Consider the following 53679-nt stretch of genomic DNA (forward strand, 5'->3'; position numbering starts at 1 on the left):
AATAGCCCAGTTAATGAGAACAAGAAGCCTCTCCACTTCATCTTTTGCCGTCGTCTCCATTTGACGCAGCATGGTGAATATCCCTTCCCCATACGGACCATATCCCTACTTGGATATTAGGTCTTCACCAGATTCCTCTTGCTGCAAAATATATTCCCTATTGAGGCAAATTCTCAGCTATCTCAGTTTTTGGTTTCGGCTACTGTTCCGGCTCGAAGGACCAATGTAAACCGGGATCTATAATTCGTAGAAAGAACACGACGTCCTTCCCTGATGAATTCCATACAATCTTATGGAGCGGTCGTAAAATTCGTCGTTAACTTACATGGGTGGCAACCAATCTCTTCATCATAAATTACATTTAGTAATCTATCTCAAATATGCCACATGTATCAATGGAAAGTCTTATCTCGCATTATTATATTCTTGGAGAGAAGACTCCCACCACACGCTTATCTCTTTAAGTGGACTGTATATTAAAAATAGATCCCCATTCAACAAAATATATTCTCCTTCTACACATTTTCCCACTCAAGACATTCACTATCTTTATTATAAAGTTAATATGTTCTTACGTGAACATGTTTGGAGATGCTAATGATCGGCAACTGGATAGCTAATTCTAACGCTGGGGAGGATTAAAGCCTCAAGAGACTTTGTTTGCTAAGGGCAACAAAAGCGAAATCGGTCTGAATCATTCACCTTTATGGCATCATTGCCTTTTTTCAGTAGCGGGACTACACTGTTCATTTTACAGATTTCGGGAACGACAGCTTGAGAACTTTAGTCATCCAGCTGTTTCAGCATAACCATGGAGATTCCATCAGGGTCCAACGCTTTGGGTGATTTAGCGTCCCTGATGACATTTGATCCACTGTAAATTGTAGTGGTTCTTGCTCGGTGGGAAGAAATTTAATGCGAGTTGTTATCTTCCTTTCGCCCTATCACACCCGCAATGCCCGACAAATTGTCGATTAAAATAACTTCGGATAAGGTATACGTCGCCAAACGTGACGGAGATCCTACCTTCCACCTTTTCAGGATTCGAAGGTGTCTTCACCATTGTTCACAATTCACTAATTCCCAAATATGGCACTCTCCGCTACTTCTCGTAAGGGCGTCCAAATTGACCATGCAAAACGTATAGCTATCAATCTTCTTTGCCAGCGCTATGCCCCTCTGGTGATTAGGACCGAATGCCACAACTCGTGATGAGCTTTAAATTTCCCTGAGAGCAGTCGGTTATGATTTTCCAAAAGCGGGCTACTTTTGGACATTTAACCTGGAGTAAAATTATTAATCGGCTGGATGTAGTTGCTTAACATAACTTTACCTTGGCATTTCCACATCTGATTGCTACCCTGTCATTAGAACTGAAACGAGATAGTTCTTTATTGAACAGACTGGTACAACAGGAAAGCTAATTCTCCACCTCCACTTCTGGTGCGATCCTTCCTCAGTACGCTGTAACCGTCACAACGCTGTATGCTGCTGTTGATGTTGAAATTAGTTTGCTGTACCACCGTGACCGTAATATTCTTATGACTCATAAATTCCACTATTTTCTTGATCCTACCTTGGAATCCATTGCAATTGAATTGCAAAAATGAAGCATTTTCAGAGATTGGAGTAGCAACGACCGATATTAAATGTTAGCAGAACTGCGGGGGAGTCTTGTATTATAATAAAGACGTCGACGGCGTCTCACTTGGGAGCTGTGTTCTGACCCTCAAAGAGTCAAAGGGCCGTACCACCAGTCCTCAGCGCGCTACGGATCTCCACGGATCTCCACGGATTTTTTACTTGTTTCTTTATTCAACCGATTTGCCGATATAGTTGAGGCGGTGCCGTGACATAACTCCCAACGGACATAAATCACAAAACGATTTTGAGAGTTATTTTGGGAGCTATGTCCGACCCCCCTTAGCGGACATAAGTTCCAATGGGAGTTATGCCCGTTTTTAAAATGTAAGTGATTTTTATTTAAATACAATTTTTATTTCAAATGTATAAGAAAAAAATTAAAAATTAACTTTAAGTTCATATGCATTTTTCATTTCATAAAAAAATTATAACTGATTTAAAAATTTTAAGAAAAATAAGTACAAAGCCATCTCAAATCGAACTATATTCAAAATTTGCCTTCAAACCTATTTTAAACGAAAAATGCTGCCTACAGGAAAATAAGAAGTTTTTGTTAAAATTCACAAATACTTTCTGAAAAAAAATAGCGCGATTTTTTACAAAAATATTTTCACAATTTAAGAAAATAAAATGTTTTTGTAAAAATATTCAAATACTTTCTGAAAAACGAAAAGTGCCGCAGGCGAAAATATTTTTGAAAAAATCGCGCGATTTTTTACAAAAATATTTTCACAATTTGAGATGATAAAAAGTTTTTCTAATAATATTCAAATACATTCTGAAAAACTAAAAGCGCCGCAGTCGAAAATATTTTTGAAAAAATCGCAAGATTTTTTACGAAAATATTTCACAATTTAAGAAAATAAAAAGTTTTTGTAAATATATTCAAATACTTTCTGAAAAACGAAAAGCGCCGCAGCCGAAAATATTTTTGAAAAAATCGCGCGAGTTTTTACAAAAATATTTTCACAATTTGAGATGATAAAAAGTTTTTATAATAAAATTAGCAAAGTGCCCGCTACTTCGTATGCGGAAAGGATATAAAAGCAAATAAACAATATATAATATGGAAATGGCGAATTGTAATCAACATTTATTTTTATTTTAGTACTTATTGTTCGTCCCCCATTATGTCCGATTTTCAAAAAGATCAGTCGTATCTTACCCTTAACCATTAACAGCGAGACAAACGTTGCACACCAGTACTCACCCTAACTCCAAAACGCACAGATTCTAGCACTGTCCCTACACCCAACAACAAATTGAGTGCCATTAAGTACTTTTCGTATACTTATGGACACGTTTTTCGACGACATATCTCAACCCTACACTGACTTTAATACAAAATAAAAACACTAATCGTAATTCCAAATCTCAAGATTCCAAGTGTATCCGTTCATCCTATTCCAAACTTTACCAAACTTAGTACTATTTCGTACTCTTCGTACCCATAATTGAGATTTTCGAAAAATACCTCAATTCTTCAATTCAACGGTAATTTTCATTCCACATTTAAGGATTCCAGCTCTATCCGTTCATCCAAATCCGAATTGTACCAAATGTAGTACCATTTAATAATTTTCGTAACCATAAGTACGAAGTTCCAAAAGTTCCTCACCCTTACACTCGAACAGTAACTCTAATTCAGAATTTCAGGATTCCAGCTCTATCCGTTCACTCAAATCTAAATTTTCCCAAATTTAGTGCTTTCTGTACCCAACAGTACGAATTTCCAAAACTACCTTAATTCAACAATCCGACAGCAATCTTAATTCTAAATTTCAGGAGTCCAGCTTTATTCACTCACCCAAATCCAAGTTGTACCAAATTTAGTTCCGTCCATCTCAATCCAAATTTAGTACTTTTAGTACCCGTAAGTACGAACCTCCAAAACTACCTCAATCCTACACCCCTACAGGAATCTTAATTCAAAACTTCAAGTGTCCAGCTTTATTCGCTCACCCAAATTTAGTACCATTTAGAACTTTTGGTCCCATAAATACGAATTTCTAAAACTACCTCAATCCAACAGAAACATCAATTCCACATTTCAGGTTCCCAGCTCTATCCGTTCACCCAAATCACCATTGTACCAAATTTAGTACCATTTATTACTTTTCGTACTGTAAGTACTAACTTCCAAAACTACCTTAGTCCTACACTCCAACAGTAATACTAATTCCAAATTTCAGGATTCCAGCTCTATTCGTTTATCCAAATCCAAATTTAGTACCATTTAGTACTTTTCGTACCCATAAGTAAAAATTTTCAAAACTACCTCAGTTTTATGTTCAAACAATAAGCTTAATTCCGAATTTCAGGATTCCAGATATATCCGATCTCTGAAATCCAAATTTGGTACCATTTAGTACTATTCGCATCCAAAGTACGAATTTCTAAACCTACCTCTATCAACACTCCAACATCAATTTTATTTCACGATTCCAAATGTATCCTATCACTGAAATCCAAATTGCACCAAATAAAGTACCATTTAGTACTTTTCCTACCCATAACTAAAAATTTCCAAAACTTTATCAATCCAACAGTACTCCTTATTCCAAATCTCGGGATTCCAGCTATATCCGTTCACCCAAATCCAAATTGTACCAAATTTGGTACCATTTAGTACTATTCGTACCAATGAGTGCGAATTTCCACAACTTCCTCAATCCTACACGCCAGCAGTAAACTTAATTCCAAATTTCAGGATTACAGCTGCATCCGATCACCGTAATCCAAATTGTACCAAATTTGGCACTACTTAGTACTTTTCGTATCCAAAGTACGAATTTTCACACCTACCTCTATCAACACTCCAACAGTAATCGTAATTCTGAATTTCAGGATTCCAAATGTATCCGATCACACAAATTAAAATTGTACCAAATTTGGTACCACTTAGTACTTTTCGTACTTCTTATTTCGTAATTCTTATTACGAATCTCGGGATTCCAGCTATATCCGTTCACCCAAAACCAAATTGTACCAGATTTGGTACCATTTAGTACTTTTCGTACCCATAAGTATAAATTTTCAAAACTACCTCAGTGCTATGTTCAAACAATAAGCTTAATTCCGAATTTCAGGATACCAGATTCATAAAATAACTTAAACCCAAATTTGGTACCATTTAGTACTATTCGTATCCAAAGTACGAATTTCCAAACCTAGCTCTATCAACACTCCAACAGCAAGTTTAATTCCAATTCACGATTCCAAATGTATCCTATCACTGAAATCCAAATAGTACCGAATTTAGTACCATTTAGTACTTTTCCTACCAATAACTAAAAATTTCCAAAATTTTATCAAGCCTACACTCCAACAGTACCCCTTTTCCAAATCTCGGAATTCCAGCTATATCCGTTCACCCAAATCCAACTTGTACCAAATTTGGCACTATTTAGTACTACTCGTACACATGAGTACGAATTTCCACAACTACCTCAATCCTACACGACAACAGTAATCTTAATTCCAAATTTCAAGATTACAGCTGCATCCGATCACCGTAATCTAAATTGTACCAAATTTAGTACCATTTAGTACTTTTTGTTCCCATAGGTCCGAATTTCCAAACCTACCTCTATCAAACACTCCAACAGTAATCTTAATTTCGAATTTCAGGATTCCAAATATATCCGATCACCCATATCCAAATTGTACCAAATTTGGTACCATTTAGTACTTTTCGTAGCCATAAGTACGTATTTTCAAAAGTATCCCAATCCCACACTCCAATAGTAGTCATAATTTCAAATTTCACTATTCTTGCTCTATCCGATCACTCAAATCCAAATTGTACAAGATTTGGTACCATTTAGTACTTTTCGTACCCATAACCAAAAATTTTCGAAACTACCTCAATCCGACACTTCAGCAGTAATCTTAATTCCAAATTTCAGAAATCCTGCTATATCCGTTCAACCAAGTCCAAATTGTACAAAATTTAGTACCACTCAGTACTTTTTGTACCCACAAGTACGAATGTGGTACTTTTCGTTGCCATAAGTACGAATTTCCAAAAATATCCCAATCCCACACTCCAATAGTAATCTTAGTTCCAAATTTCACTATTCCAACTCTATCCGATCACTCATATCCAAATTGTACCAGGTTTGATACCATTTAGTACTTTTCGTACCCATAACCATAAATTTTCAAAACTACCTCAATCATTCACTCCAATAGTAATCTTAATTCCAAATCTCAAGATTCCACCTTTATCCGATGACTCTATTCCAAATTGTACCAAATTTGGTACCATTTAGTACTTTTCGTACCCAAAAGTACGAAGTTCCAAAATACCTTTATACTACACTCCTACAGTAATCCTAATTCTAAATTGCAGGATTCCAGCTCCATCTGTTCAAAATGTACCTTAGTTGGTACTATTTAGTACTTTTCGTACTCATATATACGAATTTCGAAAACTACTTCCATATCTCACACCTACACTCCAACAGTAATAGAAATTCCAAATTTCAGAATTCTAACCGTATCGGTTCGCCAAATTCAAAGTGTACCAAATTTAGTACCATTTAGTACTATTCGTACACATGAATGCACATTCCCAAAACCATATATCAACACATCTTCCAGACCTTGATTTACATTCCAAATTTGAAGATTTTACCTCTATTCTTTCCCATAATACGAAATAGTACTAAATTTAGTACGTTTTAGTACTTTTCGTAGACTTGTAGTCCGAATTTCCAAAAACCCTTTGGTACACCTTTTTATCTTTCCATCAGTGACTCTCATTCCAAATTTCAGAGTTCTAGCTCTACCGGTTCGCCCAAATGCAAATTGTACCAAATTTAGTACCATTTAGTACTTTTCGCACACAAGAGTACACATTTCCAAAACCACCGCCTTGTATCAACACATCTTCTAAACCTTGATTTTTATTCCAAATTTCAAGATTATAGCTCTATCCGTTCACATAATACCAAATGGTACTAAATTTGGTAACTTTTAGTACTTTTCGTACACTTATAGTCCGAATTTCCAAAAACCCTTTGGTATACCTTTCTATCTTTTCATCAGCGACCCTCATTCCAAATTTCAGAATTCTAGCTCTTCGCGTTTGGCTAATACTAATGGTACCATATTTAGTACCTTTTGGTACTTCTCGTACCGTTCTAGTACGAATTTCCAAAAACCAAGCCTTATCTGTCACCTTCGGACCAAGAATGACCCTCACCCAAAATTTCATGATTCTAGCTTCAGCCGTTTCGTCTGGGCGTTGATGAATCAATCAGTCAATCAGTCAGTCAGTCAGTCAGTGAATCAGTCACTCTACTCTTTTATTAATATAGATTCAAATACATTCTGAAAAACTAAAAGCGCCGCAGTCGAAAATATTTTTGAAAAAATCGCAAGATTTTTTACGAAAATATTTCACAATTAAAGAAAATAAAAAGTTTTTGTAAATATATTCAAATACTTTCTGAAAAACGAAAAGCGCCGCAGGCGAAAATATTTTGTAAAAAATCGCGCGATTTTTTTTCAAAAATATTTTTTAAAAATATTTTCACAATTTAAGAAGATAAAAAGTTTTTGTAAAAATATTCGCGATTTTTTACAAAAATATTTTCACAATTTAAGAAAATAAAAAGTTTTTGTAAAGGCGTTCAAAAATATTTTCACAATTAAAGGTGATAAAAAGTCGAAAATATTTTCGAAACATATGTATGTTCACAATTTAAGAAGATAAAACATGTTTGTACAAATATTCAAATACTTTCTGAAAACGAAAATATTTTTGAAAAAATAGCGCGATTTTCTTAACAAATATTTTTACAATTTAAAACATCTCCTAACTGCTACTTACATAATTTCGGGCATAATTTCGTTTTTAAATAATTTTATGAAATCAGGAGGATTTTGTGGATGAATTTTGGGAGTTATGTCCGTGGGAGTTATGTCCGTGGGAGTTATGTCCGGGCACCAGTTGAGGCGATGAGAACAAACTCAACGAATTTCTTTGGCTACATAGAGTTAGTATTTTCTACTGGGAATGTGTTATCAAGTTCGTCCACGGATAAACTTGCCTCGTCCGCAGCAGAACTACTAGCCTGACTTAGACACAGGATCACCGTATGATTCAGAAGGGCTAACAACTGTATGCTCGGCTCAACCGGAATATCCTTAACCAAATCTGGGTTATGCTGAGATCCAGTGGCATGGATCGAAATTAGTCTTCCCTGCATTACCCCTTGGCGAACAATGCCAAACTTTTTCCAGTAATAAATTATATGTTTTTAAAATAATAAAACAACAACAAAGGAATTAAGCCAGACCAGGGTACACACAAACCCATTGCCTCCGAAAATTTATGGTGAAACCGATATAATCATAAGTTTGGCTTAGACATATCGCTCATTTACTAAAAGAGTGGCATAACTCGTTTTCTGAGTTAGCAGTTTTGTCTACGACTTCTACTTTATCTTGTGTCAAATTTTCATGCTGATATCTCCAAAACTCGACGAGTTACAGCTCATTTACGACGAGCTTCGCATAATTCAACACATAAGTTTTTTGAGTTTATGAAGCACTAAAACATATCAAATCATGCTTGATCTTGCACAGAAATTTAACACTGATATGTGGCCAGCTGTTTGCAAAATATGGTCCAAGTAGTTATTTTTTTTTTTTGTGTAATAATCTTTTTAAGTTGGGAACTCAAATTTCAATCGCCAACTTAAAACGCGTTTTTCTCGAAACTGTGTTTTTTGAGATGTGTCACTCTTTGAGTAAATGAGCGATATAGCGTTTACAACAAAACATGCATGGTTCGGTCTTTAGGCCCCAAAGAAATACCTAGATTACAGATTAATCCGTAAATTTTTAAGCCGATACATGCGAAATTTTTGCAAATATTGCGATTTTTAAAAATATCGCATAGAGGAGGTGTCCGCTCCCTCTGCAATTCAATAAAATATGTAGCCTGTTTGCAGGGCCATCCCTGTACATTACCTGAAAATATCAGGAAAATCAGCTCAGTAGTTTTTGCAGAAAAAATTAAAATTGAAAAAAAGTGGGCATGGTAAAATTCTCTTTCCATAAACACTTAGGTTATGACGGCATTTGATTTTTATTCATAATGACATGGCTTTTTTAAATATGGCAAAGGCAAGTACCCGGCCGCTTCGAAATTCAAGAAAATATGCATCCTATTTTCACCGGGGGCGATCTGTGTACATTCCCTGAAAATTTCAGGAAAATCGGTTCAATACTTTTGTAGATGTAACATGTTTTAAAAAGTGGGCGTGGTCAAACCATTGGGCCTTAAAAAAGTAAGGTCGGAGACACAACCACAATTGTCTCGCAATTATTGTAAATATAGCATTCTACAAAAATAAGGTATAGGTAAAGCATTAAAAAGTGGGGGTAAAAGTTGGCGTGGTAAAATTTTCTTTGCATAAAACCCTAAGTTGGGTTATGACGAACATTTCTAAAAAACAATTATCCAAATCGGTTCAACCGTTCTCAACTGATGCCATTACCAACGAACGACATTCTATTTTTATTTATAAGATATAGCATTTTTAAAGAAATAGGGTATAGGAGAAGTACCTCGCCGTTTCCGAAATTCATCAAAATATTTAGCCTATCTTCACCGGGGGCCATTCCATTACATTCCATGACAATTTCAGTTCAGTAGTTTTTGTAGAAAATATTAAAATTGAAATGTCGGAGTGGTCAAAATTTCTTTGCATAAAAACCTAAGCTGGGTTATGATGAATATTTCAAAAAAGAATTATCCAAATCGGTCCAGACGTTCTCAACTGATGCCATTACCAACGGACGACATTTAAGTTTTATTTATATTTGCATAAAAACCTAAGTTGGGTAATGATGAATATTTCAAAAAAAGAAAATCGGTCCAGACGTTCTCAGCTGATGCCATTACCAACGGACGACATTTAAGTTGTATTTATAAAGATTCACTTGTCACAAACCATGAATTGCATGAATCATGGAGGTATAGGGGTTCACCATGGTATAGCCCTCCCTTACCATGAACTCCTTTACAAGGACTTGACAAATTAGTTGAGGCGCCAAAACATCTGTACAATAGTTAGACTCTGAGTATTCACGATCCACTGATTAAATTATGTATATGTATGTACTTTAATTTACATCATTACATATATTTTCATTTCATTTCTACAGATTTGAACTACAACTACTACTAATATCAATTATTAATATTACTTACATACTACAATACAAAATAATAATATTATAAAATTAAATAACAAATGATGGGGCAACTTAATTAATATTTTGTTCTATATTTAGTCAATGTTATCGTACTCGCTGTGCTGTGGTTATCACCATTACCCGTGTCAAACATCAACGATGATGGTAGATCACATTCAGCCTCCATCGAAGGTGTTTCGGGTTTCTTAAGTTCTTCCAGTAAACTTTCGGCATTATAACACAATACCAAATTACATTTTAAGCCTTCAAAAATTTGCACAACACTTGGTTTTAGGTTGAAGAAAATTAATTTCTGACCACGTCCTTTGAAATCTTCTACCATAGATGAGATCACCTTTGCAGCGGTGTAATCGGCACCATAAATATAGGTGCAGTCCAAGACTACAGGCAAGGATGTTTTGTTGCCTGATTTTAATATCAAATTGCGTACAAATTCCACCGAGGGGAAGATCAAACAACGATCGGGTGTTAGTTTCAGGAACTTGTAGCCTTCAAGGGTCTGCAAGAAAAGAGAACAAAGGGTTAGCATGTTGTGTGGGAAATAACCGCATATGTTTGGTTTTACCTCAATGGTTTCCAAAGAAACTTTGGGCCTTGCCGAGTGATACAAAATGAACAGCATATTTACACCAATTGCTATTAAAATTCCAATTTCCAGGGGCAATACCAAACAGGTGATAAATGCCACAACACCGGGTATTAAATCAGAACCTGCAAGTAAGTTGTCACATTTAAATGAAATGACCTAAATTTTAAAATAAAATATATTTCAAGATTGTTGGAGGTTATCAAATGTTTATTTTCTTTCTTTATATAATAACTACTGTTTCCATCTTTGGCTAGATAAATCAAATGACAAACACATCTTGTCTTATCATTCTGCCAACATATTATTAGCCTGCACGGAAGCGTTTGTTTTTGTTTTTCCAATTGTTGTTTATACTTACGTTTACTGCGCCACATTGGTTTTACAACATGATACTGCAATTGAAATATTACTGCCGATATAATGATGGCGCCCAACACCGTCAATGGGATATAATAGAAATATTTTGTCAAATACACCAGGGCGAACATAACAACAAGACCAATGTATAAATTACCCAGTGGAGTTCGCACTCCACTTGCATTGTTCACAGCAGAGCGAGCTAAACCACCATTACCACGATATCCTTGGAAAAAGGAATTGGCCACATTAGCAACGCCGATGGCGAAAAGTTCCTGGGTGGCATCAATGGGCTTTCCTTTGGCTAAAAGAAAAAACACAAAAATTAAACAAATAAAAAAAAATAAGTACCGACTGTATAAAACACTGACTGTATAAAAACACTAACAGGAATGGTGTACGCAATAATCTATGAACTGATCCCTAATTTTAGAAACAAATAGCATTTTTGTGAGTGACAAAATAAGTTTTGGAAGTTTCCTGTATAAATTATTGTGGGGTAGTTACAAAAAAAAAGTGTGCCTATTTATGTTACTGACAGACCTAATCAATACAGTATCCACCAAAAATGCAAGAATACAATTTTGTTGCTCTTCTTTTTGGCGTTGCTGAGTATATCTGGAAGATACCATCTTGCTAATTTTTGAGACTACCTTGTCAGTGGTATATTCTGTAGCAAGCAGAATAGATGTTCTCTCTTCTTTTCAACGTTGCTGCCCGTTAGATAAGATCTGGAAGATACAACATGGTTCTGAGACCAGCTTTTTGGTAACAAGCAGAAATGGTAGAGGACTTTTTATTTATTTATTTATTTATTCAATTTAACATGTATAACAAAGCCAACAGGCCAATTAATGAAATACAAAATGCTTAAACCAGTGACTCACTACTCCAACAAAAGGACAAACGTCCAAAATAAATACAATAGTAACATAATGAAGAGAAAAAAAAACTTAAAGTACTATTAATTACTAAAAAATTAAAATTAAACGCGTATATCATAAATGAAAAACACAATGCATCACACAGTGAGGTACTACTCTAGCAAAAGGACACATTCAGCATGTCCGAGGTAAGTAAGTAAATAAGGGAAACACTACAATCATTCTGAGATCAAAAAACTCGCTATAAAAAAACATTCCTACGTTCATCAATAAATGCAAACCGAAGCATACTATAGAACACAAATACACAAAATATGCATTTAAGCAGGGCTTGTGAAATGGTGAATAAGTCGTTTATAGAATGTGCTAGAGGAAATGCTAAAAATCTTGAGTTCAGTGGGAAGCATGTTGTACAACCGTGCCACACGAACCAGGAACGAAACATCCATCAGATGGTGTACAACTGGGATTTGAATTTGGTTGCGCCTAGATAACGAGCCAAACACAAATCCGTTTACTAAAAATAAGGGACATTGAAACTTCAGAACTTTAAAAAAACTCAGAAGCAAATGCATAAGGTTCGCACCAAAACTGCAATACTGGAAAAAGGTCATTCAAAAAAAGGATGAAGAGAAGCGGCCCCAAAACCGAACCCTGCGGCACGCCACTTCTGACCGACAAGACCGAACTATATCTGTTGTCAGCACAGACCATCTGGCTCCTACCTAAAAGGTAGGACAGCATCAGGGCACACGCACTACGCGAAAACCCATACAAGGAATGTAATTTATACACCACCTTAATATGGTCAACCCTATCGAACGCCTTCTCCAAGTCAAGCGATAACAGTACACAGCACTTTGTACCACCGAAACTGGAACGAATTGAGTCGGTGAGCCCCAACAACAAAGACGCGGTACTCCTATTCCTCCTGAACCCACACTGGACATCATTCAGCAATCTATTCTCCTGCAAATGCGACGTTATCTGCGCCTTCAAAATATGCTCAACAACCTTGGAGCAGATTGGCAAAATAGAAATAGGGCGAAATTCCTGCAACGAACCAGGAACATTCTTCTTCTTCACAGGAACAATCTTAGCCAATTTCCAGCCAACAGGAAAGACAGATGTGGTTATTATAGTGTTCACCAAATGAAGGAAATGTGAACAAAGTAAAGGCATCACAATCTTTAAAAACTTAAGACAATACCCATCCAACCCAGCCGCATTGGATTTAATCGCAGCAAACGCGCTCTCCAGCTCCGAATAATCCACGCGCCGAAAAGAGAAACCACTTTCGCTGAAAACAACACCACTCAAGTCACTTAAGACGCTCGGACTAACAAGCTGGTTCAGAGCAAAATTAGCATTCAAGTCATCAACACTTCCGGCAAACTCGTAAGATTTATCCGAGGAGAATCCATTGGATTTAAGAACACTCCACAACTCCTTACTACTCCGTTGACCCTCAAACAGCAACGAATGAGCTAAAAATCTTGCCTTCCTGACCACAGATTTTGCCTTATTCCTTGCTTTGCAAAAACTCTTCCAGTCCGCTACACTTCTTGTATGCAAATATTGTCTAAATGCCAAATCCCTAATTGAGTTGTAATACGATATCTCAGGAGCTCCATACCAATCATTATCAGAGCTCCGGAATAATTTCCTCCTTTTGACTGGGAACTCTGAAAGCAACAAACTGAGACACTCGTTAAAACAATTCCATTGGACATCAACATTGTTCGACAAGTACATCGGTGAAAAATCAAAGGAAGAAGCAACAGAATTTAAAACGTCCCTGCTGACCGCATTATAATCAACAAACTCGATAAACTGATCCTTACCTGAAACAGAGATGTCAAGAGACAAAAAAATGAAAGCATGGTCCGAAATTCCCGGACAGAAAAACTGACTAGAAAAAACAACAGACCCCGCATTACTAAGAGCAAAAAAGTCTAGAAGTGACGTAGAATTACGAGCCACACAAAAATGAGTGGGAATCAAGTTATGCCTAATGGAAACGCCAAGCCTACTACAATAATCCCTTACTCTAACTGATGAATCGAGGCAAAACAGGTCATTATTAAAGTCGCCCATTAGTACAACCTCTGAATACCGCACAAGCAAGTCACCCACATCATCCTCAAAAACCCCGAAATCCCCATTCGGGAGATATACAACACCTACAAGAATCCTTCGCCTACCAAGCACCAACTCAACAAACAAGCTCTCAGCAATACCAAACTTACTACTTTTAAAAACAACATTAAATTTAATCGACTGGGAAATGTATAAGGCCACTCCACCACCCCTCTGCACAGGTCGATCATTACGGCAACATTTATAACCCGGGATCGTAATCCTATTAGAGGGAATTGACGGCTTTAGCCACGGATTCGGTCTCTTGACCTTCAAGTGTGTTACCTCCGTTGACCTAACTCTTTTCACCTTGTCTTTGTACCCTCCACCATACTATGGAGGTTACAATTAAATTTGTCATTCCGTTTGTAATACATCGAAATATTATCGGAGACCCTATAAAGTATATATATATATATATTCTTGATCAGGGTAAAATTCTATGTCATATAACCGTCTGTCCATCGGTCAGTCTGTCTGTTGAAATCAAGATACAGCTCGCAATTTTCAAGGTATAGACGTTTCTATTACTCCCATGATGTTTGGTATTGCAAACGAGTTATATCGGTCCACGTTTTGATATAGCCCCCATAGAACGGTACCACCCGATTTTCCCTATTTTTAAGGTTTTAGCCTCATTATTACACCGAAATAACTGAAATTTGGTACTAAGTCTTCGATGGGGGTATACAACTTTCTCCCAGATACTTATCGGTACATGTCCACGCCTTAGCATAGCCCCCATAGAACGATACCTCCCTATTTCCGGTATTTTGAAGGTTGTGGCCTAAATATGCCAGCGAAATGGCTAAAACTTGGTATTTAGTCTTCATTTGGGGTATTAAACCTTCCATATGAAATTTGTCGGCATAGGTCCACGCCATCATATAGCGCCCTCATAGAACGGTACCACCCGATTTTCGGTATTTTGAAGGTTGTGGCCACAATAATCCAACAAAATGGCTGAAATTTGGTACTTTGTCTTCGTTGTGGGGTATACCTTCATATTGTCCCTATAGAACGGTACCTCCTGATTTTCGGTATTTTGAAGGTTGTGACCACAATAATCCACCGAAATGGCTAAAATTTGGTATTTGTTCTTAATTTCCATATGAAATCTTTCGGTATAGGTCCACGCCTTAGTATAGCCCCCATAGAACGGTACCTCCCTATTTCCGGTATTTTGAAGGTTGTGGTCTCAATATTCCACCGAAATGGCTGACATATGGTATTTGGTCTTCATTTGGGGTTCCATATGAAAATTGTCGGTATAGGTCCACGCCATCATATAGCACCCATAGAACGTACCTCCCGACTTTCGGTGTTTTGAAGATTGTGGCCTCAATATTCCTCAGAAATGGCTGAAATTTGGTATTTAGGCTTCATTGGGGGTATAAAACTTTTCCCCAAAAACTTGTCGGTATAAGTCCACGCCTTAGTATAGCCCCCACGGAATGGTACCTCCCTATTTCCGGTATTTTGAAGGTTGTGGTCTCGATATTCCACCGTATAGGTCCGCGGGTTCCTATATCCTTCATAGAAGCGTACCTCTTGATTTCGGTATTTCGAAAGTTTTACCGAAATGTCGGAAATTTGTTATTTAGTCTTATTTGAGTCTAAAAACTTTCCGCCAGAAATTTGTAGGTATAGATCGACGTTTTGATATAGCCCGCATGGAACGGTACCTTCCGAATTTCGGTAGTTTGAAGGTTAGCCACATTGTTCTACCGAATTTGGTATTTACCCCCTGTTTTTGTAAAAAACTTTTTTCTTCTCACACGAATTGTCAAATTTTGTAGATCGATTTACTCGCCAAAGCGCAAATGTAGAGCGCTAATTTTTATATGAGGAATTCTTTAGTAAATATGGAACGCGTCTACGAAAAATTAGGTCTGTATGTCATATGGCGTCAGAGCTATGGATGCCTAAATTATTACGAATATAGACGAACGAACAAAAATTAGTTACAAAAACTGGGGGTTAGTCTTCTTCATAAACAAAAGGAAACTAATTGTTCCATTTTATTTCAAAACAACCCGTGGTGGAGGGTATAATAAGTTCGGCCGAAATTAACGCCGTTCTTACTTGTTTTTGGTTTGAACCACACACCCTGAGGACGTGGCCGGTCCTGAGTCATTTTTCTCAGCCCTCTGCATGCTTCGTTTTCATTTTTTCTAATTTTTAGGCGTTGCTGCCAGTGAGATAAATCTGGAAGATACATTGTGGTAAGGTTTTAAGACTTTCTTGATAGTGGTATTTTTCCGGTTCTCAGCTTTTTGGTACCAAGCAGAAAAGGTAGAAGGCTTTTAGTTCTGATACGGGTTGGGTCTCTTGACCTTCACTCTTTTCACCTTGTTTTTAGTGGAGAAGGTTTGGTTTTTAATGAAACCATACGCTCAGTGGTCGAGGTCGGTGCTAAGTCATTTCTCTCAGCCCTCTCAGTACATGTTTTTTTTCTTTTTTCGGTATGAGAGAGTGTTTGTTGAGCAAGTTATTGTATCTAATTTGAAAGTTGCTCACCACCTTAAGATTAGTCCTAATAAATTTGCACTTTCTCACCATGGTCGACGAGGTTTCTCACCATGGTCGACGAAGTTTGCATCGACCAACGGTAAGCCCTTATTTCATTAGTCAACCGGCGGTGGGAACATTTTCGAACAATTTCTTTGTCGATATTCCTTCCTTAACTTCATCCTCCCTCGGAAGACTAATTCTATCGGCTTGTCGAGTATGTGTAAAGAATACCACTTTGGTGATCTTCTTATGGGCGTTGCTGCCCGTGAGGTGAGATCTGGAAGCTACCAGAGATGTTAGAGGGCTTAGAGTCCAGGTTGGGTCTGTTGAGCTTCAATTGTTTCTCTTTTTACCTTGTTTTTTAGTGTTTGGTTTCGGTTGAAACTACAAGCCTGGTTTTTCTTCTTGCTTGGTTTTTCATCTCCTTTGTCCTCATATACCTTATCTTCGAGAGGTGTCCTGTCGGTGTGGTGGCAGAGCCTACCATTAAAGAAGGTGATTTACTCATATCAATATCTCCCCCGGTGAGGTTTTTAGGGGGTAGGGGAATCGATGTTGATGTTGAACTTAATTTGCCCTCTCTAGCCATGGGGATGAGAGAGAGAGAGCTTGGTAACATCTTGGACAAGTAAGAGTATTTTTTTGAATTTTGCTCATCACCTTGAGATTAATCCTAATAAACTTGCACTCTCTCACCGTGATCGACGAGGTTTCTCTACCAACGAATGTTCTGAGGTAGTGAAAACCCACGGTACGGTAAACCCAATTTTCTTTAGCCATCCGATTTAAGTCACATGTTGAGACGGTGGGAACATTCTCGACCAATCCTTCCTCAACTGAATCCTGCTTCGGAAGCTAATGCTAAAAATTGTAGTGTGAAAGGTATATGAAGGAGTGGACTTCAATATTGGGAATCCAAGAAGCCTTGATTCCCCTAGCAAAACAAATATAATATTGTAGTCATTTTGCGATTCCCGCCACATGATTGTAGTCCTGTTGTGATTCCCCAAGATCCGAGAAGGGACATTAAACTGGATCAAAGAGCAAAAGAGTTGAACTTTTGCGGAGGAGGTACTTGAAGGAATAGACCGACATTGTCCATCTTGGAAATTGGATCTAATTTCAGAAGTCATTACTTTCGATAGTTCTCGGGCCAAGCAGCCATTTTAGTGGGTCACTATAGAATTTATTATATATATTATATCAGGAACCATGGGCTTGCTTGCCCACGAAAAAATATATTGTTGTAATAGAAATCACAAGAATTCGATGAAAATCTCAAAATAATCCTCGAACAGATCTTAAACAGCACTTAAGCGACAATTTGAAACTTTTGTGTGGGATGTGCCGGAAGGAGTTGTAAGGTTAGTCCATCTTCTAACTTGATTAAAGTTTTAGAGAAATATTACGAAGCGCAAAGATTGGATCAATGCCAGTCACTCCTTTTGCCCACCAACCATTTAGTTCGTAACCATAGAATTTTTAGAGCTTTTTGACGATTATGTCAGGAAGCATTGTCTTGTCCACGAAAAACATTATGTCTCTGTAAACAGGACCACAATGAGTACCTCGTTAAAAATAAAAACTATCCTCAACCACCCATAAATTGCAATTAAGCGATAGTGTTGGAAGATTGTGAAGGAGGTACACGAATGTGTTTCAAGCAAAACCTTCATGGAACTTGGCGTTCGTTTAGATGTGCAAATTTTTAGGATTTTTATTAATTTGTTGGGCCATTTTTCAGAAATTATGAACTTCCCGCTAACAAAACAAATCGAATTCTAATATTTGTATGACAGGTAACCGTAGAAAACCGATAAGTCCCATCTTCGAACCTGTTCTAAGTTCGGATAAAATATTACAAGTTGCAAGGGGTTACACCAAAACAGAGGATCTGTTCAAGAGTTATCGTGTGACAGACGGACGAACAAGTCTATATCGACTCCAAAATGTCTGAATCAGATTCTGTCCAAACATACTTGGGGCCCAAAACTCTTATTTCCATGAAACAAACTTTTGGCCGAATCAAAGTGTTTACACCCTCTTTGGCTAAAGGCTCAGTTGAGATCACTTTTTCATTGAACTCCTTAGGTCATGATAGCTCAATGAATTAAAAGAAATACTAACATTAGCTATAATTAGAGTGTCTTAATGCTCAGGAGACTAATATTTTCCTACAGTTAAAATATGTACTTTTTTGTTTTACTTACCAAATGCCTTGCACACCGATATATTCTCGAGCATAGCAATCATGGGTACAATCACCAAACCATATCCCAAATTGCTGATCATAGTGAAAAAACTTTCACCCTCCACCGGTGGAATACCCAACGTTTCATTTCCTGGTTTCGATTCAATTGAAAATGGTGGCACTGCAGGTATGGGTAGACCTTCAGGTACATGTCCCGTCAAACGGAAATAATGTTTTCCTTGCGATTCCAAATACATACTGATGCCGGCACATGTTATCACCAATGTTGCATTACGCATAACACCCATAAACCAAAAGATGCGATTCATTAAACTGTGATACCATTTGGCTTCGCGCGTATCTTTTGGTCCCAATTTGATGCGGCCAACAAAACGTAAACTTATCAATATTGCGACACAGCAACAACCCAAAATAGCATCGTTAACATGGATATTGTGTATATCGTTAATCATACTAATCCATCTTTGGATAAACGACGATCCTTCACTTTTAACGCCCAAAATATTTTTAACTTGTGATGTTGAGATAATGAGGGCCACAGCACTTGTAAATCCAGCACTTACAGGGCCAGATACGAAATCCACCAGAAAACCCAGTCGAAAGATGGCCATACATATTTCCATTATTCCAGTTATAAAGGTGAGCAGAACAGCTCTTTGCCACACCCCTTTGGCCACTTGATATGTCAGCAGCGAAGCAATAGCTGTCGATCCAACTGTACTGTCTTTACAGGTGCCCAGTATGACGTAGACAAAGCAGCCCATAAAAGAGCCATAGAGACCAAACTGAAAAGAAAAAAAGAATAATGGATGTTAAAATGGCAGCGAAAAAACGGAATGACAATGTTAATATAGCCTCCATCATGGAAAATATAAAAATAAACCCTGAAACCTCTGGCCACTTGTTCTTAATGTTGTTCATGTTTCATGCTTCTACGTTATTTTGATTTGTTTTCAATATCAATTAAATTGATCAAAAGTTGTCTCACAACCATTCAACCATATAGTATATGCTATGTTAATCACCAAAATGAATTCTCCTCTATTAATGTATATATTTCCACATCTAAAGAAGACTGTAATTTTAAAACTAAAATTATTACTTGGGTTTAATTGAATTTTTTTATTCTATTACTAGCAAATAGCCCGCTATTTCGTATGCGGAAAGCGAATAAAATACAAATAAACAATATGAAATACTGCAAGCAAAACAACATTAAGTTCGCCCGGGCTGAACTTTTTATACCCTCCACCATAAAATATTCTGCACTAAAATGGAATAATTGGTTTCCTGTTAGGTGCAAAAAATATTCGACGACGATTAACCCAAATGACTAAATTTTGGTAAAAAAATGTATCTAAAAATTTCTTCAATCTTTTGTTACCTTTATATGGGGGATATAACAAAAAATTGACCTTTGTGGACGATATTTAGTGGAGAAGTTTCGTGAATGCTGAAAACGTCAAGTGTCAAATTACAGCTAGTTCGGTTAAAAATTGTAGCTAAAATCAACAAAATACCGACAATCGGGGGGTACCGTTATATGGGGCTATTCCAAAACACAGACCTATACTGGATTTTTGGTGGAGAGGTTTCGGGACCATTGAGAACCTCAAATGTCGTATTACAGCTAGTTCGGTCAAAAAATTTAACTAAAATCCGCAAAATACCTTAAATCGAGAGGTACCGTTATATGGGGGCTATATCAAAACGTGGACCTATCTTGATAATTTTTAGTGGGGAAGTTTTTGGTCATTGGGAACATCAAATGTTGAAATTTGACATTGACATTGACCAATTGGTACTTGGGTATAAAACGTTTCTTCTTGAAAAGTCTTCCACTCATAAATTAAAGTTATTTTAACCCATTTCGAACTTGGTGTTCGATTTTTCGAATAGTAAAATCTCTTTTCTCAAAAAAATTTTAATGGATGAAAAAGGTAAAATTTTGTACAAGTTTTAGTATAAATATTAAATCTCATCTGTCAGAAAATAAAAAAATAATCTTTTCTTAAAAACTCCCCATCCCCCTCCATGGTGGGGGTACATTTTTGAAACCTACATTTTTGGATACTTTTTAAATTAATTTTAAATAAAATATAATTTAAAACAAAATTAAGTTTCAGTGTTTTATTTAGAAATGCACTTAAAACTAGGAAATAATTAGTCGCTTAGTCTCAATAAATATATTCTTTCTCATGATGGAATCTCTCAAATAAAACGCTTGCCGTTTAATTTTGCCACCATTTATAATTTAAATAGATTCCATCATGAGAAAGAATATATTTATTGAGGCTAAGCGACAAATTATTTAATAGTTTTAAGTACATTTCTAAATAAAACACTGAAACTTATTTTTTTTTAATTATATTTTATTTTTAACTTTTTAGTAAATACATTTTTTTGACCACTGAGAACAAAAACTTTAAAATGCCTGAAATCGTGTAGTACCGTTATATAAAGGCTATACCAAAACCTGGACTTATGTCCATAATTTTTGGTGGGGAAGTTTTTGTACCATTGGGGACTCCTAATGCCAAGTTATAGCCAATTCTGGCTAAAAATGAAGATATAATCCTTAAAACACTTGAAATCGGGTGGAACCACTATATGGGGGCTATATCAAAACCTGAACCTATGTCAAAATTTTTTGGTGGAGAAGTTTCTGTACCATTGGGGACTCCAAATGCCAAGTTACAGCCAATTCGGCCTCAAAATGAAGGGGGCTGCACCAAAAACCTGGACGTATATTCACAATATTTGGTGGGAAAATGCCTGTATCATTGGAAATGCTAAATGACAGCTAATTCGGGAAAAAATGAAGATCCACAAAATACCTGAAATCGGGTGGTACCGCTATATGGGGCTGTAGGAAAAATTGGGCCCATATTCATGAATTGTCATCCAAATCTGAAAAGTGTGCAAAGTTTCAGTTCGATTGGTCAACTGCAACTGTGTGGAAAATGAGTTTCCAGAGTTGAAATGCAAGTTAAATAAAACACCGTTAAAACACTGTAAAATGGACCAATCTTTGTTTTAATTTCATATTCATGTATTGTCATCCAAATCTGAAGAGTGTGCAAAGTTTTAGTCCTATTGGTCTATTGCAACTGTGTCAAAATTGAGTTAACAGATTTGAAATTCAATTTAAATAAAACACCGTTAAAACACTATAAAGTGGACCAATATTGGTTTTGATTCCATATTCATGTATTGTCATCTAAATCTGAAAAGTGTGCAAAGTCTCAGTTCGATTGGTCAACTGCAACTGTGTTAAAAATTATTTTTATTTTTATGTAACCTCTTCACAAAATATAAAGAACATGATTTACATGCTCAAGCGCGACTTTACATATGTGCAAAGTTGACGGTTCGACATTTCGAACACTGGTCCTTAAGCTATATTTCAGTGGCTATATCAAAACGTGGAAATCTACTGACAAATTAGGTGGAAAATTATTATAGACCCATAGAAGACTAAATACTAAATTTGAGCCATTCCTATAGAAATTCTGAAAAATCCTAAAATCGGAAGGTACCGTTCGACTGAGGCTATATAAAACATGCTGACAAATTTCTGGAGAAAAGTTTGGTAGCCCCAAAGAATACTAAATATGTATTAAATTACACCCATTTCTCTAGGATCTAGGTACCGTTCTGAGGGGGGTAATCCAAAACTTGGACCCTACTGGCACATTTCCGGGGAAAAGTTTTGTAGGCCAAATAAGACTCATTACCACACTTCAACCACTCTTTCATTCAAAAATGCTAAAATACATCAATAAAACAGCAAATTAATCAACATTTTTTTTTACTTCTCCACATATAGGGTAAGCGCCAGTGTTAGAAATTTCGAACACCATTTTCCGGGAAAACGAAAAATCGGAAATTTTTTGAGTAGATTTTTGACATCAGTGGGTACTAATTACCATAAAAAAGTATTTTTTTTTCTTAAAAATAAATAAAAAAACGACTATGGGATTAACCCTGACTATTTTGAAAAGCAAACAGAAAAACAAACTTACCGCCTGTTCATGTATGTCGCACGGAAACCTGTACTTCCGTCTAAAAATGCGTTCATGTATTTCGCAAACTATCGTGCGACTGCCGTTACGTATCCTATGCGAAATACTACTAATTTGAATGTACATTTGTACAACTATGTTCCATATGTGAGAGCCAACCCAGTTGTTCAATAAATAGCAATTGTCTACTTTTACATAGGCATGTAACTAATTACTCATTGATCCTAGTTACTTTACACCCAAAAATGGCAAATAAAATAACCTATTGCTTGCTTTTCTCACTGGAAAAGGGCGTCCCTGCCTATCATGTCAAATCACTAGTTACAGGTAATGCGGTGTGTAATATATTGACTATTTTATAGACTACCGATGGATAGTGTAATCGACAATGTTTCTCTCTTGTAATCTCTTTTTGAAAACAAAATAGAATAAATGTATTGTCATCTATATTAATAAAAGAGTAGAGTGACTGATTCACAGACTGACTGACTGATTGACTGATTGATTCATCAACGCCCAGACGAGACGGCTGAAGCTAGAATCATGAAATTTTGGGTGAGGGTCACTCTTGGTCCGAAGGTGACAGATAAGGCTTGGTTTTTGGAAATTCGAACTGGAAGGGTACTAAAAGTACTAAAAGGTACTAAATATGGTACCGTTTGTATTTGGCGAACCGGTAAAGCTAGAACATTGAAATTTGGAATAAAGGTCACTGATGGAGAGTTAGAAAGGTGTACCAAAGGGTTTTTAGAAATTCGAACTATAAGCGTACGAAAAGTACTAAAGTGTACTAAATTTGGTGCCAATTCGTACTTTGCGAACGGATAAAGGTTATAGGTTGAAATTTGGTGTGAGAATCAAGGTTAAAAGGTACTAAAGGGTACTAAATTTGGTACAATTTGGATAAAGGTTGAACGGATATAGTTGGAATCCTGAAATTTGAATTAAGGCTGCTGTTAGAGAGTAGAATGGAAGCTGTTGGCGTGATACCACTGACCGTCGATAGCTCAGGGATGAAATGAGAAGAAAATAAAAGACAAGCACGAGTGTATGAGTTTCAAATATATTTTCGGTTTATTGTTTGTATAGGGTTTCTGCGAATGAGAAACATTACCTTTTGTATGTGAAGCTACGAAACGAAAGCAATAGGAGTGTGACTCCTTCGAAAGTTAAATAGCAAGTGAAGTTGCAGGTGGGCAGAATAACGTTCACAAGGCCGTGACATCAACTACGACGCAGCATTGGAAAGCGCCCCTCTGCATCCGAACTATGCGAATAAAGCTTTCCAGGAGAGGTAGCAGAAAAGAGCGAACTCTCTCCTACAAATAAGGCTCCTGGAAGAAGTGCAGAGAAGATTTCCCCATAGAGCTCGAACGAGCGGCCAATTAACGTAGTTAATTGGAATGCTGGGAAGGGGAAACAAAGTATCGAACGTATACATTGGCGTAACCAATGTATCGAACTTATACATTAGCCGCCCACCTTGACGCGCTATCTGCAAGGCAACAGGGTTAGACTAAATTCGCGAGCAAACTTAAACTAGAGTTAGTAGGTTGTGTTTCAAGTTAGAGGTACGCAAATCAAGTTTCTAGTTTTGAATAAAATTTTTTTTTATTCTGAATTAAAAAAAGTTTTTGGTGCGTTTGATGTGCAAAAACTTATTGTTAAATAAAGATGCAACAAACATGTTATTGGGCTACATTAAAAAAGGATGAATATTTTTAGAAGAATATTTGGTAAGTATAGATACTTTTTGGGACAATAAATTTTTTAATTATCTTATTAAACTTTTATGCATTTTATTTCAGGTACATCTGAATTATCTCAAGCACACTTGAGATGCACATTCCCAGGACCAAATAAACATACATAAGCAACATAAGTCCCAGTATCAAGAATTCACGCATAAGTTTCAATATCAAGGAATTTAAAGATTAACATTAAATTGTCATTTATAATACATATATGTATGTTTATCCACGTCATGTAATTAAATAAAGCGTGTTTAGCGCATATTCGAAAAGTACAGATTAACTGTTATAATTGTGTTGTTCAAACTGGTATTCTTATTACAACTTACTAGTGATTTGGGCTATAATTTCTGACCACCGAATTGACTGGTTACTGGTAATGCACTGAGGAGACAATTGCCTTTCACATGACTATCGAATTGGGTGGTTACTGGTAATGCAGTGAGGGGACAATTGCCTTTCAAATGAATATCGAATTGGGTGGTTACTGGTAATGCAGTGAGGGGACAATAGACCCCTTCCTATGACATCCCCATGTTAAATTCACCAGTCTATAGCACTGCGAGTAGATTGGGTGGTAACTAGGGGTGTTTACCAGTAGCCAGCAGAATTGCTAGTTATTCCCTAGTTACCCGAACAACTGGGAACCCTGCCAGCAATTGGAAGTGAGTTTCGCACTCCCTCGCCTAAGAAGTCACTCCGGAGACACGCCAAGGAAGATAGTTGCTGAATTACACAAACAATTTCTACTGCCTTATTGTGATTACGTTTTATCGCGTATGTCGACACTTCGGAGTAACTTCTGAGTGACTTCCAAGGCGATTGTTTACATTTATTTAATGATTCCACACATTTGAACAAATATAGAACATTTTCTATCTGATGATTATATGAGACGGTGGTGCAGTGGTAAGCATACTCGCCTTGCACTCTGAAGGTCCGGGTTCGCTTCCCAAGTCAGGCAACAAAACATCACATTTTTAAAATGACAAAATTAATGGAGGCGGAAATTGCAAAGAATAATTTCTCTAACAGAGAAGAAAAATAAATAAAAATAAAAAAATTAAAAAAAATAAATAAAAATAAAAGAAATAAAAATAAATAGAAAAAAAAAATATTTTTTTTTAATTTCTAGAACTATCGCGGAAATGATCTTCCAGAAGTGTCGCTGGAGTGACTTCCAAGACGACACGCCGGCGTGGTTCATTTGTTCACAACGGAGGTCACTTCAGGGTGACTTCTGCGACAATCGCCGCGACTGTTTTCATCGCCTTGGGCGACACGCCTAAGTCACTTCCGCGATAGTTTTTGCTTGGAGGGAAATGAGAAATAAAAACAAAATCCACATATACATACAAACTTTGGAATATGTGTGATTTGTTTTGTTTGAAAAATAAAATGTGTCGGTATTATGAATTATTTTATTTTATTGATTTCTTCAAAATAAAACGAAGTGACCCCAACGAACTAAAGGCATTGTCGTTGTCCATGGATCCCAACACGATATAATTTTGCATCAGAACATTTGAATATTTTTTTGGTAAACTTTTGTAGCACAGTGTCAATTATCGACATTTTTCGACAAGTTTGCACTTTCTCAAGGCCAAAACTGCCTGAAGGAGCGTTCCAATGCTTTTGCGATGTATTAGAGAGTTTTCAATTACTGTCTTGGCTACAATTTTTGTCTTTGTGTTGAATCGAAAATCTTAATGGTTTGGCTGTTATATGCCAAAATATCCAAAAAACGTTAATAAAAAACTTAAAGTCAAAATCGGGAGGCTCAATTTTCACGGTAGATATATGGTCCAGTGAACTTTTTTGCTCAGTTCAATCCCAGGAATCAGAAACGCGAAGGGCTCATTAAGGTTTTTTTCCTTCCACACAAATCGCCCCACCCTAATATCCAACCCTTGGACACAAATTTAAAATTTTGTAAATCAAATAGAACAAAGTGACAATTTCTAAATCGAAAGTTAATTTTTTGATTTTTATACCCTCAGAATTTATGCTAAAGAGGGTACGTAGAAATAATGGTTTTAGACCAAGTATGTTTGGACGAAATCCGTTTCAGACAATTTGTAGTTGATTTAGCCATGTTCCTCCGTCTGTCTGTCTGGCTTGCTAGATCCCACGATTACTCTCGAACGGATATGCCGATTTGGTAGAAAATTTAGTCCTCGTAATATTATGTCCAAACAAAGATCAGAAGGCTGTCCTCGCTGCCGCTTATACGACGGTACATTTTTTCATGGGCAAGTCCATACTTCCTTAGATAATGACTCAAAAGCTCTATAAACCGCTGCCGCCAACAACTAAAATGCAAGTGAAAATCGGGAGGTACCTCTCTATAGCCGCTTTATCAAAACGCGGACCTATAGCGACAATTCGCTGTAGGAGTGTTGTATATTCCCAACGAAGACTAAATACCAAATATCAGCCATTTCTGTGGGATGTTGAGGCAACGACCTTCAAAATACCGAAAGTCTGGAGGTACTGTTTTATGGGGGCTATACGAAGTCGTGGACCTACACCGACAAATTTCAGACGGAAAGTTTTATAACCCCCAACAAAGACTAAATACCACAACCTTCAAAATTCCAAAAATCGGGAGGTACCGTTCTATGCGGACTATATGAAGACGTGGACCTATACCGACAAATGTCATGGGGAAAGCTTTGTAGCTCCAAAGAAGACTAACTGCAAAATTTCAGCAAGTTCGGTGGGATGTTGAGGCCACAACCTACAAAATACCGAAAATCCGGAGGTACAGTTCTATGGGGGCCATATAAAAACGTGGATCGATATATCCCGTTTTCAATACCAAACATCCTAGGAGTAATAGAAACTTTTGAACCAATTTATAAAGTTCTATCTTAAATATTGTGAACTGTATCTTTATTTCAACAGACAGACGGATGGACGGAATGGTTATATCGACTTAGTATTTTATGCTGATCAAGAATATATATTAGGGTATGGCGATTTGAACAACTTATTGTGCCCTTTCGCGATTCTGATTCCTGGGATTGTACTGAGCAAAAAAGTCAACTAGACCTATGTATACGGTGAAAATCGTTACAAGCCACTGTCCTTAGATGAAAGTCTGAATTCACACAAACTGAGGTTATATTTCTTGAAAAAATAGGGATCTGTTCTGGTATCTCTGTCGGTAACGCTGGCTAATCCATTTACTTGTTTTGTCTATATTAGAGTTCTCTCAAGTTTTATCAAAAATATCGATTTTAGATATCGTCCGCATTGTTTTTACAAAAACTTGACCCAAATATGACATTTGAAGTAGCTGTTTATTTCCTTGGCCTCAAAATGCGTTATTCGTCGAAACGGAAGTTTAATCCAATAGCACACTAATGCCATAAAAATATTGGCATAAAATATTCACTATCTTGTCTGTCATTAACCGAAATTTATCGTGACGTTTACATTAAAATTTATTTATTTACACTGACACGTTCTTGGAATAGTTGTAACACTGAATAAATATTTTATTTTGCTAATTCCGTCTATATTTACATTCGTTGTAATCTAAAGTTGACAAATTTTATCTAACAAGATCATGGGACTTGCTATCACAGCATCAACAATTGTGGGTGGTCATATCACCCGCCCAACCTCTAGTATGAACGTTACTTTCACACGATCATTTACCAACCTGTGTGGGTAGACCGGCAACACTCGAATAAGCTAAACCCTGTGGTATGACAGTGAGGCCCACCGTAATACCAGCAATCAAATCACCAATAGCATCGGCCACAGTATATTTCGGCAGCCATTGTAATATCGGCAAACGTTTATAAAGGATTTTCTTGCGAAAGATTTTTCTCATGCACGATTGTTCTTCTTCTTCGGATTTGTTTAGCAATTGTTCTTTACTGCGATATTGTGAGGTACGATGATCGGTTATTAGAACAAAATCAGTTGAACCGCGCAATTGCACATCAAATGGTGCCGTTGTTTCCGATTTTTTATGAAATTCCGTTTGGGTCTCTAAGGAAGACATTTTCATTAATTATTTCGGCCGTGTTTATATGATTTTTTTTTTTTCAAAAATTAATTAATTTAATTTCGTGGACATTTGTTAAACGTTTATTTTTATTTTAGAAAATTGTTGCGTTATTTTTGCACGTCCACACTTTGTAAACTCCACGCGATATCTGTCTGAATCGAATCTGCTGTTTATGACTTTTGCTGCAAACAAGATCAGATCTTTTGTTGACAGACACACACACTTCTGTTGTGTTCTGTTTACTCGATATGCGACGTTAACAGCCGAGCGGCACTATTCGAGTGATAACTTAATTTTCGAATAGATCTTATTTTTGGATGGGGTGGTTGGTGGTGCAAAAAATGTGTAGTTAGTTGACATTAGTTAACATTTTTGCGTATTTACTTTAAGATAACTTCTTGTACAGATACACATGTAGATACATATGTATGTATATATGTACGGAGTTATGTAGATATGTTATTATTATAAAGTTTGTTTACAAAATATATTTTTGGCGCAGCAGCCAGTTTCGTGAGATTGTCGAATTGTGGCTAACTCGATTTTTTCAATTATTATGTCAAAACATTTGTTTATCCGAATTGTTAGATAGGTATTTGATTGCATTGGTGCCTGGTGGATCATCATTAGTTACGTAGAATATACAAGAACAGTAGTTTTCCACCAGTAATGGAAAATTTTTCGTTTTTCTTTGGAGAAAAATTTGTATTTTATTGCGATTTTCCATATCCCAAAAGGCGCATACTTTGAGGCAAGTCAAACAAAGTATTGATGATCACAAAGTTAAACTGTTTTCGAAGTTTCTTGCTTTCCAATGGAAAATTCCACAGATTAACCCACCGTCCTTTTAAATTTAAAAATAAATACAATTTAACAACACCGGCGTATATTTACAGAATCTTAAATATGTAACCTAAGACGATTTTTATAGTACCCTATCCCACTATGTGGGGAGGGTATTATGAGTTGTGAATTTTGGCTATTACATCTATACATATACCGAAGTGAATGTGTCAAGGAGCTGAGTGGATCCGACAATGTGTGTCCGTCCGTCTGTTCATCTAAACATTGCAATCGGATCTGCACGACATTTTTGGTGGAGTTTCCGGAGTGGTTTTTGTGACGGTCAGATAAATACTTCTGTGGGGAAATAATCAACATTTTTCCTGTTACTTCCCTTGGGAGCATAGGACTTCACATTCCTATTAATTGCGAGGAGGGTATAATTATACCCTCTGTGTTTAGACTAACGAGGGCATAACACTATCATACTAAAAAAAGGTGCCTCATCGAAATTATGGTTTTAGACCGCAAGTATGTTTGGACGAAATTCGTTTCAGGAGTCGATTTAGCAATGTTCGTCCGTCTGTCTGGCTGGCTGAAGCGTACGATAACTCTCGAACGGATCAGTCCAAAATTTGGCATTCGTAATATTTTATTTGTCCAAACTTAGTTTAAGATAGAAGATGGATCGCATCGGTTCACTCCCCCACAAAAGTTAAAAAAATTTGGCGAATATGGTGTTCACGATAACTCTCAGAGGCAGTAACCGATTTGGTACATACTTCGTACTTCTGCTATACATAGATCAGGCACACAAAATTCGGAAAAGTGAAGATTAACAGCTGCTCTCGAATCGCTTTGATTTTTTTGAAACCACTTGCATTCGCTGCCATCCTTACGACGCACAGAGGACGGAATCATTGATCTAGCGGCGCGAAAGTCAAAAAATCAAAGTATAAAATTGCGAAATGTTTTCCATTATATCGATTACAGACACTCTGCTGACTAAAATTTTGTTTTTACTCTTTTGTTGTTGTAAATATTCACTCAGTTATTCAGTGTCAAGTACAAGAAATTTTGACGGATCAGATTTTAATAAAATTGTTGCTAAAAACCTGATCTCATATTTGTTTAATTGTTAAATAAATTCGTAATTAAACTAAACAAAGTTTATTTTTTATTGATAGGGGAGGGTTTAAGTTAAATTAAAATAAAATGTTTGTGGCCTGAAGTGACATAGTTATAAAGCAATAAATTTTCAAAAATTATTATTTTTTGTATGTTTTTAGTGCAATATACTTTTGTTGGATGGAACGTAACTACAAAGGTCCACCGAAGTTCAGTCCAGTTATTTTTTTAATAATTAAATTGGACTCCCTAGATTCCGAATAACCAAAATTTAGCTGCAAATAGCTGCAAATCTTGCTAATAAATGGTCTTGAAAGATAGCTTAAATCCTCAAAATACCCAAAATCTGTCGGTACGGTTATATGGGGGCTATATCAAAATGTAGACCTATGTTCGCAATTTTTGGTGGAGAATTTTTGTGTCCACTGGGAACCCAAAATACCAAATTACACCTAATTTGGTCGGAAAATGTAGCTTTAAATCCCCAAACTACTGAAAGTCGGGAGGTACCTTAAAAGGGGCCTATACCCAAACGTGGACCTATGTCCACAATTTTTGGTGGAAAGGTTAAGTGATCACTAGGAACCCTAAGTACCAAATTACAACTAATTTTGAAGGAAAGGGTGGCTTAAATCCTCAAAATATCGAATATGAGGAGGTACCGTTATATGGGGGCTATACCAAAATATTTGCCTATGTTATTCATATTTAGTCCATAATTACCCACAGACACAGATTGGGTTTGTGCAAAATTTCAGAAAGATATCTTCATTCGTTTCCAAGTTATTAATTTCGCGCCGCTACAAGTACAAGTTTTCTTAAGGGGCAAGTCCATTATTTGGTACAAACTTAGTTTAAGTTCGAAGATGAGCCCTATCGGTTCACTCCTTCAGGTACCTCCCCCAAAAAAGTTTAAAATTTTTCGGTAAAATGGTGCGCAATGGTACTATGCACATCATAATATTTCTGCGAATTTGTTCCATAGGCCGAACTAAGAAAAGATCTCCATTTCTCTCTATTTGTTGCTTCTCACTCTGGAATACCGCGCCTTTTCATCTCTTCATCCACTTGTTTGGGCCATCTATTCCTTGGCCTGCCAATTCTGCATGCACCGCCAAAGGGTCCGTATTTATACGCCTTTTTAGCGGGTTCATCTTCGCTCATTCTTATGATATGGCCTAGCCCACGCAATCGCTGCATCTCGATACGTTTAACTATATTGATGTCGTTGTATAGCAGATACAGCTCGTGGTTCATACGACGTCGATATTCACCGTCAACGCAAATCGGTCCGTAGATCTTTCGAAGAATTTTCCTCTCAAACACATCAAGCACTGCCTTATCTGCTTGCGCAAGTACCCATGCTTCGGAGCCATACATTAGCACGGGTAGTATCAGCGTTTTGTATAGTGTTATTTTTGTTTGACGAGATGTGGCTTTGTTTTTAAATTGGTTACTTAAACCATAGTAGCATCTGTTGGCCAATACAATTCTTCTTCTTATTTCACAACTGTTGTTGTTTGTTGTGTTTATGGCAGTGCCGAGGTAGACGAAGGCTTTAACTACCTCAAAATTGTAGGTACCAACTTCCACAGTTGGTCCGAGCTCTATGGACGCTGTGCGCGTCGACACCATCAATTTGGTCTTTTCGCCGTTTACCGCCAGACCCACTTTCGCAGATTCTGCTTCGACCTTTCTAAAGGTATCAGTTACTTCCTTTACTGATCGTCCCATGATGTCTATATCATCAGCATAAGGAAGTAACATGTGGCTATTGGTGTAGATTGTGCCACTTCTTTTGACGTTTGCCTCTCGTATAACCTTTTCCAGCAGGATGTTGAAGAGATCACACGAAAGGCTGTCTCCTTGTCGAAAACCTCTTTTGGTGCAAAACTCTTCGGAGAGGTTCTTTCCTATTTTAGCTGAGGACCTGGTGTCAGTTAAAGTCATTTTACAAAGCCGAATGAGCTTTGTGGGGATACCAAATTCAGACATGGCTTGGAATACCTTTGAACTCAGCGGTCTGTCGAAGGCTGCTTTATAATCGACAAAAAGGTGGTAGGTGTCGATCTGCATCTCTTGGGTCTTCTCCAGGATTTGCCGCAGGGTAAATATCTGGTCTTGCCAGGTCTAAAGCCGCATTGGTATGGTCCAATTATCTCGTTGACCACAGGCTTTGTAGGCAATAGGGATTAGATATATGTCCCTATAGTTAGAGCATACAGTCCTATCTGCCTTCTTGTGGACGGGACACAGGATACTCAGGTTCCAATCGTCGGGTATTCGTTCTTCCTGCCAGATGGTGCTAACTAGCTGAAGAATACACCTTATCAGCGTGTCGCCTCCGGTTTTGAACAGCTCGGCTGGTAAGCCATCGGCTCTTGCTGCCTTGTTTTTCTTCAGCCGATTTATTGCTGTCATTACCTCATCTTGGTTGGGCGGTATACATCCAATACCATCTTCTGGGATTGGGTCTGTGGTATCTTCGTCGTCTTCGCTGCTTTTGGATATCAACAGTTTTGAAAATGTTCTTTCCATATCCTGAGCACACTATCTGTATCAGTTACCAGTAGTGGGATTCTGTTACGCATTTTTGCTTTTATCGATAATTGTCGGTAAAACTAAAATGCTTATAATTTCGATAATTAACGAAATTTTTCGGTAAGTTACCGATGAATAAAAAGTAGTCGCTAGCATCTACCGAAACAAACAGTGATGCCAACTATTCTTTATGTTTTAAGTCATAATTTTGCGATTTAATTTTACCGATTTTTGTCGGTAACAGCAAAAATGAGTTACAGAATACCACTACAGATTACTTTGCTGGTCTCTACAGGAGTATGTGCCTGTACCAAAGCCATCAGTTTGATGCTTGATTTTTTGGTAGAATTTTCGGACTTCATTCTGATTCCTGTACATCTCGATTTTTTCACACTCCAGCTTTTCCATCTCTCTCTTTTTCCTGAGGAAAACACTTTTCTCCTCTCTCCTTTTCTCCCGATATCTCTCTCGCGCGCTACGCTTTGCTACGGATTGCAAGGTAGCCCTATATGCCGCATTTTTCTCTTCGGTAGCAGCACGACACTCCTGATCATACCATGATCCTAGAATGTTTGGTGTTGAAAATGGATTATATTGGTCCACGGTCCCCTACAATTTTCCGGATTAAGCCGAAATGGCTTAAATTTCGCAAATAGTCTCCATTGGAAGCATTAAACTTCCCATTTTTTGCTATAGGCCTACGTTTTGTTACTATATCGCCCTACTTTCGCTATTATTGCACCGAATTTAAATTTCGTATTTAGCCTTCGATGAGAGCATAAACTTCCCCCAGAAAATAGTTTCCAAAGGTTCACGTTTCGATATAGCCCCATATAATGGTCGGGCCGGCCAAATTAAACGCAATTAACACCTGTTTCTTACGGTGGACCAGAAAAACCTGGATATAATCCCGGGGCATACGTTTATGAAGGTTTTGCATGATGGGTTTGACACAAGCTACTGCCGCTTTCCTGGATCGTTGTTACGGTGCTTCCTAGATAGCATAAACTATCGACATATTGAATTGCTTGGTCTTGTTGCAATCTAAGTCCTCGAGGTGTCGTGAAGGACTCCATGTAATCCTCCTTCTCTGAGAGCAGAATTCATTGATTATTTCATGCAGTTCAATTGTGAACAGTGGGCATCTTGGTTTTACTCCCACATTTTTGAGAAACGGTTTGCTAATGTTCCCATTGTGAAAGACTGAGAGTTCTGCATCCTCGTACATCGCTCTTATTGCTCGGATTATTTTCTGGGGTACTCTATATTTGCTCAATGCTTCCCAAATGGCGGTCGTCTGATGGTGTCAATGGCTTTCTCCCATTTGTTCTGAAGCTAGCTTGTTCATCTCTAAAAATGTTTTCTACTTTCCGTTAAATTCTTGAGCAGGGTTATTCCTCTCCAGTTGTTACAATCTTTTTAGTTGTCATTTCTGGGTAACTTCACACCGATGCCATTTTTCAACGTTGGAGGTAGCCTTTCTTCCTCCTAAGCTGATATGATATATGGTCGACGTAACTCAGCTGTGGTTCTGGCGTCGGCCTGTAGAGTTTCCGCTGCTAGACCATCTTCTCTTGCTGTTTTATTACTTGTTCTATTGTCTCATTTATTTCGTTCATGACCACAAAGCTACTGGTGTTATTTGAGTAGGTTTAGCACGACAGTTGAAAAAGTGCAGTGTATGGTGCGGGCCTGTGTCCCAATTTGATCCTGATTTTGCCTATAATGAGCTCGTGATGAGCTCCCACTTAGTAACCGATCCGTTTGTGTAACAGCTCTCTCAAGTAGTCATTTGTGTTAGATCGACTAGGAACGACGGGCACCACGAGTCTCTGTTAGATGGTATGAAACGGCGTCCTTTTTGATCGACTTGAGTGTTATTGGTTGCGACTACCGCTTCATATGAATATCTATTGGTTGTATATATAAAATTTACATATATAGAATTTTCGCTTAAGTACAGTTTAAATCGAACAGCCCGATCATTTTTCATAAGCAAGCCCATAATTCCTAGCATGATAACCCGAAAGCTCTAAAATATCCTACGGTGACAAGCTAAAACTCTCAAACTTAAATCAAGTTCGAATATGTGCTATATCGGATAACTCCTTTTATCGAATGTAGTGATTGTGATTCTGATTAGAACTATATAAAGTTCTAAAAATCATACGGTGACCAACTAAAATTAGATCTTGTTACAAGTTGGATTCGATCCATTGCTCCAGGTTCATTCATCCGCAAAAGTTAAAAAAAATCCAATAGTGTTGATTATGGCTCCCAAAATGCCTCAATATTTTGGGTTTTGTCATCTTTGTTACAACGACATAATTTTATTCTCCGTACTTCTCCGTACTTGACCCGAATGTTCGAAAAATTTCGCCCAATTATTATTTTGCAATATAAAAACGATTATGTCTATGTTATTTGGTGTATACAGTATTGGTTCTGTCATTGGAATAATAAGGCCCACGAACGCCTAAAAATTTACGCTGGAAATTTCAAAAATTTATTTTATCAGCCACATATACAGTCTTAGGGTTAGGGTAGTTCGCTGTCGACAAAGCCGACAGATTATTTTTTTCTTGTTATTTTAATAGCGGACATCCCTGCTTCTTTAGGATGTATTCCAAGTGAAAAAACCTGATCTTCAGATATATCTGATGTTACTAAAATTGTGCGAAGTATGGTAAACATCAAATAAACTTGCAAATTTATTTTGCATTTATGTTAAATTTTTTTAAGAATAACATATCCCGGACTACCTTCGGGATTATTTAATACTTATTTTAATACTCAGATGAATTCATTATCAAATAACTAAATATAAACCAATCTCATATTAATATATGGGTTTGTAAGCGTTTCTGTTGATGTTACTAATTGTGTCCCCAATTAGCTACCCAGGCCACCTTTAAACATTCGTATAAAGAGCGATTAATTTACTCGCATAAAATAATTCCAAACAAAAACCTTAAAAATTTATTTAGTATCCCTTTTAAGCTGACCACTTCCGTATATCCTGCTTAATAACAAAACTTATCATGCAGACGATAAACTTGCGAAATCAATGTATCATTTGAAAAAAAATTATGTTTTTAACGAGACCGGGTGATAACGGCATTAAATTTAATATCTAAACATACAAACGTAGGTACGTACTTGTATGTATATACATACCTATCTATCACTAAAAATACATATGTTAATGCTACATAGAAGCCAATATGTAGCGAGAAAAGCCAATGGAATTTTCCACATATTAGAGGAAAATTCCATATCTGTTAGGAAAATTTTTGTAGGCGTTTCTTTATTAAATTTCATAACTCAACACCGATTAGATGATATAACGGATGATGGTCTTAATTTCTTGCTGATGCAAATGAGATAATATTATTTAACACCTCATTAAACAATAGTTACGTTGAGAATAAAATATATTTCTTAATCTTAACATTTAATTGTGAGATTGTTGAAATAATATTTTGTTCCTTTTTATTTATGACTCATTTCATTTTGGTAACATTTGAGCGATATACACTCATACTTCTCGGTAAAAGACCCTCCGATGACATTTTCGTTGACAATTACTTGACGAAATTGCCTTGAACGAAAACAATCCAAGAAATTCGTTAATATAAGTGCATTGAAATAATTGTTCTTGTACATTAGGGCGGCCCAAAAAACGACAAAGTTTTTTTTTTCATTTGAATTGGACCATAAATGCGGATTTTAGTGAAAATGCACCTTTGACCCCATACAAAATACTATGGAAACAAAGATCCCTCTGGTGGTACAGGTTAACATTAACCGACCGCCATAAAAATTCATATCGACACCTCCAAATAATAGTATGCTAAGTCTGAAAAGTGAGTTTTGCAGGAGAAGCTCTCAAAGTTTACAGTTTTCTTTGACCTTCACTACTATTCTGAGTAAACATTTGTTTATAACTTCGGTTCGGATTGACCGATCATTACCAAAATTTGACAGAATTTAAGTTAAAGGACGTAAAATGTAAAAATGTAAAGAACTTGAAAACATGCTAAGTCGACTTAGCATACTATTGTTTGGAGGCGTCGATATACAGTATGTAAAGTTCATATTCGAACACTTCTAAAAATGAAAAAAAATCGTTATTAATTCCATATTTTATATGCAAATGTGAAACAATTGTTGGGGATTACTTTAACGAAGAAAGATTTAACAAGTAAAAAAGGATCAATCGGCTTTGCCGACAGAGATATACCCTCAGCCTGTGTGAATTGAAACACTTTTTTTCCAAAAAAACATATATATTTAATGGGGGTTCCAAAAATTTGGGCGAGTGAACCGAGAAAAATATGGTTTTTGATAGAAGCTCAAAAGTTTTGCGGGGAAGGTATCTAAAGGAATGGGATCCTCGAACAGACCCTCAACCGGGTTGCTCTCTTTATGAGATATCTCGCGTACCATTTAGCGATTTTTTTCAATTTTTTGTACAAGCACTATCTTCGAATTTCAATTTCATCTAATATTCAAAGAAATGTTAAGATATGAAAAGTGTGGACCAACTCAGAATTTGGTTCGAGAGTTGTCGTGCACTCCAGTCACTACATATAGTGTCATAGAGGATTTTTACACCTTTCGGGTTGTTATGGAATGAATTAATAACGACTTTATACATTTTTAGGGGTGTACGAATATGAATTTTGCATACAGTATCTACCCAGCAAACACAATGTCGGACGTCCGACGCGTCTGCTCAAAGTCGGAAGTTTTTTACGACGCGTCTGACCGACTTCGGTCCGAACTCTGTCCGAGTAGTCTGACGAACTTTTTCCCGTCCTCTTTCTCTCCCTCTCTGAAGGGAATTTTTCAACTTTCTCTTGTGCTGCAAGCAGAGAGAAAAGAATTGTACAAGCTTCGCTCGCACATTGTAAATGTGTAATTGTTGATGTGCCGACGTTGATGCAGTACGAACGAAAAATTGAGTGCTCGGGTTTAAATTTCTGTATCGGAGAACAAATTTGGTTTATTTTTGTTATGCGTGTTGATGCATGATAGTGTTTAAATGTTATTCATATTGATGATATGATATTTCTTTATTTTTATGAAGTTAATGAAAGTAAAGATTTTCTTCGTCAAAGTTCAACACTATTCCGTGGAAAGTCATATGTTTTATATTTGTATATGGCCAAAGTTAAGTTTCTTAACACTTTTATGTGTATCAACATTTTTTGCATGTGAAGGAATGTATTTTTTCATATATTAATAACAGCTGTTTTACATATTTCACAGATCGTGTTGACGAATTTGTTGTTCTCCACAGTTTGTTTTTCCACCAAGTCGCGCATTTAACACAGCATAAGACGATATTAAAACCTTTAATATGTTTGTAGTAGATAAACTTTTATAGGATATGGATATTTCATGAATTAACCCTGTATTTTCAACATCTTTTAATAATAAAAACAAATTCTGGTCTAATGCTGGTAAATAAATCGTAAGTTCATACGATAGTTTATCTGACTTCGGACCAAATTCGGTCGGAAAGTCGGCAAACACATTCGAATTTCATAAGATTTTACTTCCGAATTCGGACAGAATTCGGTCCGAAAGTCGGCTAAAACATCCGATATTCATCCGAATTTCGGTCAGAGAACACGTCAACCACGCCATATGACTTTCGGTCAGAGTTCGGACCGAATTCGGATCCGAACTCGGACGTTTCATCCGACTTTCGGACCGAATTCGGTCCGAATTCTGATGTTTCTTCCGATTTTGGTTTGCTGGGTATGTAGATCAAATTAAAACGTTTTATTTCTATCTTCTGGTCTCTCTATAACGTAGTAATTTATTATTAATTATGTCCGCATCTTCTTCTACGTTATGGAGAAATTCGACTGTACATGAAAATACCAGACGTACAGAATCTACTAATGGATTCTAGATAGATGTAAATCAGCAATGAGCATCGACTGTTCTCATGGGCATAGGGAAAACAAACATATGCACACGTATACTATGGGCAACATCATGTGTTTTAGTTCAGAGAGATATGTTGCGTTTAACACCAGCGTTGCCAGTATTTTTTAGACTCATTTCCCCAACTTGTCCAAAACTTTTCCCCAAAATTCCCCAGGTTTTATTGAATTTCCTCAAAAAAATCCCCAATTTTTTTACAAATAATTACAAAAAAATCAGTATTAGTTTTATTTTACTATTAAAATTCATATCATTAAACTTGTAAAGTATTCTATACACTTACATATGAATTAAATTAACGATATTCAAAACTTCACTTTCAAGTGATTCAGAATCATTAGTCTCATTGGATTTATATAAATTTGTATAATGAAAGAGTAGTAACAGTTCTTTAGCTGGGTCAAAAATTCTACAACAAATGGAGTTGTTAGAAAATTGATTATTTATTCTAGTAACTCGTATTGCATTTTATTTCTGAATATGGTTCAAAATAGAAGACACTTTCTACTTAAGAATTAAGGCCTGGGTACATAAGCTGTCTCGCCTAGTTACCTGGCTTTCATATTTCATTTCTGACATAACAAAAATAAGAAAATTAAGAAGGCCCAGCATATTTCGAACTGAATTGCCCTTTACTTTTTTATTCTTTTATCAGAAGCAAGCAAGGTAAGCAGGCGATGCAGCTTATGTACCCAGGCCTTCACTTTTTGGAACGGAAAGCATATGTAATACCATCTCCAATTTACGAATGATAACTATCTCCATTGCGATTCGTAAACAATCGTGGAGATTTTTGTGTTGACAACTGGTTGTATAGAGCTAAATTGTGTTGACCCAGTAAATTGCTGCAAATATTGGGGTAAAATTGCTTGTAAGTTTAAAAATTGCATATTTGTAGGCATCGGTTTCAGCATTTGTATTAACAGTGTTTAAGATATTCCCCACTGGTCTTTTTAACTTTAATAATTGTTTACTCAAAAAAAGTACAAGTCAAAATTAAAGCTTAGGTCCATGTCTCCTCATGGTAAATATGCCAAGTCGTTTTCGATCGATTCCACAATTTTTTTTTCAATATCTTCTTACTTTTTATAAATGGTTTCAATATTCGAGTGCACAGGGAAAAATGCATATTAGCAATGTGCATCGGTTTGAAAACTTAGATTAAGGCCCGTTCTTACATCTTTTCTTTCAAATCCCTTTTTGTTATACTTTACTTTTAGAAAAATAAGGAATAAAGTTCGCATTACCAGGGATTTGTTATTACATCTTACATTCCATTTCAAGCAAAACCGTCCGTATACATCAAATTTACTCAAATTGGGTTGGTTAATTTGAATTTGCTCTCAAAATGTTCTTGTTTTTAGGCGCACTTTAAATTTTAAAAGAAACACAAAGTTCCTTTTAATTTATCTGACACTTATTATTAAAGCAAACTTGTAGGAATAAAAAAACGGGTTATATAATAACGGGACTTAGCATATTTATCTCTTTTATAATTGGAGCCATGAATGTTAAATAAAGTTTAATTTAATCATTGCCCATCAATACAGTAATCATTTCTGCAGTTAAGTCCCCTTCAGCAGTAGAAATGATGGAAAATGTTATTTCAATTCAACCCACTGTTCTAGTACGCTGTCAGTCGTCGAACCGCATGATAACACTTCAAATCTTCAAATCTGTCATAAATTATTACAGCTGCCACCAGTTAGTATATGATGCATGTTATTTGTGCGTCACGCGTGCGCTGCTACTATTAACGTACTGAAATTAAAAGATGATCTGAAGTAATTAGCCAAAAAAGAAATTCCCCAAAAATCCCCAAATATTTTTCAGATTTCCTCAACATTTTCCCAATTCCCCAAGTCGAATTTTTTTTCCCCATTTCAAATAAAAATTCCCCAATTTGGGGAAAAATCCCCAATACTGACAACGCTGTTTAACACAATACAAACACAATGTTTAGCTTTTAATTGTGATTGTATATCGTAGATGTTTTGCGTCTGAAAGTATGCTTTGCATTTAATGTCGACAATTTAGCTACGGCATTGCCACATGCAAATTTCTTTTATTTGTATCCTTCAAGGAATAATAAAAATTTAGTGACATATGGTGAAAAATGATTAGAAATTCCTCTGCATTATCGACTGAAACAACAATTCGGCGTTTATATCCCAAAAATTTGCGAAAATATTGCTATATTACTATCGGAAAAATGATCAGAAAATCATTTCAGAGAGATAAGATATTTTTTTATGTTTTTAATACGGAATAATCTCTACAAGATTAAAAACGTAGATTTATTTATTTATTTCATAAACAACTTTACATTAATTCAAGCCATCGGGCCAATAGAAAAGAATTAAATTATATTACATTTATGCATGTTGACACTACTCCCAACAGTTATATATATCAAAAAGACTTTAGTATAATAATATAAAAAAATATAAAATAAAATTTGAGATAAAATAATCTTACGCTCATCAGAAGGCAATAAATTCAAAATATATATATATATATATTTTAAAAGAACAGACGCAATTAGCTTAAGTGGCGAAGAAGTTTATTACTAAAAGAAGTTGGGGAAACGCTAAAATTCTTTAAGTCATTTGGCAATGAATTAAATAGTCTTGCAACTCTAACCTCAAAAGATCTATCCATTAAATGAATGGCACTTGAAATATTTAACTGTAGTCGCCTCATTGAGCTTGAAAAACTAAACAATGACACTAACAATTGCGGGCATTGATTTCTAATTAATTTATAAAAGAATACAAGGAGGCGCAAGTCAATGTAATTCTGAAAACTTGTACCTAGAAATCTTATTACATAAGGAGAAATATGTTCTCTGCGATTCACACCATACACAAAACGAACTACTCTATTAATAGCAAGTTTTATGAGATCTACACTACCCTGAGTAGTGCCAGTATAAACCTCCAAACAATATAAGACTACCGGCAAAATCAGAGCATGGGCTAATCTTTGTCTTACATTGATGGGCAAGGCGAGATCAGTTCCATAAAGGGATCTCAAAGATAAATTAATTTTAGAGACAACAGAGTTAATGTGCTGACTAAAACTCAGCTTATCATCTAACACAACACCCAAACAACATAGTTCATGAACAAAATCAACTCGGTTATTGTCATAACTCAACATCAAGTTATGATTTAACGCATTAGAAAAACACAAAGCCTTTGTTTTCGATGGATTAATCTTCAATCTGTTATTAGACATCCACGATTGCAGAATATCCATAACAAGGTCCATTTTAGATTGAAGTGTAGCTGAAAATCTAACATCCCCAACAAAGAGCAAATTCATATCATCAGCAAAAGCAAATGGAAAGCACCAACTTTGCAACTTATAAAAAATATCATTAACAAAAATAATGAACAAAAGTGGCCCCAGCACCGAACCTTGAGGAACACCACTTTTGACAGGAAGAACCCCACTACTCCGTTCACCAACACACACAATTTGCTTCCTATTGGACAGATAAGACAATAACAGCTTGCAAGCACTACAAGAAAACCCATAAACATCCCGCAATTTAGAAAGTAGTAAGGTATGGTCAACCCGATCAAAGGCTTTTTCCAGATCGAGCGCCACAAGGACCGATATCTTGTTATGACCAAAATTACGGCGAACACAATCCGTTAACGCTAGTAAAAGAGAAGTTGTGCTTCTATTACGACGAAATCCACACTGCGCATCATGTAGCAAGTAGGGATACGCAGTGAATTGCAATAATCGGTTCTTCGATTATTCGGATTTCATGAAAAACTTAAAACTCGATTTTCGGTTAGTCGATTATTTGAGAGAGTTCTAAAAGTCGACTTTCGATTAATCGTTAACCGCCGAAAACCGATTATAATCGAATATAATCGACCATTTTCATTGATGCGATCCGTGATGGTTATATGTATAGAAAAAGTACCGTCAATTATGCGGTTTTAGCACACCCAATAGTCAACTACGACTAATAGTCGACCACGATTAATAGCCGACTACGAATAATAATAGACTACGACTATTGGTTGACTACGAATAATAGTTGACTCCGTCTTCCGAAAGTCGATTAAGAATAATCGATTATTCGGTTTTCGCAAAGTCAATAGTCGACTACGACTTTTGGAAATTTTACGGTTAATAATCGATTAATCGATTAACCGAAATCGATTTTACGTATCCCTAGTAGCAAGTCGTTATTTTCCAGGTAGGCAGAAATTTGAAATTTTAAAATATGTTCAACTATCTTTGAACAAACGGGTAAAATCGAAATCGGGCGAAAATCGTTATGGGAACAAAAACCTCCCCTCTTCTCGACAGGAACAATCTTAGCCACTTTCCAAGCAGCCGGAAAAGAAAAAGTAGTAAGTATGATGTTTATTAAATGAAGCAAATGGGGAGACACCATACCATAAATGCGTTTCCAAAACTTGAGAGTAAAACCATCAAGTCCAGCAGCGTTGGATTTAATAGCACTGAATGCTTTATTCATTTCCAAGGCATCAACACAGTGAAATGAAAAGTTACCATAATTATAATCAGGGTAATTATGAAAAGAAGAAATTTAATCCAACTGGTTACCCACAAACACATTATTAAGCACATCAGGATTCAAGTCACAATCATAAGATTTGTCAGTCGCAAGCCCATTGGATTTCAGCAGCTTCCAAAAATCTTTGCTATTTTTAGCCCCATCAAATATTGCCCATCATTATTGTTATTCATCATGCAACCACAAAATATTTTGTGATTGATGGACGGTTGAACAGTTATCGATAATTACGATAAAACGACATTCAAAATTGACAATGTGTACAGCACTTTAAAAACGTTACTGACTCAACACAATTTCTTTGTATAAAAATATTGTTGTCTGCTCTATGAACGCCCAAAAAAGTCAATTTAAAATTGTTGATCTACTAAATCAAACAAATTAATTTATAATTTGTTCTAATTAACTTATATTTGATTTTTATATTAATTTCACGGTGCGAACGCCCTCTAAAGAAGCAAACAAAGTAATGTGATTCATGGGGAATACATATTTCAATATATTTTATATTTATATGTACAGTTTGACAAGTAATTGTTTTCAAACTGAGAAAACGAACATTTTTCATGCATTAATAACCAAAAAATTACAAATAGTTGTGATAAATATGTCGGGTTTTTTGCAAAAATTAGTTGGTCGACTTATTTAAGACCAAATTGAATAGATAAATAAAAAATTAACCCGCTTAGTTCAAGAATAATAAGCAAAAGAATAATTAACATGTAATGCAAGGTGCCAAGAAAATGTTTTCAAAATGTAATTAAGGTTCCAAAATACCCCATGTTTTCGGTAAATGCTTAAAAATCATTACATTTTATGAATTTCATTCTTAACAAGGATTAGTTGCTAACAAGTATCAGCAATATTAGGCATGGGATATCCCCAATAAGAGGGTTACCATATGGACCAAGGGGGTATCAGATCATATTGCATGTAAACAATGTCCTATAGGTCTCAAGCCGGGAATATCTAAAAAATAAGACGTTTTACGAGTATTTTGGTTTACCAAGATGGTATGACATCAGTTACAATGAATATTACCTACAGCAGAACTCGATCAGTAGGGTTGCCAGATCGACAAAAAATATACCAGGTCTTAATAACAATAAACTGGACCTCCTAGGCCCACAATTAGATCTTAAAAGTGGTTTATTTAACTGAAATTTAATTTAGGGATAAGGATATTCACTAAAACAAACCGAAATATAACCAAGAAGTACAAAAATCGGTTAAAAATGCATATGGAAATATTGCTAAATTATACTGAGCTTGCTATAGACATCCAATTTTATCTATTAACAGCCAGATTGAGGATTTCCCGTAAGTTTTTTGGCTTTGATGGTATACCATGGAAACACTGTAGCATTATTTCCCCGTCACTTAGACATTTTTGTCACAGTATTACTTCACAGTACACAAAATGTCTCCAGTAGGTCATAGTAAGCATTTCCGAAAATTGTAGAAATCTGTACCCCACAAATTTCTAAGGAATATTAGTCTCCAAATGTGCTATTTTCGACTGTTTCATGAAATATTGTTATCTCTTAATAAATTTTGAGTTGAATGAACCACTTGTAGGCTGTGGTTGTGGGCCTAGTTGGTCCCTTTTACTGTTAATAAGACCTGGTACTATTTTAGTCGATCTGGCAACCCTCCTGATCGAGCTATTCTGTAGGCAATATTTATTGTAACTGATGGAAGTCCATCCCGGTGAACTAAAAATACTCATAAAATGTCTTAGTTTTCAGATATTCCCGGTTTAGGACCTATAGGACATCGTTTACATGTAATACGATCTGGTACCCCCTTGTTCCATATGGTAACCCTCATAGTGGGGATATTCCATGCCTAATATTGTTGATACCTGTTAGCAACTAATCCTTGTTAAGAATAAAATTCATTAAATGTCATGATTTTTAAATATTTACCGAAAAAATGGGGTATTTTGGAACCTCAATTACATTTTGAAAACATTGGCACCTTGCATTACATGTTAATTATTCTTTTGGTTATTATTGTTGAACTAAGCGGGTTAATTTTTTATTTATCTATTCAATTTGGTCTTAAATAAGTCGACCAACTAATTTTTGCAAAAAACCCGACATTTTTATCACAACTATTTGTTATTTTTTAGTAATTAGTGCATGAATAGTGTTCGTTTTCTCAGTTTGAAAACAATTACTTGTCAAACTGTATATACATATGTATGTATATTAAGACAAAAGCAAATTATGTATAGAGAAACAAAGAAACATCAGTTAAGAAAGTTAAGTGCAATGAAATAATTGTTCATGTACATTAGATCAGCCCGAAAAACGCCCTAATTTGAACTGGACTTTAGAGAATTTTCGTGAAAATGTACCTTTGACACCATACAAATTACTATTGAAACAATGATCCCTCTTAACCGACCGCCATAAAAATTTTTATATAGTATGCAAAACGTTCATATTCGGACATCCCTAAAAAATTAATTTGATTGCTTGAGTTGGAGTATTCTCCCAATGGCTCAACTTCATTTATTACCCTCTATTACAGAGAGTAATGTTTTTCAAAACGAACTGACAGTGTTGCAAAATTTTACTGATCGCTACCAATATCATGATTTCATTCCGGCGAAGGGAATTATCAATTGGCTTCTCAGTTTTTGAAATGATGCCTTTTTATCGAAAATCCGAACTCTTTAAGTGTCTAGTATTCCCATATGAATGAGAATCACAATCATTTTTCGGCTTTTCCAAAGAAACACCAAAATCAAAATATTCTGCAACATGTCAGCACGTATCAACTAAGAATTCATCGAATGCTGTGAGTTGAAAAGAACGTCAACACAGTTGCCTGTGAGGTTGTTGTTGGAATTTTGTTTTTAACAAAGTTCCCATGCGCGTGCCTCCGCTGTTTTTTGTCTTTCATTTTGTTTGCTTACGATAGGCAATTTAGCTTCGCAAATGTATGCTCAATAACTCGATAATTTTACTCGATATCGAATGTTGTCATCCCAACTTTGAGTACTCGGTTCGAAACAACTCGACATCGAATCACATAATTAGGTCCCTGTATTCGTTATAGTAATTTCCTTCAATTGTTTCATTTTTGTATGTAAAACATGGAATTAATAAATAATACTGTATATAAGGTTTTTGGATCGAATGGAAAAAATAAGTGGTATGCGTTTCAAAAAAAAAAAAACTTTGTCGTTTTTTGGGCCACCTTAATGTACATATACGAGGTCCACCATATACATTTCTGGCATAGTAATGTAAATGCGAATATTTTTCATCAAAAATAGTTTTGTTTTCTTATGGGGTAGTTTAGACTAGCCATCATTATCATATGTGTGAAATTTTCCATCCTTATACAGTCGCTAATGTGTTCAATATTGGGGATTTTCCTTACACCATTTACTTTTTGCACCCACACCAGCAAAATGCAGAACGGCGAAAATGTGAATGTATTCTAAATATTGGCAACTTATAACAGTGTGTTATTAAGTTTGTATCCACTCAAGCTATAAAACAATAACAAATCAAAACATTTGTTCTCTTTTGTACGCTCTTTCTTTCTGTGATATCATCAGCACCGCCGTGCCAAACAGGGATGCCAACTGCTCCGAGGTAAAAATCGCTACTGCCACATACGCACCATAGGTCTGTAGCGATTTTTACCTTAAAGCAGCCTGACATTCTTGGGTAAACAGTGGTTTTTGTACGTTAAAAATCACCACAAGTAGCGGGAAAACCACCAACTTGGCACCCCTGAGTGCCAAATGCGACCACGCTTGGTGTAAACTATCCCTAAGGGCCAAAACACAATCAATCGTCGCTTGCTTTGCTTGCTTCCCCAAATGACAAATTATAAAGGAATGCCAGAGCCTCTTTGCAAATCCGCCTGCGTTCCCCTTTAGGAGGCTCTGGCATTCCTTTATAATTTGACATTTTTGAACGCTTCAACAACATCTTCTGACGACGAAAATGGTTGACCATCAGTTCCACGTTTTGGTCAATCAAAAAGGCGCTGGTTTGAGCCGATGTGTAAGAACCCGCATTGTAATTGTGCACAATGATTCGTCTACTTTCGTTAGCTTTTCGAATTATTTCGATTGCTTGAGTGGAGTATTCCCCCATTGGCTCAACTTTATTTATTACCCTCTATTACGGAGAGTAATGTATTTCAAATCGAACTGACAGTGTTGCAAAATTTTACTGATCGCTACCAATATCATGATTTCATCCCGGCGAAGGGAATTATCAATTGGCTTCTCAGTTTTTGAAATGATGCCTTTTTAGTGAAAAACCGAACTCTTTAAGTGTCTAGTATTCCCAAATGAATAAGAATCACACTCAACTGTGGTGATGTTATTTTCAACTCACAGAATTCGACGAATTCTTAGTTGATACGTGCTGACATGTTGCAGAATATTTTGATTTTGGTGTTTCATTGGAAAAGCCGAAAAATGAGTGTGATTCTCATTCATATGGGAATACTAGACACTTAAAGTGTTTATTTACAGATGCACACGTACACTATGGGCAACATCGTGTGTTTTAGTCAGCGTACGTAAAAATACTTTAAACAACATTTCCAATCGTTTCGTATTTTCCATAGGAACAATACAAAACGAAACATAACCCACGTTGGCCGAGCTCGCTGTTTAGTTTTGTTTTGATTACATTCGTGAGTGCAAACAAAACGAAAAGCGAAAAGTACTCAACTCCACAAGAGCAGATAGAAAACGGAATAGTACTAAACACATGTGAATAAATCAAAAACGTTTGGTGGTTGATAAAATTCACTGTGGTATGCTGATTGGTGGTTGATAAAATTCTGTGGTATGCTGATGCTAACTTATAGGGTTGTTAAGCAATCACATGTGCGTGTGTCTGAGTGTGTCATTGACAATATGCACGGGAAACGTTTCCCAAAAATACTTTTTGTTTCGGTGGTGAATGAAACAACTCGGCAAAGCATAGCCGAAGTTACAATACAGCAATCGTACGGTTTCTATCTTTTTACATTGAAAAGTTTGTGTTTTTGTTTTGGTTGTGAGAATGAAACGATTCAGAGAAGCTGAAAAGTTTGTGGCTTTGTGTGATTGGTACGGGAATCGTTTTGTTTGTTTCCGTTCATTGGTTTTAGTTCAGTGAGAGATTTGTTGTCGTTTAACACAAGCACAATGTTTAGCTCTTAATTGTGATGGTGCCCCCCGTTACTAATATATCGTACATGTTTTGCGCCTGAAAGTATGCTTTGCATTTTATGTCGACAATTTAGCCACGGTATTGCCACATGCCAATTTCTTTTATTTGTATCCTTCAAGGAATAATAAAAATTTGGTGACATGTGGAGAAAAATGATTAGAAATTCCTGCATTATCGACTGAAACAAAATTCGGCGTTTATATCTCAAAAATTCGCAAGAAAAGATTGTTGTATACTATCGGAAAAATGATCAGAAAATCATTTCACGAAGAGCTAGATACGTAGAAATTGCAAGTACTTTTTACTTGCGAAGTTGTCGAACAGACCTATTTATATCGCACAATTACATTTTTCATCAAAAGTCGAAAATTACCAAATAGTCGTAATTTGTTGCAACCTTTTTTGTGGCGTTTAGCCCTCCGTTGGACACCAGAGTCTGGCCAGGCCTTTTTCATTTTATTTTGCATTTTAAACTGGGTTACGATAAAGCTATGAACCTGAGATTCCAGGTAGCTTCATGAAATTTTCTTACCTTTCAAATGAAGGAAACGTGAAGTCAAAATGATCACCAGAAAAGGAGCTACAAGGATTTTTTGACATACATATCACATTCGTAACACATGAGTCTGGCCAGACCCTAACCATTTTTTATTGAAAATTTTCCGAAATTTTTCTTAAAATTTGATCTTTCCTACATTACTTGACAAAATGAATGCCATTTTATGAAACTTGTCACATTTCACCCTACCATGTCTTCAAAATTGCACATAAAAAGGTCCCAAAGGCAGGATATGGGTTTGAAATCAGTGAATGTACCACAACTTAAAAAAATCTCTGGCAAATAGGGTTACACTTGTATTCTAGACAATTAAACACATAACTGGACTAATAAAACTCATTACTTAACTTGTCCGCTCTTTTTGTAGGGTGGATTGGTCCAAATATAGGATTCTCCACATGAATTATAAGAAAATCCGTAGGATATATGCCTTTATTTACCTCTTGATATCATCGTTATTTCACTGCAATAAGCTGTAAAGTCATTTGTTACTTCTTAGGCATACGTCCTGTTTTACCAACTTGATAATATCATTTAAATTTATAGTTTTTCGGCATGTTTTTTGACAAATAAGGATTACTCATTAAAGATTAGGGTCCTTTAAACATATTTTATAACTTTTAATATGAAAATGTTAATTAAGTTTACTAAAAAAAATATAAATATTTGTATGGGTCTGGCCAGACTCATGTGTTACGAATATGACAAGCAATATTGGTGTCCAACGAAGGGTTAAACCAGCGATAAGCACCATAATTTTCTATTGCATACTTTACGGAGTGTCATTGTGAGAGTGCATGCTTTTTTAATTAGTGGTCTGTTCCTTTACTTTTAAAAATGGTAACAGTGGCAAAAAATGGTAAAAGTGGTGAACTGGTTTCATATAAATTGTATGCTTTTTAAAGTAAAGGAACACTTTACAGGTTAAAAATGGTAAGAAATGGTAATCTCAGGCACGTAAAGGAACAGAGCTTAGTAGAATTGTGTGTGTGGAAAGAGAAACGTTCACTGAGAGCACATGTGCGCTCTCTTGCCTAACGCTGGTTTAAACGACCAGTCGCTTTATGTGGGTTAAGAATGAGAACAACGCATGGCCCCACAGAAACATGTCACATAATAGATGTCGCTGTGGTGGTTTTTCTTTAGGTCATTCCCTTTGCTCATGATTTACTTTCAACACTTATAACTTTGTAACGAATCATGATATTTTATGAGTTGAGATCTATGAGGTTGTACTATACATGACAATACGCAAACAGTGGGTGAGATCTGGAATTAATATTTTTTATTCGTCTTCAATCTCGTACATGTATTTGGAATGCCTGTATAAGCTAGCCGAATTTACAATTTAAAGTCAGTTATTATTTGTTTTAAGCTGGGTACACATTGTCAGTTTTGAATGACAGATTTGCTCAAATATCCGGTTGCTTCATTATTGTTATTCATCATGCAACCACAAAATATTTTGTGATTGCTGGACGGTTAAACAGTTATCGATATTTACGATAAATCGACATTCAAAACTGACAATGTGTACTGAACTTTAAAAACGTTACCGACTCAACGCAATTTCTTTGTATAAAAATATTATTGTCTGTTGATCTACTAAATCAAACAAATTAATTTATAATTTGTTCTAATTAACTTATATTTGATTTTTATATTAATTTCACGGTGCGAACGTCCTCTAAAGAAGCAAACAAAGTAATGTGATTCATGGGGAACACATATTTTAATATATTTTATATTTATATGTACATACATATGTATGTATGTATATATGAAGACAAAAGCGAATTATGTGTAGAGAAACAAAGAAAAGTCAGTTAAGAAAGAAATCATGTTTTTTAAGGAACGTCTATTATTGTCGTAGGTCCACGTGTAGTATGTATTATTTAAAAGGTTTAGCAAAAGGTTTTTCCGAAAATGGCATAAATTGATTATACGAACATCTGGTAGAAAAATCTGAAATTTTACCATGGGCAGATCTTCTCGTCCTGATTACAAAAATAGAAAGCTTTTCGGGGGAAGTCCAAACTTCCCGAGATATGGGACTCTGAAGTTCCGAAAATTCCCTTGTTTACTTTGAAAAATTGCAATCAAACTCCAGCCACAATTATGGACCAATCCTCAGGAAATTTTGTTTGGAGATCTTGAAAATATTAGGGGGCGAAATGGACCAAAAACAAAATTTTAAATAAGGTTTGGGTTTACGACAAGGAAGAAGACGTGAAGTATTCTGAACCCACAAAATACCTTAGATTTATTGCTTTATATGAGGCCTAAAACAAAGCGTGGACCTAAATAGACATTTTTGTAGAAATGTTTTCTAACATCCGAAAATACAAGATCTCACATTATAACCAATTCGGTGGGAAAATGGGGCAAGTGGGCGTAATATCTTTAAAATTCCATAACGTGAGGCGTTGCGTTATATCGTCACGTTGATTTATATGGGACCTATACCAAAACGTTTACCTATATAGACAATTTTTTGTCTTCTAACACCTAAAAACACGCCACTCCAAATTGCAACCCATACTGTAGCAAATGTGGCCCAGACCCTAAAAATACCTTGAATCGACGCGTTGGGCTATATGGGGCCTGTAACATATCGTGGACCTTAGACTGGTTTTAACTCAAAGGAAAAAATCTATGTAGAATTTTTTTGTGCGGCAACCCCCTAAAGTATTCTGTTTCGTTAGGTTTAAAGATTACCAACGTTTGAGCACAATAGGAATATGTTAATATATGCCACTGGGTCCCAAAGCTTCCATAGTGATTTGTATGGGACCAAAGGCGAATTTTCACAAAACAAGTTATCCTATAAAAAATGTGAAAATCTGCTGAAGTTTAATATAAGCCTTTATTATAGGGCCCCAATTGGCCAAATATACGGTTACGGAATTAGATTTAACTAATCTCCGTGTAGACGTTGTTTTATTCCCCGATACGATTTGTACCAAATAAAACAGGGTTCGTTTTAGATTACGTTTCTACAATGCTTTATTTACTTTATTACACTTATTCAGAACCGACTTTAATTACAAAGCACACAGCAAGTCTCTAGTTAGCACGCAGCTCTTATTTAACCGATCTGTTCAGTTCAACGCTTAAAACACAACTAACTCGTCATTGCCAGTTCCCCTGTATTTATATCCCAAAGTCTCCCTGTTCGAGAGTCCTCTAGAAAATGTCTGGCAACTCCTCGAATATGTACAACGAACACACAGAACTAAGACTCACATACATGGGGGATGATCAATACAGTGGACAAAGTAATGACGTAACTACAACAAGAAACAGATGCAAGAAATAAAAAAGTGACCAACTAAACAATAATTACATGACTATGGCAAAACAAAATAAAAGCACATTAATGAAAGGTAAAGAACTAGAATGATGAAGAGATTTCTACATGGTAGTTGTTGTTGTTGCTTAAATAAAGTAACTGCGTAATAAAACTTTACGTTACAATTTAAATTTTTAAATTAACGGAAATTAAACTAAATTAACTTAAATCTATCAGTTACATTCGTAACAATACTATTGGAGCAATATTAAAATCTTACCCAATTTACATAAATTTTTATAGAATTTTTTCTAGCCACAGCAATGAACTGCCTTTAGAGCAGTTTAGCGAAAAATCACCATTTGCTCCATACAAATTGCTATGGAAACTTTGTGTCCCCAGTGGCACGTGTTTAACATATTCCGATTGTGCTTAAAAATCCGACATCGGTGGACCTACATAAACAATTTTTGATAGAAATGTTTTTTTTTTTTTACTCTCTGGAAACACAAAATCTCAAATTATAGCCAATTCGGAGGGCAAATACGACGCGTCACTTTATATGGGGGCTATATGTGCCCTATATAGCCCATTTTCAATACTCAAAGTTCTACGGACCTACAATACATTTGACCAAAATTGTATCCACCTACATAAACCGTTCGAACGCTAGACTGATTTCCACAGGCCGATGGACATGGACTATATCGATAGAGTTTCATTCACGCTTATCAATAGACAGCGGAATCCTATGCAAATGCATATATGGTTAGAATGGTCGTAGAGAAAATCTGATTAGACAGAAACTCGTTTTATTACAAAATAAAACGAATTAGGCCCAGAAATGTTTGCATATCGTGCATATTGTTACGAATGTAACTGATAGGTTTAAGTTAATTTAGTTTAATTTCCGTTAATTTAAAAATTTGAATTGTAACGTAACGTTTTATTACGCAGTTATTTTATTTAAGCAACAACAACAACCTTGTAGAACTCTCTTCATCATTCTAGTCGTTACATTACCTTTTGTTAATGTTCTTTTGTTTGTTTTGCCAAAATCATGTAATTATCGTTTAGTTTGTTACTTCTTTTCTTGCATTTATTTGTTGTTGTAATTACGTCATTACTGTGCTTGTCGTCCGCTTGTATTCCCCCATGTATGTATGTGAGTATGGTTGTTCGCTTAGTGCGAATGTGCGTCTGTGTGTTCGCTGCACAGATTCGAGTTGTTGCCATATGTGTTCTAGAGGGCTCTAGAACAGGGAGAATTTGGGGT

The 53679-nt window shown here is 36.1% G+C and overlaps 1 protein-coding gene across 1 annotated transcript; it reads right to left on the reverse strand.

The window, feature by feature from the left end:
- Nucleotides 1-9784: 9784 nt before the first annotated feature.
- LOC141389471 (sodium-independent sulfate anion transporter-like) lies at nt 9785-28657 on the reverse strand. The gene is made up of 5 exons (XM_073960996.1): nt 28021-28657; nt 18573-19359; nt 10827-11129; nt 10445-10590; nt 9785-10378 (listed from the first exon to the last, which is right to left on the reverse strand). The coding sequence occupies exons 1-5, from the start codon at nt 28372-28374 to the stop codon at nt 9935-9937; spliced, it is 2034 nt and encodes a 677-aa protein (XP_073817097.1). The 5' UTR covers nt 28375-28657; the 3' UTR covers nt 9785-9934.
- Between the last annotated feature and the right edge of the window lie 25022 nt (nt 28658-53679).

This window comes from Musca autumnalis, unplaced genomic scaffold (genome assembly GCF_047663935.1).
Source record: "Musca autumnalis isolate F117 unplaced genomic scaffold, ASM4766393v1 scaffold_1, whole genome shotgun sequence".
NCBI classification, from domain to species: Eukaryota; Metazoa; Arthropoda; class Insecta; order Diptera; family Muscidae; genus Musca; species Musca autumnalis.

What these genes read in the sequence shown, in the direction of transcription:
- LOC141389471 (XM_073960996.1), bottom strand. Translation starts at nt 28,374, where the DNA reads ATGAAAATGTCTTCCTTAGAGACCCAAACGGAATTTCATAAAAAATCG. An exon ending in TTGCCGGTCTACCCACACAG is followed by an intron (nt 19,360 to 28,020) that starts GTTGGTAAATGA and finishes TTTTCTTTTCAG; the next exon opens with TTTGGTCTCTATGGCTCTTT. An exon ending in TTTCTTTGGAAACCATTGAG is followed by an intron (nt 10,379 to 10,444) that starts GTAAAACCAAAC and finishes CTTTTCTTGCAG; the next exon opens with ACCCTTGAAGGCTACAAGTT.